General features: G+C 38.2%; 1 protein-coding gene across 1 annotated transcript; it reads right to left on the reverse strand.

Moving 5' to 3' along the window:
- Positions 1-22,024: 22,024 nt before the first annotated feature.
- On the reverse strand, positions 22,025-47,320 carry CHMP4C (charged multivesicular body protein 4C). The gene is made up of 5 exons (XM_036830475.1): positions 46,944-47,320; positions 28,594-28,771; positions 26,307-26,421; positions 23,152-23,317; positions 22,025-22,959 (listed from the first exon to the last, which is right to left on the reverse strand). Exons 1-5 carry the CDS (start codon positions 47,131-47,133, stop codon positions 22,895-22,897), a joined length of 714 nt encoding a protein of 237 aa, XP_036686370.1. The 5' UTR covers positions 47,134-47,320; the 3' UTR covers positions 22,025-22,894.
- Positions 47,321-54,503: the final 7,183 nt, after the last annotated feature.

The raw sequence follows: 54,503 nt of genomic DNA on the forward strand, positions 1-54,503 counted from the left end.
CTCCTTTGCCACCTCCAAAATAAGAATTGGAGAAACTTAATACTTGTTTTCTCAGCTCCCCTTGCAGCTAGGTTTGAGCCTGTGACACATTATGGCCAGTAACACAAGTGGAAGTCTGCTGGTAGCTTCTGGGAGATCTCTTGCTTTTCCTGTAAGAAGGTAAACATGCTACTGACCCATCCTCTCCCCCCTTCCTCTTGTTTTGACCTCAGATGGTATCCAGAGGTACTATGAAAGCCATCTTGCAAACATGACGTGTGACAAGCATGGGGGAAGAGTAAGAGAATCACAGAGACTAGCCACTTGTTAAACCACTCTAAATTATAGTTTTTTGTTAATTGTACCAAGATAAAAGCTATCTTAAATTTGGATTGTGGATTATAAGCTTAAAGAGAAAATAAAAGGCCTTTCTTCCTGTGATGATGTTGTATATTGGCAAAGAAAAATAAAGGAGAAAAAAAACTTTTTGAAAGCTAAAGGGGAGAGAAGCATCTATTAGACATATCCAAGGTCACTTTACATTTGAGGCTGCTTTTGACAAATCAAATATGAAAGAGAAAATCTAGTATTCTACATATAGGTATTAGTCTGGTGGGGCTACTATAACAAAATACCACAAACTGGATGGCTTAGACAATAAATTTACTCTCTCACAGTTCTGGAGGCTGGGTGCCAAGATCAAGGTGCCAGCAGGGTTGGTATCTGCTGAAGACTCTCCCTGGTTGCAGACAGCTTCTCGCTGTGTGCTCACGTGGCCCTTCCTCAGTGCACGTGCGTGTGGAGAGCAAGCTCTCTGGTATCTCTCGTAAGGACAGTAGTCCCATTGGATCAGGACCCCACCCATGTGACCTCATTTAACCTTAATTACTCTCTTAGAGGCTCCATTTCCATATACAGCCACACTCGGGAGTTAGGGCTTCAACGTAGGAATTTGGGGGGCACACGAACATTCAGTCCATAACAGTATGGAATGAATATGACATCATTAAATGCTTGCAAAGATTTTTCTCAGTTCAAAAGATAAAAGTAGATAGCCTTAAAAAATATAGCATATTCTTTCATTAGTTCATTCAACAAACACTGAGTATCTACTGTGTGTCTGCTCTGGGTTATAAAAATTATTGAGAGGCACATGATCCCTTCAAGGAGTTCAGAGTGATACGATTTTTTATGATCTCTATGTGGTGCGGCATTGAAGTAGATGTGGTGATATTCTTGATGAATTATGAGAATGAGAGGAATGGAAAGGGGGGCGAAGACTGGCAAGCATTAGAAGTCTAGTGCTTTAGCTGCTTCTTAAAGTGGAATGTGAAGGGCACACCAAGCCGAAGAGTCAGCTCCAGCCTATGCAGGTGACAAGTATAATTATCCATAATTCTTTTTCCCTTATCCTGTACATTAGTTATAGCTACAAAATGCAGAAGTCCACTTACCTGATGTGATAGATCAGAGACACATACTATGATACACATCTTAAACATATTATTTTAACTTAATGCACATAAGTGTATATTCATTTACCAATGTTCTAATAGAGGTTCAAGGCTTTTCTTTAGTATAGTTTCACTAGTGAGAGTTTCTGGTTCTCTCTCTTGCCAAGCCATATCCCTAATGCATTTTCTAAATCTTAGCTTTGGTTTCTGCAGAATGAAGACATGTATGAAGGAATCTGCGACAGGAAGCACATTTCTTACGGTTTTCTTTTTCAGTCCTGTACTGCTATCTTACATACACTTTTACCAAGTATCATCTGACCTAGTTTTTCCTTGAAATGATAATTTATTCTCCTATTTCACTGTTTTATATACTATTAATAAATTTATTTAAAATTAGTCTAAGTACAGCTGATACAATTTTGGAAACAAAACTGATGCTTGGTAATCACACAGCCCTCTTAGGAGGGAACAGGAGTGTGCAGGTGTTCTAAGAAGGATCCCACCAGCCACGAGCATCCAGCATATCATGGGTGTCAATGAGCACATTCTCTAGAGAAGATGGAAAACTTCAGCGGGTAAATTATGTATTCTAAGTTTGGGGGGTGGCGAGGAGATGGCTTACCTTATACCTTGAATTTATCCAATTCTCTTCATCTCCACTGCCATCTCCCTGGTCCAAACCACAAAAATATCTCAGGTGAACTACTCTGAGAATCTATCAACTGATCTCCCTGCTTCCATCTTTGCCCCACTATAATCTAGTCTCCCATAGTTGCCATAGTGTTCTTTTTGAAAAATGTAAATCACATAATGTTTTTATCTGTACTTAAAAACTTTCAAAGATTTCCTATCATGTTTAGTATTGTAACATTCAAACTCCTTTATGTGGCCTCCAAACATGGTTTTACCCTGCCAACTCCTCTCCCTAACACCAGCCCACATGGCCACCTTTCTGTTTCTTGAGTCTGTTAAGGTCTTCTGCCACCTAACCTTTCCATATCCCCTGTCTAGAATGCTGTATCCAGAATCCTAACTGTCTGGCTCTTCTCCAAATTTTAAGTTAAATGTTGTCTTTTTAGGCAACCTCAAATAGTCTTCAAGACAGTCACTTCAGCTGCAGATTTCTTACTTTCTTATTGTCTGTTTCAGAGCTTCCTCCAAAAGGAAGCTCTGAAGCTTTGTCTACTTTCTTCTAACCCTTGCCTGCCCCCACCACTACCAAGCTTAGAAAGATATGGCACATAGTAGGTGCTCAAAAATATTTATTGAATAATTAAAGACCTAAATTAGGGAACTAGTAGAGAAAATAGAGGTATTTGAAAGGAAAATTTAAGTCTTGGGGATTGACACTCTCTGTGGATTGTTGTGCTACCAACTGAGGAAGAGAGTGACGCAGGGAGGGGAAGGTTTAGGGAGAGGGGCGTAGATTCAGTTTGGGACACGCTGAGTTTGAAATACTATAGGTTATCCAAGTGGAGCTCTCCAGCAGGCATTTGGATACAATCCTCCAAAATTCAGGGGAACGGTGTGCCTTGTGGAACTCAGGTCAGGTTAATTAGGATTAATTGTTTTTCATATCCCTTGCCCATTGTACATTAGTCTAAAACCTATCAGGGACTCATATGTTTTAGTACTAAAATGAAGACCAGAAATGCATGACTCCATGTGTACTATGGTGACAAGCATCACGGAAATATACCTAATGGGCCCAGGTGTCTCATTCAGTTAATTTGTTTTTCATCCCAAAAGTAATTTGTTATCAGAGAAGATCATGTTTTTCTTCTTCCTTCAGAGGGGATACAATAATGGCACAATATCACAGTTTTGTCTTGTTTTGGGCTAATTTTAACATTTAGTATTTAAAGCAAAGGTTAAGAAAAAGAAGAAATTCAAATATATAATAAAATGAGAAAAGTTTGACCTCACTAATCAAAAATAGTTGCTATATATATGTATATGTATATGTATATATTTTTTTAATGGTATTTTTACTAGAGTTGGAGAAATGAAGTCTGTGTATTGCTGGTGGCAGTGGGAATTGGTTTAAGAATAATATTTCTGGAGCTGATCTGACTACATACAGCAAAACTATTAAAAATGTTCATAGCCTTCAACCTAGGAATTACACTTCTAGGAACTTAAACCAAGGAAATATATGTGATATTTAAAGATCTTGCTTAAGGGATATGTGTCGCATTTATCTCAAACACTTCAACCAAAATTTCCACTGCTAAGGTGATTTATTAAATATTTTATAATAGATAAAAAGGTAGACTCTTTTGTACCCAATAAAGCAAGGTTGCAGAAGATTTAAAGATGTACATGAAATACCACTACTTGAAAGAAGCAGATTTCAAGACAGTATGGTCTCACTTTTATAAGGAAAAAAGGTATACAGAAAGAATAAATATGTAAAATATAAGAATAAATAAAGATTAAATAAAGAATAAATATGTAAAATCATAGCCATGGTTATCTACTTGATGGAATTACAAAGGAATTTTATTTCCTTCTTTTCATGAATCTGTATTCTCTCACTTTTCTACATTAAGCATGCATTACTTTGTAGTTTTTTAAAATTATTTTTAAACTAATGGTTACTGATATGTGTTTAACACCACCATCTACGGTGTGTTTGACTCATGGCAAATTCCTCAACCTACCTGTCTCCTGTAAAAGAAAGATAGTGCCATTCAAACTATAGCACTGTGGAGGCCTAAATGGAGTGTGAAAACTCAGTCTATCACATAGTAGGAACTTATAAATGAACAGACTCTGACATCCAACCCTGTGTACCATCATTGTTGGCCATTCAGGTGCATGCCCGTAAACCTGAAATACAGTGGAAATCCTTCATTAAACTGATATTGGTGGACAGACCGAATGTCATTCATTAACCATGTTATTCCATCATTTACCCTATATTTCACATTTTGAAGGCTTGAATAGGCTCTGTCTGGTTTACAAATGGTTTTTGTTCTAACCATACTTCCACGTGACCCATTTCGTAGGCGATGGTTTATCAAATTAAGCTTAAAATGCTTTTTTAATCTATAAGATAATGGAAATCTGTAAAATGTTTGCAATGGGGTAAAATGTTTGCAATGGGGCAAAATGGTTTTGAACTGGTGATTAAACAAGGATAATTTAACAACAAATATTTATGTGGACATACAGGGCTTGAGGGAAACAGTTTGATTAGAGATGAAAGGTACGTGGAGACTTTTTCTATTGGAGTAAAATTGCTTTACAATGTTGTGTTAGTTTCTGCTGTACAATGAACTGAAGCAGCTGTATGTATACCTATGTCCCCTCGCTCTTGGACCTCCCTCCCACTGCCCACCCCGCCATCCCACCCATCTAGGTCGTCGCAGAGCACCGAGCTGAGCTCGCTATGCTTTACAGCAGGTTCCCACTAGCTATCTATTTTACACATGGTAGTGTACTTATGTCAAAACTAATCTCCCAATTTGTCCCACCTTCCTCTTCCCCCCACTGTGTCCACATGTCCATTCTGTATGTCTACGTCTCTATTCCATATGTGTGGAATCTAGAATAATGGTACAGATGAACCTAAGTGGAGACTTTTGTAAAGAATCTAATGGGAGATTTCAAAGAGAGCCAGGCCAAACACAAAGAGATGATACAGATTTGTAGTCTGCTCAAAAATGACAACTCTGACCACCTCAACTAAATAGCCCACCAAAGCCAACAAACAGTGCAAAAGATTTGCCATAAGGATACAAAAATGGCTCTCCAAATTCTCCCAGGTTTCTCATGGAGGCCAACCTCTAGTTTGGTGACTCACGCAGCACACATGGGGCACAAGGTCACGGAAGCAAAGTAACCACTGGCTCCCTCCCTGCCTTCTGTACATTAGCTAGAGTGAAGCCATGTCAGCCCTAAAGGCCCACCTACTGCCATACAAGGTAACCCCTTTCAGTGCCATAATTATCTGACAATTAATTCTATTTTTAGTGTCTTCATGCATTCATGTTTCACAAAAGGCTATCAATCACCGGCTCTAATTTTATGCTCATTAATCAAAATAAGGGCTGTGTTTTTGCTTAGAATAGATTAATGATTTCCTTGTGATAAATGAACAGGAATTGGAAGACAGAGGAAGAAGTGAGAGATGGCCTATAGTTGAAATAATTAAAGTATGCATGATAAAAGAAGAACAAGTTACAACATTTGGGCTCATGCCCCGGAAATGAAGGAAAGAAGACCAGACAAATACGAATACAGTGGACAAAGCTGGGACAGACAAAAGCAGAGGGGCTTTCCGTCTAGGAGGCTGATAATTCACTGTGTCAGACTTCAATCCTTCAGAAACGCAATGATTTATTTAGTAGGGTCTTGGAGAAACTGTTTTTATAGTATATGAACAACTTTATGTTCAAAATAAGACTTTTATTGTATGTGCTGAAAGACATAAATACATTTAGAAATGTCTTTCACTTTTTAGCTAGGTAATACATTAATTCCTCGATAAAGGTTGATATAGATAACATGGATATATTTACAATGTCTTCCTCAAAGTATTTTGTAAAACCCTGTTGGGTTTACTTTTCTGAACATTTCATATCTACAAGATATTTCCTAATTTTCTCCAGTTCTTGGAGCCCCAGAACCTTCCAAGTTCACTTACCTCTTAATCCAATACTAGTTAAGAATATACTTTAAAATTTAACAGACTTGGTCTTCCCTGGTGGCGCAGTGGTTGAGAATCTGCCTGCCAATGCAGGGGACACGGGTTCGAGCCCTGGTCTGGGAAGATCCCACATGCCGCAGAGCAACTGGGCCCATGAGCCACAACTACTGAGCCTGCGCGTCTGGAGCATGTGCTCCACAACAAGAGAGGCCACGACAGTGAGAGGCCCACGCACCGCGATGAAGAGTGGCCCCCGCTTGCCACAACTAGAGAAAGCCCTCGCACAGAAACGAAGACCCAACACAGCCAAAAAATAAATAAATAAATAAATTTAAAAAAAAAAAAATTTAACAGACTTAAGTTTGAGTTTTGGCTCTGCTTCTTACCAAGTGGAGCAAGTTACTTTGCCTCTCTGAGCCTCAGTGCTCATTTAAAATGGAGATAATGATAGTGTTCACCAATTTGGTTTGTTGAAAGGAGGACATGTGAAAGGGTGTGTCAAGTGTGCAGCTGTGGACCTGGCATCTCCCATGGCCTGGAAATATCACCATAGCCCCGGGGCAGCATGGGTGTGGCATAGGTGCTAAGCATGCTCTTCTGTGCACAGGTAAAGCTGTGTGTCAGTCAGGCATTTCTGCCTCACCCAGTGCCCACCAAGCTGTGTTATAAAAAGGTCACAATTCAGTCACAGTCTGGAGACTTAAGAGGAGAAGAGAAAGCTACCTGCAGTCCTGGACTATCCACATTCCTACCTTTTATAGTTTTACTTGGTGATAGTGGGATCTCTGTGTGAATAGATATTTTCATGGAAATACACATTTAATGCACCCAAGTTGACAGTCAGTTGGAGCTCACCTCTCAAGGTCATCTATCACTCTGCTTCTCATTTCCTAGAGTTATATTAGCCTTTTTCAGCTCCTGGAGTGTTCTGCTTTCCTACCCCCTTACCTTCACACACAACATTATCTCTACATTTTCTTTCAATAGAAGCATAAAGCCAAAACTTAGGATATCTCAACTTCCTGCTTCTGCTGTCTTTCCAATAAGTTTTGTTTCATGAGTGATGCTTACAAATTGTTCTATAAACACTGAAAGTTAAAATGAATTGTCCAGTGTAAATGCATAAGGCAAATAGAGCATATTATTTAAGGACACAAAGAAATAGGGAAATGAAGGAAGTTGATCTATTTGTTGTCAGACATCAAATTCCCTCAGACTTATTCTTGGAAGCATTTTTCTTTTGGTTTAGTCTCACCTTTCAAATATGTCAGAGGAATAATATTGATTTAGTGCACTGTCAAGGCATAAAACCTGATATGGAAGTCACATCCTAAATTTATTTTCACGGTACAGAATGGTCATCATGACTAAACAGACTGTATGCCTTGTGCCTTAGTAGGTTCCTCATTTTATTACATAGGGCGTTTTCAACTTAAAAATGTTTGAAAATAAATATTATTTGAATAACATTATTCCATTCTTTTTTCACAAGCTTCTGCTGGGATGAGAAGAGATGTAGTCTAAGAAATTTGTATTTTGAGATACAGAAATAAGAATTTCCTTAAATTTAACCAATTTGAGATTCCTGTCCACGTCCATGGAATTTCTGCAAAAATGACAGCAACAAAGACACAATCTATGCTGGCCTTAGATTCTGTCTAGAGAAATATTGCAGAAACTTTTTAGACATTGCTCTCAGTTACACAACACTTTGTAATCTGTATGAATTCAGGCATTTAATCAGCAAACAGTATTGGCCGTCTGCGTGGTAGAGCCTGTTCTTGACATGTGCTGCAATGAACAAGGCCCTTCCTGACCCAGCTACTTCTCCAGGCCCTCAACTCCAGACACGGTGAGCCCTCTGTGAGTCCTCAACTCCAGACATGCCATCTTCCAGCTCTGCATGGCATATTGCCACTGGGATGCCCAGGAAGCTGAACCCCTAGTACCTTGTACATTCCTCTAGTGGAGTACTTACTGCTTTGGGCTGTACATTTAAGTCCATTCCCCATGTAGACACTAATCATATGCATGCCAGAGGCTATATGGATATTTGTGGCATGTGAAAGGATTGTGACCAATCTTGGAAATTAAAAATAAGGTATTTGGACCTCAGCCAATTAATACTTTATCAACAACTCACAAGTAATATAGATTCAGAGAGTCTATTATAACTAGAAGTACTTTAGAAATTACCTGGTTTAAACTGATCCTCGGGCACAAATCCCATAGGTAACAAAGCTGCCTTTCCCCCAGAAGCGACTGTGATTTAGACAGCTCTCCTGCAGCGGTTGTGGCATGGAAGTTTGCAGACAGACTCTACTTCTCTAGATTCCAGTCCTAGAATGTTTATGCCTGAAGGAGCCTGTCAAGTCTTCTGCTTCAAATCCCTCATCTTACAGGTAAAAAGTCAAACCAGAAAGATTACCTGAATGCAGTGACTGAGTGGTAGAGCGTCATGGAAAACAAGTCTTTTTGGCTTCCAGTCTAGTGCTGCTTTATTGCATACAAACCTCTCCTGTGTTGGGTTATATCCGTAAAGACGACATGGATGATAGATCATAGCCATTATCTATGTGTTAACTTTCCCACGGCTACTGGAGGGAGAGTTCTCAATTTTGTCCCTGATTCCAGGTTCCAGTTCTACCTTGTAGGCTTATGTTGACAGAAGAGGTTGGTGAAGAAGGGTCATGTGTCCCATTTTAATACCAACAAACAGGAGTCAACAACTTCCAGCCTGAGCCTGGCTGCACGCGTCCTATCCTCTTCCCCGAAGTCTTTGAAAATCGGTACCCATTCCAATGCCTGGAAGCTCATAGATAAGGAGAGCTGTTTCTCCGAATTTACTGGAATGTTGAGCCCCTCAGGCGCTGCTGCAATCATGCAGTCCTGGTTCCTTTGTGCGAGTGAGCAGTGAAAACCCTGCTCCTCTGAGCTGCTTGTTAGAGAAGTTACCTCTATTGCGCGCATGGCTGAGCAAGGTTGTTGGGTCTTATCAATTCCTTGATCAATACCAAGCCACCGGTGCTCGGGGAAGAGAGGGCCACCCCAGGCATCACTGCAAACTTGATGCTGTCACTGGCAGCCTCACCTTACTGGTGCGCAAGATGCCCCAGAGTGTGAGATGAAGCAGGAGGAGGGATTCCAAAGACGACTTACTTTCAGGCTCAGTTAAACCATATGGCATGCCTTGTTGCCTAGTTTATAAAGAAGCATTTATCAGTTCTAAAGTTTCAATGAATAAAATGCAAACTATTAGCGATTTTCCACGAACCGAGCTGCCTATGGCAGATTTTAGCCGGCGGCTTATCCTCGGCTTGACGATGAGCTTCGAGTGCCGCCTAGCGGGAACGATGCGTGGTAGCACTTGATAGCCTCGCATTCTGCGGAGGAAAAAACTATCAGAGGAGATGTCAGAGAGGCTACAAATTGAAGATCTCGGCGTCTGGCTGTTGTTTTACGGGTTTGCCAGACCTAAAGGAGATACATCCTAAGGAGATTTATCTTGAGAGACTATCTCATCTAAGAAAATGTACTATCCGAATGAGTGAACTCATCCCAGCTAGATCTCAAATAGCCTACAGAGGAATGTATTTCATTTACCGTAGAATTTTTGGGGAATTTTTACCTTTATCTTCATAAAGTAAGAACATAAAATTGACCCTTGCCTTACCCATTTTTACATCTGAAATGCTAAAAGTCATTATCAACTATTTTTTAGTTGTAATAAACTTTGCAATATATCCATTTCTATTAGTTTACCTATTTTTCACTTAGGATGGCAGCTACACAATGTTGAAAGGTGCCTGTCTCTAAACATTTTTAATAATTCTACTCCCAATATCACCCTTTTCATTTTTTCACATTCTCTTTATTCCTTTATCAAAACTTTTCTTGTGCTTTAATTCCTTTTACAGCTAGTTTTCTAGAAGTGGTATGTTTGAAAACTTTTTGTCACCTTATTTTGAAAAAATAAAATTCTTCCTCTTTTCTCCATATCTTCCGTTTGAGGGAGAGGTTGATTTTTGAAGAGAAGTGGCTTTGCTCAAATAATTGAAAGATGGAAAGCTGCTTCTTGGAAATAGGAATTTTTCCATTCTGTCAAAATATGTCACAGAAGCTAAAAAAACCTCCTGGATTTTCCATGTATCCCGTTCCTTCCTCAGTTGCAATTTCCACTAACTGGCTATTAGCCAGTCCTCTTCCACTCCACCCTCTTCTCTCTACGGCTGCAGTTTGCTGACTCCAAACTCTGACTCTTGTACAGATTACCCTCTGCACTCCAGCCCTGAAATCATCAATGGGCACTAAACATCTCAGCATTGATGTCCAAAACCAAACTGATCCCCTTCCTCCCACCCAGGTCAGATCCACCTTCTGATATCCCTATTTCATAGAAAATGGCACAACCATCTGCTGAGCCTCTCAAACCAGTAATTGAGGGTATCTATGACCCCTCATCTAAACCCCATTGCGGTGCTCTCAGTTCACACCTCGCAGTGGGTCTTTCTGTGTTCACCTCACCTGTCTCCAATCTAGTCTTTATTTTTGTGGTAGACTGGACTTTGTAAAATGCAAGCTCATCAACACTTAAAAATCCTTCCTTGACTCCCCAGTACCTTCAGCATAAATCCAAATCCTATACTGGGATATTTGAGACCTTCATCACCTGGCTCCTATCAGCCTCATCTCTCCCCACCCTCTGTCTTACACCCAGTGTTCTGGCCATCCTAGACCCCAGCACAATCTTTTACAATGCCCTGCCTTAGCCACTGGCCACCAGTTCCTTACTAGACCCTTCAGTCCTCAACTCAAGCAACAGCTTGTCCGGAAGACCAGCCTAAGGCATCCAGGCAACAATGGAACACTTATCACATCGCATTGCACTGTCTTTTGATGTGCCAGCCCTCCCCCAACCAGACTTCTTGAGGGCAGGAATTGTGGTTACCCATTTTTGAAAACCTAATGCTCTAGAGAGTAGTTGTTTTACTTATTGGAGAAGTTGTGAACAAGATGACAATGGAGAATCTTTGTGACTTCTCATGTGCCAGGCACAACGTGGTTGTTACCTGTATGGTTATATTTAATCTTAATTTTGACCTTATAAAGATATTTTTAAATACTTATTTTACACATGAAGAAAACAAGGGTCAACAAAGTTAAATTATCTAAGGTGACTGTGGTGGAAGCTATAATGTACCTTCCACATCCCCTTCAAGATATTACTGACTTTCTCATCTCCTTGAAGTGTTGTCTGTGGCCCTCCTCACCCCAAGACTATGCCTTTTTTCAAGGCAGCCACATTCAATAACCGATCGCCATGGGGGATTGCCTCCACTCAGATACCACTTCTTAGTGTCTCACAGGGTTAGCTAAGGCCTCCGTTTAGATTGCATTGCAGCTCAGCTTCTCCTTCTATCTAATCCTTTCCTTGGGTATTGATGCCAAAAGTACCCCTTATTAAACTTCCTGTGTTCTTTTCCATCTCAGAGTCAGCTTCTTAGGGAACCTGGCTGGTAAGAGTCATACAGCTAGTAAATGATGGAGCCAACACCTGGACCAGATCAGTAGCCTACATCAGGAGCTGTGCTCGTGATCCGTTAGACTACACCACCTCCTACGATAAACAAGCCTTGCTTATCTTTGTATCCCTGGTACTAAGCATAGGTACTCAACAAATATTTGTCAATTCACCTTTTTATCTGTTTTTTTTGGCTTGGTTGGTTAGGGTTATTTGTTTACAGTTCTTGCCCTCAGGAACCTCACAATCTAGTCTATTGCCACAAAGGGGCGGGCAAATTATATTCTAAAGTTCATGATTTTAGGATCAGGTCAATAAATGATCAATTTAATTGCTTCAAACAGTATGAAAGCACTCTAATTTTAGACTTTGTTTTATTTATCAATGCTTTTAGAAACTCAAAAATTTAGCAATTATATTTCTACCCCTTAAATACAAGCCTGATCCAAGTCTTATTGATGTTATTTTAGTAAATACCTTTAAGGCCATTAAAAAGTGAAACATTTTAAGAGAAGGAGAGAGAAGAACTCACAGGCACGTAATGACCCTTGGGTCTACCAGGAGTGTTCATGTCACACATTTAGCTCTCCTGCACTTTACAGTCTGCTCTGAGTGACTTCAAGCATTGCAGTCATCTGAAACCTTTAGCTATGGCAGAATGCTCCAGATCCTGTCAGGAAAGAAATCAGAGTAAAAACAACTCAAATTCCTTTGAACCTTAGTTTTTTGGTTTTTTCCCTTTTTTAAAAAACTTTTATTGGAGTATAGGTGTTTTACAATGTTGTGTTAGTTTCTGCTGTACAGCAAAGTGAATCAGTTATACATATATCCACTCTTTTTCAGATTTCCTACCCATTTAGGTCACCAGAGAGCACTGAGTAGAGTTCCCTGTGCTATGCAGTAGGTTCTCATTAGTTATCTATTTTATATATAATGCTGTGTATGTGTTAATCCCAATCTCCCAATTTGAACCTTAGTTTTAAAACATGATCTTGAACTTGTCGATCTTGACTAAGAACTACAAATGGGCTAACTTTTCCAATAGGGACTGAGGGGAGCCAGTGTTTGAACTGTTAGTAGCTCAATCTTTTCGGCTGAAGTTTGCTTTCTTTCTCTGCCAAAAGCATAATTGTTCTTTAAAATAAAAAATTAAAACTCTGTCAGAAAAACAAATAAACAATTAACTAATTAATTAGAAATGCAACCAATCTGGCCCAGTTTCCCAGGAGTTTATTACACAGTTTTAGGCTTATGTAATTTTGCATTGTCCAAAGTAAAATAACCTTCTAGGAGAAATACCAGTATGACGCACTCACCCTTTTCACAGTCTGGATTTCTACAGCCAAGGAAAGACAAGGAATGGTCCTTTCTTAGGTTCTACTGGTCTGGAACTATTTTCTTAAGGATTTTATGCCTGTGTCATCTTGTGAGAGAAGCACCAGTATCAGCAGAAGTACAGGGAAGAGGTTAAGGATATAGGTATTGAACTAAAGGAGAACTGAATTCAAATTCTTAGTCTTAATTTAGCAATTGTGTGTCCTCAGGAAGTCGCTTCATCTCTTTGAGCCACTTTCAAGCTTATTATTAATGACTACTTATATTAATTAATTAATAATTAATTCATAGCCATGTTTTACAAACTAATGTAACATTGAATAAGACTATTGCACTCAGTTGGCATAGAGGTAGCACATGACAGATGGTGATAATTGTTACCTAAAGTGTCTCTGTTGCTTTGAGAATGGACAAGGGGAGGAAGAAAGTATTTATTAAGCATTAGTTTTGTACCAGGAACTGTACTAGTTTTACATACATATTCCCATTTAATTCTCATGATAATCCAGTGATATCAAGGATAGTGTTCCTATTATACCATAGAAGAGTTTCATCCTCAGAGAAATTAAGAAACTTTCCCAAGGTCACAGAGCTAGACTGTGACCTACCTAAGAGCAGCATCTGTGTCTTGCTTAAATTCACAATATCTATCATCAAGTAGTCTTTCGTGAAAAAATATATGAACAAATGAATAATTGGGGAATGCACAAACTAAATGTAAGCCTTATTTCCCATGTAGTGCAGACTGTGCATATGTCACATTCAAGGAAACAGGAGTCTTACTGAAATCTTAACAAATCACGTAGACTGTTATTATGCATTCATAAAAGGTACAAAGAGTGGTACACACCACTTTATGCAGAATATTTTGTTTTATACAGCATACTTTATTTCCAGGTACTTAAGGAAATCTGTATTCAGTTATTAGCTGACCATTAATGAAACAGAGACTTCAATGGACACACACAACAAAGACTACAGACTTTAAAATCTAGTAACTAAACAAGCAAACAAGTTCAAGAAACAACAAAAAACACTAAGGGATGGATTATAATATTTGAATATATGATATTCAAAATATCCTGTTTTCAACAACAAAAAAAATATGATGAGACATACAAAGAAACAAGACAGTATGGTCCAAACACAGGGGGAAAAAGCAATCAATAAAAACTATACCTAAAAAAGCCCAGATGTTGGACTTATTAGATAAAGACTTTAAATTGGCCATTTTAAATGTGTTCAAACAGCTAAAACAAACAATTTCTAGAGTACTAAAGGAAAGCATGAGAACAATTTCTCACCAAATAGGAAATATTCATAAGGAGAAAGAATTTCTAAATAAGACCTAAATAGAAATTCTGAAGTTGAAAAATATAACAACTGAAATGAAAATTCACTAGGGAAAATCAGCAGCAAACTTAATCAGGCAGAGAAAGAATCAGTGGACTTGAAGGTAGATCAACTAAGATTATCTAGTCTGAAAAGCAAAAAGAAAAAATGAAAAAAAAAAAAAAAGAACAGAGCCTAAAAGACCCGTCTGATACCACCAAGCAAACTAACATATGTAATTGGACACCCAAATAAAGAGAGAGAGAAAAAGGGAGCCAAAAGAATATTTGAAGAAATAATGGCAAATACTTCCCAACTTTGATGAAAGATATGAATCAACATATCCAAAAAGCTCAATGAACCCTAAGTTGGAAAATCTCAAAAAGATCCACACCTGCACACATTGTAATCAAATTGTCAAAAGGCAAAGAATCTTTAAAGTAGCCAGACAGAAGAGACTCATCATGTACAAAAGATCCTCAGTAAGATTAACAGCTGATTTCTCATCAAAAACCATGGAGACCAGAAGGAAGTAGCATATTCAAAGTGCTGAAAGAAAAAAAAAAAAAAAAACTGTTACCCAAAACTTTATAACCAAAAAAACTACCCTTCAAAAAATGAAGGAGAAATTAAGATACTCCCTGATAAAGAAAAACTGAAAGAATTCATTGTTAATAGACCTGCCTTATAAGACATGCTAAAAGAAGTCCTTCAAGCAGAAATGAAAGGACACTAGACAGTAATTTGAATCAACACAAAATAATAAAGAATAGCAGTAAAGGTAACTATTGCTAGGTAAATATTAGACAGTATTAATGTAATTTTTTGTTTGTAACTCCTCTTTTTTCCCATTTTATTTAAAAGACAAGTACATGATGCAATAACTATAAACCTATGTTGATGGGCACATATGCCTAAAGATGTAATTTATGCAACATAAAGGGGGATGGAGATATATAGAAACAGTTTTTGTATATTATTGAAGTTAAGTTTGTGTTAATCTGAACTAGTTATAAATTAAGGTGTCATTTGTAATCCCCAAGGAAATCACTAAGAAAATAACTTTAAATTACATAGTGAAAGAATCTGCAAGGGAATTAAAATAGTACACTAGAATGTATTTATTTATTAACTTTTTAAAAGAAGTGAGTAATGGAGAAATTAAGGGGAAAAGACAGACATAAGACATATAGAAGACATATAGAAAGCAGCAAAGTGGCAAATACAGTAACTACATTAAATAGTAATGCTTAAATTCTCCAATTAAAAGGCAGAGATTGGTGGATGGTTAAAAATGGAATATATAATTATATGCTGTCTACAAAAGACTCACGTTAGATTCAAGCACAGATTAGATTGAGAGTAAAAAGATGGAAAAAGATATCCCATGCAAACTGTAACCAAAAGAGAGCTGGAGGACCTATAAAAACACCAGATAAAACAGACTTTAAGACAAAGATGTTGACATGGAAGAGATGGCAGGAAAACTAAAGTAAACTTCTAATTGACTAGAACTTGGGATAGAGGTCACAGCTAGAAATATACATGATGACAGGACAGTTATATTAAACTTTAATCCCCATACTAGCTCAGAAGTCAGAGTATAATATTTAGTAAATATTGGTTGACTGAATGAATAAATTTATACATGAAATCTAAGTCATTCTCATAGAAGGGTAGTTGAAGCTATAATTTAAATGATATCTATGAATAGTATAGAAGAAAGAGAGGTCAGATAACTAAATTATGGAAAATCTGGGAAAGATTCACATTTATGAGTCAGGAAGAAGACTGAGTCCTCCAAAGAGAAAGAAATACAAGAGTGGGGATTGAGGAAATACAGGAAAGTTGTGGAGGGCAAGGAGTAGCAGACTTTCAAAAGAGTACAGGACACACACATATTGTATTAATATAGAGAGTATGTATAATTTGTATATAAGCATATATAATCTACATACACACATTTCATATATTTGTAGATATATTACATATAATCATGTCACATGTCACATACATGTCACCCTTTCAGTCCTTCATCGAGAAGTCTGAATTGGAGTTTTTTTCTGGATGCTGAAAAGGAACACTCAACCCTCCTGATATCACAAATAATAGTGTATATATAACCTTCAGTAGCCTGTGAATATCGGAAATGTTCAGGAGAATCATTCATAATCAGAGGCATTACCTACTTGCTCAGTGTTCGAATATCTCCCTTCTGAATAACAGTTTTACTGCTTTGTCCTGTTTGTACTCCCTCAATGTATACCAAGTCTTTTTTTTTTTCTGAAAAGTAGCTCCAATGTCTTGTATAAAGTGCAATAAAACTTCTAGTCAGTCAAGAAACAAATGATGCAAAGTAAATTTGAAGTTAGAGGAGTATTTTAACTATTTTAAGAGACACTTTCTCCATCAGAAACATTAATATCTGTCTTAAATTAAAGAAATGAAAGGAAGTAGAGAGGTGAAATAGACATTGACTAACAGTTCATCAATTTGTTCCATTGGGCTCTAATGTAATGCTACCAAGATATCCTTATTCGTCCTAGCTTCTCTGAATTTTTCCCTTTAAAAATTTTTTTCTTTCTTTCTTCTTGCTTGGATTGCTAACTTTGACACATTGTTCAATTTGTTTTAGTAAGACATATACCACTGTGGTGTATAAACTATTTGCTACTCCAATTTCTACTAAATAAATCAGTGCTTAGACTCTATGTTTGCCAAGAATAAGGAAATGCTGAAATTCAGAGTTAATTATTCTCGGTTGTTGAGTGGACATGTGTGGTTTGAAGCGGTGTTTTTAGGTTTAGGTAGCTAACACCGCTTCTCTTTTCTTCAGGTAGGAGCACCTTGATTATGCTTTAGCAAACCTCCCTTCCTGCTTCTCAGCTCATGATGGTCTGGGTAGCTAATCCAGAGTTAGTTATATGAGCCAAGCTTGGTCAATCAAATATTCTGGCTCTGGAATTTGATTCTTGAGCAGAATAACAGCTTGGTCGAAATGGTAGCAGCTTACATTTCCTCACCGTTGGCTACTCAGAAAAAGGAGTCCCTTAGATCTGGCCGCTGTGAATTCCAGAGCCTCTCTTGTTTCTAATCTTCCTCTGATTTGCATTTCAAGTGTTTTCTTTGACTATGGGAACTACCCAAATCACTTCCAAAAAAATCCAAGTTTGTCTCTTAAGCTACGTTGTGTGTTTCTGACAACCAAAAAGAAGGAGAAAAGTCTAAGTGATATATTGGAAAACATTTTATTTAAAAATATGAAACAGCACTGCCCGAATGGAGATCCACCCCTGAGGTATCACTGTAATGTAGTGAAACCAATTTTTAGCAAACATCCCAGAATTTATAACTTCCAAACAGAAGTTTTTCCATTCTAAGATGCATTGCTGGAAACACCTTTAGATGTCTGATTAATACCTTTATTCTTTTCAGTACCTTTTCAATCTAAGGATGATTTACTTTTCACCTTTCCTCTCATTTCTTTCATTCCTTCCTACTGTCAACAGAGGGGCAACAACATTATAATTTTATTTCAAAGTATTTTATTTCTTTTCAGAGTAAGAGGTCACCTTTTGCAAAATTTATTTTATTTTTAACACTACGGCATTTTAGTACTTCAAATCATACATTACTTGTGCACTCATGGCTAATGAGGAACTGATCTTCTTACCCAAAGCTAACCAATAGAAATATAATGTGAGCTACATATGTAATTTTTAATTTCCAAGTAGCCATATTCAAAAATGGTAAAAACAATCAGGTGAAATAAATTTTAATAATATATTTTACTTAACCCAATACATCTAAAACAATATTTCAACATAAAATAAATATAAAAGTACTGATGACATATTCTACATTCTTTTTATACTAAATCTTTGAAATCCAATACAGTAAGTCCCCTACATACGAACTAGTTCCGTTCTGAGAGCACGCTCGTAAGTCCAATTTGTTCGTAAATCCAACAAAGTTAGCCTAGGTATCCAACTAACACAATCGGCTATATAGTACTCTACTCTAATATGTTTATAATACTTTTCACTCAAATAATACATAAAAAAACAAACACAAAAAATAAAGAAAACATTTTTAACCTTACAGTACAGTACCTTGAAAATTACAGTAGTACAGTATAACAGCTGGCATACATGGGCTGGAATCGAGTGAACAGGCAAGAAGAGTTACTGACTGCAGGAGGGAGAAGAGGTGGGAGATGGTAGAGATGAAGGATCATCAACAATAGGAGACGGAAGGCAAGCTGCAATTTCACTCACACCTGACGTTGATGGCACAGGTTCTGGTTCTTTGCTGGATTCAATTCTATCTACCCTCTTGAAAAAATGATCCAGTGATGTCTAAGTAGTAGTTCTTTTTTCTTGTCATAGATGACACTGTAACACTGGATTGCATTCCAAACTGCTGCTGCAACCTTCATGTACCATTCTATGTTCAAGTCCTGTGCCTCAAAAACTAACAGTGCTTCCTCAAAACAAGAAAATCCCCTTACCATTTCCTGCATCGTGAATCTCTTCGGTTCTTCAGTTACTTCTTCTTCCTCTTGTTTCTCTTCATCCTGTCTCTGGGCCTCCAATTCCATCAGGTCTTCATTAGTAAGCTCCTCATGTTGCACAGCAAGGAGTTCAGTGAAGTCGTCCTCTTGCAGATCTAGCTCCAGCTTCTTGCTGATGGTCACTGAAGACCTCTTTGGACTCCTCATCCACCTTCTCAAATCCATGAAAATCGTGAACAAATTGCGGGCATCCTGGGTTTGAAATAAAGATACTGTACTACTGTACTCTCTACAGTACTGTACAGTAAAGTACACAAAAGCACAACCACTTGTAGAGGATGCACACGCATGATAATGTACGCCAGACACATGAACTAACTTATGTGACTGGACATTCAAACGCACGTTCGCATCTTCAAAAGTTCGTAACTTGAAGGTTCGTATGTAGGGAACTTACTGTATATATTTTACACTTAGACCACATCTCAATTCAAATGCAAATTTCAATTAGAAATACTTGTTCTGTATACATATATATATTTTATAAATTTTACAGTTGAAAAAGTATGTACCTAAGTTTTTTCAAGCATACTTAACATTTTCTTATAACCAAATTGAGCACTAGTTTTTAAATTTAAATTAATTAAAACTAAATGAAATTAAAAATTCAGTTCCTCAACTGCACTAGCCACATTTCAAGTACTCATTTCATGTAGTTAATGGATACCGTTTGGACCTCACAGGTCTAGCAGAACTAGCTAGGAATGTATGTTTAAGTAGGTGGGGAGAGATATCCAAACATGTCTCAGGTTTCATTTATGAGGTTTTGATGTTTAAGTTATGTTAAGCTTCACTGAACTGTGGGTTTACAGTTTTCATCAAACTTAGAAATTTCTCAGCCATTATTTCTACAAAGGGTTTTTTCTATCATATTCCCTCCCCCTACTCTCCCCCCCTGAAAAAAAAAATCCACCAGCCCACCACCACAATTCCAGGACTCCAATTACCTGCATGTTAAACAGTTTAATATGGTCTCACAGCTTTCTCTTGTTCTATTTTTTTCCAATCTTTTTTTTATTTAGTATTTTATTTAGGATAATTTCTGTTGCTATGTCTTTATGTTCACTAACCTTTTCTTCTGAAACGTCTAATCTGATGTTACTCCCTCCCACTATATTCTGTATTTTCATTTCAGATAATGTATTTTTCATGTCTAGAATTTCAATTTGGGTCTTTTTCTCATATCTGCCATTTCTCTCTTCATTGTGATCATGCTCTTCTCTTCTTTCTCAAACATAAGGAGTATATTTATTATAGTAATTGTAATGAACATGTGAAATATATTTATAATAGCTGTTTTAATAACCCTTGCCTTCAAATTCCATCATCTGTGTCATTTCTGAGTCTGTTCTTACTGTTTGATTTTTCTCTTGGTTATGGGTTGTATTTTCCTGCTTCTTTGCACGCCTGAAAATTTTTTATTGGATGCCAGACTTTGTGAATTTTATGCTGTTGGGTGCCAGTTTTATTTTAGTTGTTTTTTTGTTGGTACTTATTAGCTTTTATATTCCTTTAAGCATTTGGGAGTTTTGTTCTGGGGTGCAGGTAAGTTACTTGGAGTCATTTCATCCTTTTGAAGCTTGCTTTTAAACTTTTTAGGGTGAGCACAGAACAGCCTTTAGTCTAGGCATAATTTGACCTCACTAATGAGACAATACCCTTCTAAGGACTCAATGTGATGCCCCTGTAGTAGGAGGTCTTTCCCCTATGGCTAGTGGGAACACAAACTACTCCTAGCCCTGTGTGAGCTCTAGGGACTGATCTGCCTGCTTCTTTCCAGTGGTCCTTCCTGTCCTCAGTAATTTCCTCATACATGTATACAGATCAGTTCTCTGCAGATCTCCAGCATGCTCTCTCTCTCTCTCTCTCTGAAACAACCTCCTTTCCAGGAATTTCCCCCATAGATTTCCTCCACTCAGTAAGACCGCCAGGCTCTGTGAAGGCAGTGAGCTGGGACTGGAAGTACTCGTTTCATTTGTTTCCATCTCAAGAATCACAGTCTAGTGCTGCCTGCTGTCAACTGTCTGGAAACTGTTGTTTCATATATTTTGTCCAATTTTCTAGTTATTTGATGGTAGAAGGTAAATCCAGTTCCTGTTATTCTATCAGGACCCAAAAGATGTAAAAACTTAAAGAGTCATTCATTTAACAAATCTTTATTAAATGCCAACTCTATGTGAGGGACTGTGCAGAGATACACAGTGGGATTAAACTGGAAGAGATACAGTCCATGACCTCAAATTACCACAGCCCAGCAGGGAAGAAGAATAATAAAGTGATTGTTCAAGTAAATATGCAACATAAACCATGATAGATGATAGGAGAGAAAGCAGAGTGCTACAAAAGCATATAACAGGGAGACTTGATTTAGTCTGTGCAATCAGGAAAAGTTTACCAAAACAAAGGACACTCTAAGATTTAAGGAATAAGTAAGATGTGGTATCTGTGTTGTGGAGGGTGGGAAGACTGCTAAGAAAAAACAGCATGTGCAAAAGGCCTGTGGCAAGATGGAACCATTAGACATCATCAAGTCCAACCCTTAGATTTCCCAGTGAAGACACAAAGGCAAGACACAAGAGTTTATGACTTGCCTAGTTGTACTGTGTTAGTGTCAGAGCAGGAGATGGAATCCAGAACTCCGACCTCCAGGTCTAGTGTTCTTTCCATCCCATTAGACCTTGTATTCCCTAAGCAAATGTGGGGAATTACTAGATCATTTTCTATAACGACGTTTGTCATTTTATGGTCCATGAACCATTATGGACAATACATAATGTTGTACTTTCACTTAAAAATCATTATGGCCAAAACTTTATTCAAGATATACTTTTTTTTTTTTAAATGATTGAGAACATAAGAAATTTGTTCTTTTTTTTTTTTCTTTAAATTTATTTATTTATATTTATTTTTGGCTGTGTTGGGTCTTTGTTTCTATGCGAGGGCTTTTCTCTAGTTGCGGCAAGCGGGGGCCACTCTTCATCGCGGTGCGCGGGCCTCTCACTCTCGCGGCCTCTCTTGTTGCGGAGCACAGGCTCCAGACGCGCAGGCTCAGTAGTTGTGGCTCACGGGCCTAGTTGCTCTGCGGCATGTGGGATCTTCCCAGACCAGGGCTCGAACCCGTGTCCCCTGCATTGGCAGGCAGATTCTCAACCACTGCGCCACCAGGGAAGCCCTCAAGATATACTTTTAATTTCCTATATTTTTACATATTTACAAGGAATATGATGTAAAGTGTAAATAAATGTACAAGAGAGCACAAAACAGAAAAGAATGAATACTCACACATTTAGCACGCTGAAGCCATACAGCATCATAATGGACTGGGAATGTTAATGCAGCCCCCTACATGACTAAATTACACCCAGGAGATTCTCGCTCAGCAGTGTAAGCTGTTGGTGCTTTCAGACATTTTGGGAAATGCATCCATTGTCCCATTCCAAGCTTAATTGGCATAATAAATGTCAATTAAAACTCCTTTAAGATTTTAAACTGCAAAACTCAAGTGAAACTATTTATGTATAGACTCACACAAGACTTCTCTACAAACTTCTCTATCTCCTATAAGAGATACGTTTCTTATACATTCACCCTGGGCTACAACATGGATACACACAGCAAACTTGCATTCTCATAGGAAAGAAAGTTATTTTCCCCCTCTTTCCTAAACACGTCATCACTCTTAAGTTGCTTATAAACTGTTATATGTTTTATATGTTCATAGAATTCAGTTTTCTTTCAACAAATATATAGAGAGTACCAACTATGTGCCAGGACTGCAAATAATACAATAGTGAACAAGGTAGAATGCCCCCTCCCATCAGTATGGAGAGATCCTCCAAAATGCTACCAGGAAGTCCCATTCCATCCTGGATCCTAAATCTACACATGACTCCTTTTTTAACTTTTACCTATGAGGCTTAAAAGACAATTATTCATCCAGTAAAAATACAAAACAGAATCTTTGTTAACCTCTATATTTGGCAAAAACATTTTTTTTGTGTCTTATGTACAGCTCATTAATTTCGGTGTCCAAACATTCTGTTTTAAGTAGCCCAAGCTGCCAATTGTTTGATATCATCATCCTCTTCTTCTGCCCTCCTGGAAGATGCTGAAACAAACAAACAAAAAATGGATAAAAATTAGTAATTGGTGACATTCATACTTTCAGCACAGAAAACAGGTATGAATTATGTATTAAAAGATATATTTTATGAAATGAAAAATAAGTGCTAAAAGGGATAGGCCTGGCTATTATTTCAGGTAATTATTTGACCACAGGTGGTTGAGGTGGGGAACAGACCTGCTCGGGATCGATGTGCAGAGGAGGACGTGCTTGACATGCGACCTGGTACTCTGTCTGGCTGTGCTGGGAGGGAGGAGGAAGGCACATTTGGAAGTCGGATATTTGCCATCTTCTTATTTAATTCTTCCTGCTCCAGTTCCTCAAGTTCTGCCATCAGCTCATCCTGAACAGAGGAAAAAGAAAGAATTAGGGAGTTAATGTTTCAAGAAGTGGGTTTCCTCAAACATAATAACAAGAACATCTGCTACCCAATTGATATGTGAGAACCCAGTGAAATGGAATATTTATTTTAAGACTAAGTCTTTTTTGCAACACTGAGCAATAATTAAAATATGAATATTTGGGATTGTGCAAATTTGTTGTAGTTAATCTTATAATACTTCAGTCAACAGTTTTTCAAGTAATTTGTGCTAGCTGAATATATAACCTCCACAGTTTCTAGGAAATTTACACCTTGCCTGTCATTTTTCCAATGTATCTTTTATTTTCTACTGTTAAGAATTAAGAATCTGTGAGACTTTAACTAGAGGAAATAAATATTTTCATTTGGGCTAATGCTACTGAAATAAAACAACAGGTATAGCAAAACCATAACATACCAAAAGTAAAAAGAATCAAAGATATTATTGTTCCTTTGTCAAATTACCAAAACTAGTAAATATCATGCTGTGTGTCTTAGTTAAGAAAGCTTCAACTCAAGGTAGGTACACTGTATTTCTTTCTTTTAGCAATAGCCCCAGAGAGTCTGGTTTAATCCTAAACTATTCTCTGTCCCAAGAACCTTAGAGAGGCCAGTCTAGTTTGAGGCTTTAAGGGTAAAAGTCACCTTATGACAGATATGAGATGACTTGAGATGAATAGTTCATGTCTAACTGGCTCCAAGTGTCCTCAGGTTGAGTCCAACCCCCCTGAGAGAAGTTGGGAGTCAAAACTAAATTTGTCATCATTAGAATTCTGAGGTTGTCATTATTAGAAATGACCTAAGACACTCTTACATTCGACCAAGGAGATTTCTTCATTTATTCATCATAGAACAAATTTACTGAGAGCTCACTCCTGGCTGAACTCAGGGCTGGGGAGACAAAGTACAAACAACAGTCCCTACATTTAAGGAGCATATTGAATGTAGGAGAAAGGCACAGAAACAAATAATTATTCTATATTAAAATGAGAGTAACAATACTATGGGCCAAGAGTGGAGATCCTTAAGCCAACTGCAGCATTCGATCAAGTCACCATGTATCAGACATACAGTAAGCTGAATGACTGTCTGACCACCATTATATCTACCTCATGAAAAGGAAATAAACATGAAAATGTATAGCATGAGGCCATGTGAAATAGTGTGGTCAGTGTAGTTGTGGGCTTTATGGTGCCCCACAGGCTGAATGAATAATGTACCTTCAGCATGAATACTCTGATATCCTATTTCTGCTCACAAAACAATTAAGAACAAATATAGCAAATGTAGTAGTAGCAGAACACACTATCCTACACTGAATGTATGCCCAGAATTGCCAATAGTGCTTGATGGTTACCAACAGCACTGAAAAGATATTGATATTTTCTTTAGCAAATATGTGGTGACAGAATAATCACCTCCATCATTTTCAGACTTCAGGTACCATACACTTATTTATTCATTGATAAAAGAATTTAAGAAACTTTAGAGATAGTCTAGGGATCTGGTCATTTTCATTTTATAAATGAGAAAACTAAGGGTCAGAAAAGTAAAGGGACTTACACAAAGTTTAGTAATAAATGGCAGAACCCAGATGTCCTAATGAGCCCAGAGCTCTTTCCACCATGTCATAGTGCACTCATTAGGTGCTTGTTAGTCTAACCAGGGATAAGCAAACTTTCTCTGGAAAGGACCAGACAGCAATATTTTTGGCTTTGCAGACCGCATATCGTCTCTGTCTCGTAGCCTTCTTTGTTGCTATTGTCACTGCTGCTGTTGTTTTCTGCAATCCTTTAAACATATAAAAACCATCTTGTTCAACAGGCCATACAAAAACAGAACTTGGGGAGGATTTGGCCTGAAAGCCACATTTTTCCAACCCCTGGTCTATACCATTTTAAAAAGCTATTGAAGAAACAGACGAACAGACAACAAACAGAAAACAAATTTATGGTTACCAAAGGGGAAAGTAGTGGGGGGCGAGGGATAAATTAGGAGTTTGGGATTAAAGTATACACACTACTGTATATGAAATAGACAACCAAAAAGGACCTACTGTATAGCACAGGGGACAGCACTCAATATTTTGTAATAACCTATAAGAGAAAAGAATCTGAAAAAAAATAGATATATGTGTATGTATAACTGAATCACGTTGCTGTACACCTGAAACTAACACAACATTGTAAATCAACTATACTTCAATTTAAAAAAAGGAAAGTAGAATGGAGAAAGATAAAATAAAATAAAACAAAACTAGAAAAAAAAAGCTGTTGACACCTAATTCTCACTTTAAAGGATTCTGTGGAACTACATCTTAATTATTAGATGTACCATTTTTAACACTACATGAACGTAGGAAGTCAGATTCTTTGCCATGCTAATCTGAGAATTGGAAATGTTTCAAAATTTGTGTGTACTTTGTACTTTGAGTAGGACAATTGAAATTCACAGTGCAGACACCACCATTATAATTATAGTCTGTATTATTGGACTGATTAATCTCAATGGAATGTGTGTGTTAATAATGTCACTCCACATTTATTTTGTTTCATAGCCTAAGTAATGAACAGAGGCAGCCTAACCTCTAATTTAACATGAGCATGATCTGTCTGTTTCTTGCAGAGTGACACAGTCTGCTTTGTTTTGCCCAGATGTGCGAGCACTCAATTTTTCGTAATGGGGCTTTAGGCTTCAACCATTAAAAGTCACTAACTTTACATAATCACATGCTGCTTTTCCTTAATAGCTGAAAACTTAATTAGGGGGCTATTTGCCAAACTATATTAATCTTTCCTTTAAATCAGAGCTACCAACACTTCATTTCCCTCTTAAGACAGGTACTTTTCTAAGAAATTTATTCTTTAATGATATTTAAGGAAATGTGTAAGGAAACCTGCTTGCCCCATATGGTGGGAAGCTGTCTTTTTTAGCGGCCACAATACTCCATTCTTTATATAGTGTCACCCACCTCATCAAAGTTATCGCCAAATCCAACTCGTTGAGAAAACGCTTCTGAGATTTCTTGGGCAATATCCTGTTGCTCTGTGATCTCTTGCATCAAATCATCTATTTTGTTCAGATCCCTGGGAAATAATATTTTATTGAAATAGTTTAGAATTTTACTTTAAAATTATGAATTTAGATATAAATTAGAAAAATGAGTCAATTTAATATAAACTCTTAGTTATTTCAGTAGCATAGTAAACATTCCGGGTGATAAGACTTATCAACTTTAAGAATTTGCATTTCAAAAAAATTAATAATTCTGTATATGTACATATATTTTAAATTATGTAAATTAAATTAAATTGATAGCCATTACATTTGGGAGTCACTAGAGGGCAAATTATTTGATAACTAACAATATTTGTAGACCCATTTTGAAATTTTGTCTGGTAGGGCATATGTAAAATTTAAATATATGCTGCTATGTATTAACTCTGCAGGAAGTGGTACCATGGGCCACCAAGGACCACTGTGACTAAGATAAACTCGGGCAGCTCTCAGCAGCTGCTATCAGGGCAGCTTTTCGTAGAAGGTGAACTCTGGAACTAGAGATCTATTTTCTAGACTGCCTAGTATGTCTGAGGTCCTGGCTCCCTGAGAACTTTCCCATAGCTGCTGATGGTCTGAGAGATTACCGATGAGAGCAGGATTAGGCCTATGAAGCCCTCAGAAGAATCAGCAACTTCAGCAAAGGAATCACAGGCCCAGGACGGACAGCTGCTTTCAAGACAGTTTCTAGCACCCAAGTCCCACTGGCCTCCAACCACCCACCGAAGCTGCCAGTGTCCGAATGCCAGCATCTGAGCTGCCTCTCCAGTACCTTGTCTCTGAATCATTCCTCCAACTCTGAAGCTAGGCCAAACTGATTGGATACCAGAGAAGTGACAATTTTCCTCATTATTAAGCAATTAACACTGAAATTTTGATTCCCAGTGGAATAAATCTTTTACAAGTTTTCCAGACTCTATATATGGGAAAAGCTGAGTATTTTGACATAATTTCATGTAGTAATCAAAAAGAATACTTTGCCATCCTCCTATCACCCCTTATTTCCAATTCTTATATTTATACCAAATGTACAAGGATTATTTATTTGAAAATCCTTTGAGAAAGGTACAGCTAAAGTTTGGGTCTGGGAGTGAATTTTTCTCAAAAGGAACATCCAGGGATGCTGCTGCTAAACTATCCAGAGAGAAAAACTATGATTTTGTCATACATTTTAGCACCCCGCTTACAGCAACAATATAGAACTGTGACTCTGATAATGAATTGAATGATCTCTCAGAAGCTGTCAAAATGACGGCTGTCAATTGATTATCGAGGCAAGAAAATGATAGCAAAGATGTCTTCACTGACCCCAGCCTCTCTCTCTCCCACCTTTTCCCATCCATGGAAGCTTCTCTACATCCCTCAGTCACTCTTTGCCCTTGTGTACCTTTGGTCCAAACTTCACTGTGATATTTAACTTTGTAAAAGGATTAGGTCCCAGACATTGATTCTCAGTGTGAATATAAAGCAAATTGTTAGCCCCACTACCACTATGAATATAGATTACTGAGCGCTTACTTTGTGCCAGGAACTCCTAAGTGCAGTATATCTTGTATCTCATTGAGTTTCACAATAACCACATGCGGTAAGTACTATTATTATCTCCAGTTTACAGATAAGGAAACTGACTCAGGGAGAGGCAAAGTAATTTGCCCAAGGACAGTCAGCAGGATCTGGGATTATAACCCAGAAAATCTGACCCCAAATCCATGCTTTTATCTACTATTGTATGTCAATGGTTCTCAAACATTGGTTAGTATCAGAATCACCTGGGGAGCTTGGTTAAAAACAAAAAGGCCCAATCCTTACTTTTCTTGAAGGAGCTTGGGCATCTATGTTCTCATTAGTAGTGATTTTTGAGTCCCTCCGAAATTTGACAACCACTATTGTACAGTTCTAACACCTTCACAGATATTAACATTAAAGCCTTTTTAAAATTATAGAATGAAAATATTTGCAGGTGGAGTGTCAAACAATAGTGAGGCTACTGGGAAACATTAAGGGCAAAATGAATGTCCTTTATTTTTTCATGGTCTTTTTTTTTCTTTTGACAATATTACTTCTGCTCTTTCTCTGTGGGAACATTCCATTCCAACATGTCAAAGAGTCTCAAAAGAGTAAGCCCATTCCTGTGCAGATCATCATATACTTCCAAAGCACTGAGGGAATTTATGGCTCAGAGGGAGACTAAAGTCACTCACATGTTTTCATGAACTGCTTTCATGGCTTTTGCTGCAATGCCCATGTTCCTTAACACTTCCGTGTTGGTGTGTGAGTTTTCCAAGGCTTCTCTCTGGAACTCAATGGTAGAAAGTGTGCCATCAATCTGAGTGAGCTGCTTCTCAAACCTCTTCTTTCTCTTTAGTGCCTGTAATGCAGCTAAATAAGGGAGAAGCCACATTTATAAGGAGAGAGCCAATCACTCACTCAAGACACTTGCTGAGATATGTTTACTCAGCACCAACCATGGAATCAGTATTGTTGAAACCAAAGAGGATACCAAATAAAAAAACTAAAGGGCAGCATCTATCCTTTCAGTTGCTTGTACCAACTACTGCTTCCTTAAACATTTTGTTATTCTTCCAAAGATCTGTCAAGTGTCAGAAGATGAAAAGTCAAAATTTCATAGTCTAAAATATACCACAGAAGGGTTTCTGTTAATATTGGATTTTAGAAAAAGAATAGATAAAATAGAAGTAAATATCACATAATAAGAAAAATAAAACTTTAGAGAAAGAAAGAATTTTAAGGACTATCTATTCTAGCCCTATTTTCTTATTTCAAAGACAAGTTAATTGAGACCCAGAGAAGTTATATGACTTGCTTGAAGGTAGTCAATGAGTGACAGTCCAAAGCCTAGGATGCCAAGCGTGTCTTGGTCTGAAGTGACTATGAGATGATCAATAAGGTTACATCTAATCATAAATGTCCATAAAATTAACACTGTAGAGTCATTCTCAAGGATTAGATGGCATACTGGTGAGGGAAAAGACTGGTGCCTTCAGAGAAATGGTATCCAAATACCCTCCCATTAACACTTAGCAAAATCTTACGTGCTTCTTTCAAAAATCACAACACTGAGTTCTTCTGACTATGGCACCTTGGAAGGCACCCTGAAAAATAGGCCCTAAAATGTGCGTTTTGATAAGGCATTTAGTGAGAATGCAGGAAAACAGCAGCAGCAGAATGCTAATATGAAGATAATTAAATGGAATTGACAAAAGAACTCAAATATTTTAATGGTTTCAGAGTGAAACATGTAAGTTATTGCAACAGAGATTTCTGAGGGAAGGCTCTTTTCTAATGGTTTTGGTCAATTTCTTCTTGTACTTCCAACAGATTCAGTATATTTATTCCAATTCTTTTTGTCTGGTGCATGAAGACTTCTAGACATTATACTTTCCTGCTGGATTTTATTAATGATCTATGAATCAATATTAGCTGATCTCCATTTAACCTTTGCCTCAAACTCCATTTTGTTTTCTATTAAATTAATATTTAATATAAAGTTAATATTTATATATTAAAATTTATATTTTGTATTTAATATTAATGTTTAATATAAAATTAATCTTTCAGCTTTCTTTTTATTACAATTTGCCTGTAATAATTTTACATGGACCTCAATTTCAAAATTGTTTTTAATTTGCTCTTTTTTGATATTGCCTATTACAGATAGCATATATTTGAGTGTTTAATGTGTGTGATTATTTTTAACCATTCAGATAGTCTCCAACTTTTAATGTAAGTTTTTAAGTTATTCTCATTTATTGTAATAACTGATATATCATCTAGTATGGTCTTTTTACTATCATATTTATTGTGTTTTCTGTTTGTTGTGATTTTTATTTTCTTTTTGCTTTCTTGTCTTTATATAGATTGATCAATTTTCATTTGTCCATTTTATTCCCCTTTAATTGTGGGATAGTTATATATACTAAATTATTCTAATGGATACCCTTGTATTTAATATATACACATATAATTAAACTTAAGTTTTCTATCCATGTTGAAAATAAATCAGAATCTATAATTAATCAGTATCTATAAAATGTATTGTCCCCAAACAAGATTGTCTTATCACCCCAAACCCCACAGTATTTGATTGAAATAATCTCGCTTTTATTAGTTCCAGACGATTACCAGTTTTTTAAATTATTCTTTCAATATTTAAGGAAACATTTCTTAAGTGCAGTAAGTTTCATAGACACAATTTCAACAGTTATTTACACTAAACTAACAGAGCTTGCTGGCTTATTTTCTTACTATTGCTTCTTGTATCCTACATTGTCATGAACCCAAGAGAAGAGAGAGAATGTAGGAAATAGAATATGTTAAAAACAAAACTTGTATTAGTATCTTCAGGGAGGTCAAGAGGCTATTGTGTTATAAGACAAGAATGGGCTTCCATAAAAACGAGCAACTAGAAAACAAGAAAAAATTCTTAGAAATTAAAAACATAACTAAAAAAATAAATAAAAATGTTAAAAAGTAGAATAAATATAACTGATGACTAAATTAGTGACCTGGAATATAAAGTTAAGGAATTCTCCCAGAACATAGAACGAAAAGAGAGATAAGTTAATATACTGGAGGACAGAGCCAAGGAATCCAACATCCGTCTTACAAGGATTTCAAAAGAGAAAGAATGTTTCAGGGGGAGTCTGGATAATAATACAAAAATAAATAACGATTTCAGAAGAAAATAGAAACAACGGTGGGGAAAGAAGTAATAAAGAAATTAAAGAATACGGTTTCCCCAAGCTGAAGGAAGACGATTCTTCAGAATAAAAATACTCACTGAACACTTAGATGGGAAAAGCAAAAAATAAAAGGCACATGCCTAGACCTATACTAGTGAAATTTTGTAACTCCAAGGTAAAAAAAGAAAATCTTAAATGTTTCCAGAGGAGAAACAAGCAAAGAGATTATCTACAAAGGAATGAGACTGATATTATTATCAAATGTTTGAAATACTGGCTATCCAACAGCAATGGAATAGTGTCTTAAAATTTTTGAAATGTTTTGAAGCTAGAATTCTGTAAAAATCCAAACTATTATTTAAGTCTGAAACAAAATGAAGTCATTTTTAGACCTACAGGCATTTAGAGAATTTATATCTATGCACTGTTGCCAAAAAAAATACTTTTACTCCAGTAAAATTTTTTAAAAAATCCAAGAAAGGACAATATAGGATACAAAAAGTAATAGTAAGAAAATAAGCCAGGGAACACTGTAGTTTAACAGTGCAAATAACTGTTGAAATCGTAGTTACATGAGTGTTTCTCCATGAGGTCTCTCTCTTGAAAGAGAAGGCTGCCCAGAGTTCTATAGAAGCGGGTGGGGCATGCCAACAGGCAGGCTTCCTTCCAAGGGTAGGGAGGAAGCAGACAGGCTGGCGATTCTTACAGTTGCCAAAGAAAGGCTTTTTAGGTGTGGATCACTTTTCTATATTTCCCTCATGAGTGGTAACTTTCTTTCCCCGCCCCTTTCTGCCCACTGTGAAGGTCCAGGGTCAACTCGGTTCTGCTCTACTTCCCTCCCCAGGTGCAACACCACAATTTCAGTCCTTGCTGAATAGCACTAACACTTAATTTAAAGAACAGCTTTTATTTATTTATTTAATCTGTCCTTTAGGAAAGAACTAAAAAAAATAAAAAATAAAAAGAACATCTGGCACAAAGGCCTTTCTACCATATCATACAATATCACTGTGGAGAGGCTCTTCACGTGAATGGCCAGAGCTGTGTGAGGGTTTTCTCCTGAACGCGGGAATATGGGCAGCTGACCTTCTGTGCTATCACTCTGCCTGGAGATCCACACCCACTATGACATTTATTATATTGGATTATAATTTTTGTAAAATGTATTCTACTCCATCTCCCCTACACTAATTATAAGCCCTTTGTGGAAAGATACAGAATCCTATTCATCTGTTTCCCCAGCACCTGGCCCAGTTCCTGGCACATGGCCAACAAAATACTGTACATAACAAAAACCGATGTTTACCGAGCATTTGCTAGATGCCAAACTGGTGTTAAGTGCTTTATGTGCATTATGTGATTTATATCATTAACTCTCACAAAAAACTACAAGAGTAAATACGATTACTGGTCCATTTTAGAGAAGATAAGATGAATGAATACTAGATGAAAAAATATGATAATTTTGTGCACCTTGACAGCATGATATAACAGAAAGAGTATGGCCTTCAAAGTCAGAGTGTGAATTTTTCTTCCATGACTTAATAGATGTATATTCTTGGATAAGTCACTTTCCTTCTTGGATAAGTCACTTTCCTTCTCTGAGCTTCAGTTTGCTGTTCTGGAAATGAGTACATAATCCCCAAGAGGCAGGGTGATTGTTCTAAAAACTAGTGATAATTTATGGAAACCACCTTATAAAGTACCTGTACACAGTAGAGACTGAGCAACTAGATATTATTTCTATTAATAATAGTGATTTATATAACAGTCATTCATTAATGAGATTGCATATCTTATTTCTGAGACCTCCGAGCAACAAGTTACCTGTTTTTTCACCCTAACTCACCATAACAGGAACATAATATTACAAAACAGATCTGCATTTCAATGGTACAGTGCATAATACTATACAGCAGAGTATCCTAAGAAGCTAAACTCCAAATACACATCTCCATCCAACATACCCAGAGGTGGAAGGTTCAAAGTCCGTCTCTTTCCTATCTCAGGCTGGTTCAGTGTCTGTACTAATTTGGAACCTAACTATACCCATTGACCCAAAAGTATTTTCTTTTTTTTTTTTTTTTGAGAATTTTTAAAACTTTTCATTAAAAAAATATACCACGCTTCCTAGTAAGAATTAATATTAGATTACTTTCTGTAAATTGAAAAATACTATTTGGTATAAAAGATGGGGCTTTGGAGTCACTAGCACGGCATTTTAATCTTACCTCTACCAATTAAAAACTGTGAGTAATAACCTTATTATTATTATTATTAAGGAATGTGACCTTAACTCTCCTTAAATGATGCTCCCTCAGTTGAACAATAATAATAACAATAAAAATAACACCTAGAAGATGACAATAGAACATTGTACCCTGCAGTCAGGTTTCCTTTCAAATCTAGGCTCCATCTACCCACTGCTACGTGGCCTTGCATAGCTGCCTATTGGAAAATGTGAATATAACTCATGTGGTCGTTAAAGATTAAATGAAATAACATATGTAAAGAAATTAGTCTGGCACATAGTGAGTGATTACTAAATATTAGAAACCTTCATCATTATCATCATCTTCTTCACAAGATTTCAGAACCATATGATGGGAGCCACATGATGTAATGCCCAACCTTGCCAATATTTTTTATTAATAACAATAAGTTCTGGTAATTCCCTGGCAGTCTAGTGGTTAGGACTCTGTGCTCTCACTGCCAAGGGCCCAGGTTCAATCCCTGGTCGGGGAACTAAGATCCCACAAGCCGCACGGCGCAGCTGAAATAATAATAACAAGTTCTGATCTGGACACAATTTTGAATGCCTATATTAACATATGGTTTCTGCCCTTCAAAATAGTTGGGAGAAATTTAAAAATTCACCAAGATGTGAGATTTCAACTTACACTATAATCTCCATACCGTAAACTACACATTGGCCTGAATCAGAGACCTAAACTCTGAAGGAGGAAGCAGGTAATGAAAGTAAGTGAAGGAGAGAGAGAGAGGTTAAAGGGAAAGGCCTTCTTTGTTTTCTCACTTGTGAGAAAGAGATAGAGGATTATTCCTCTATTATAACAATAAAAAATACTGCAAGAGTGATGATAAATGGCCGTGGACACTGGCTCCAGTATCAAAGAGCCAACAGGAAGAAGTGGGAACTCTGGAGACCAGGAGAGATTAAGCCTGACCTATGGAAGCAACACCACTGGGCTCCAGTCCTCGGCTGCCATGCAGACTGTACGCCCAGCCTTCCACACGATCAAAAGAAGCAAGAGATCTGGATTTGCATCCCAAATCCTTCAAATTTAAAAGCTGAGCTACATTTTTCAAAAAAACCTTGTGTGAGCCAAACAGATGATTTCTGTATGCCTGGATCTGGCCCCAGGACACCTGACACTTCTTGTGGCTTCTATCTGGCACAGTATGTTTCTCCCAAACACTAAGACCGGAGGCTTCTGTTCCAAAGAGTCAAGAGGTGTATGTGAGGAGTATCTCTGTGAGCTGTTTCTCATGTGAAATGATGATGCCACGGGCCCACCATGAGATGGACAGGCTTTAACTTTGTTTTCTAATAACCAATTTAGGAAAGAAACAGCTGTATTTTTTTCAAAGACATTCGACAAATGTTGCAAATAAAGCATCACTCCTGATTTGGCAAAGAAGGACACTTTTCGAGTCGTGTAATTTAACCTATGTAGAATGTGCAATTCAATCTGCCAAGCTCCTACATGTGCTTTTAGGCAGCTGATGAAACCTGGAAAACATTCTTTCTGAAACAAAGGAATCTACTGTATTCCTTTGTGGGGGAGAAACTTCCAGGGGTTTTGTCTCTTTGTATAACAGTGATGTTTCTTCAGCAACGGAGCTGCAGAACAATGCCCCGTATGTACTGCTGCCAAGGGATACACGAAGAGCCCTTACTATACAGCCCATTGAGAACTGGGACTGAAATGTAAGAATTACCCACTTGAACCAAAATTCAACTAGCCCTCTGCAACTTTACCACATTGCCAGAGGAGGAAGGCTTTCAGTCATCTATGAAAAATAACTTCAAATAGCAGAAAAGAGTTGCAGTTTCATTGCTTAGATCATGTATAGGGCATCTTGATTGGAAAGGTCAATCTGTTATTCTTTGCTCGTTCAAGGTGTATAAATCCGTGCGTTGTTCATCTATTAGTTGGTAAAAAAGGAAGAACATTTTAGGAACCATCATATCTAGTGACTACAAACAAACCTATCTGTGAAATATGAAACTGAATTACAACAGCTCTACTCTCTCCCAGGAACGGATGACTTCTAGAGAAGGCCTAAAAAGATGAAGCTTGGAAGACTTAATCCCAGAGAGTGCTTAAGTGACATGCCACTCATAATTGGTTATGTCTTCTTTTGCTTTTAACTGGGAAGTCTCATAATCGTGTTGTTTTATTTGAGAAACTTCAACGTAAGCCCTGTTCTTACTCACATACAACTCACTTCATTAATCAAACAATAGTTCTATTTATGGCAACTCATTATAGTTCTCGAAAAACACAATCTGAGTAAGCATCACCATGAGCATTCCATAAATGGAATAAAAACAAAATGTTTCTGTTCAAAGTCACAGGTTAGATTGGAAACGGCTGGGGAAATATTAGAAAAATCTAACATTCATTTATTTGTCCAGGGCCAACCCATTATGAATTTTCCCCAGCCTTCGTCATTTTTTAAAAATATCCTTCATCCATTCCTTTCAGTCACTCCACAGGCATGCACTGGAGATCCACCACATGCTTTGCACTGTAGGGGCAAAGAAATAAGGCTACAATCTCAGAGGAGACAAAAATATAAAACGGGCATTCAATCACTTATTCATCATTCAACAAGCATTTATTAAGCACCTACCATCTTCAGGAACTGTCTGTCTCCATGGATACCAACTTGTATAAGGTACATCCTTCACTTCAAGTAGCATAGGAGACATTGAGGAAAATAATAAGAGACATGTACAAGGCACAGTGGATACACAGAGGAATGTACACACTACACTCTCTCTGGAGGGTGAGGGAAGACCTCACAGGGAAGGTAATGAAGCCAGGGTGACTGTCTACACAGATGCTCACACACACTGCCCAGTAAGAAGCATGAATGATGAAACATATTACCTCTAGCCCCTGACCCTCTCCCCTACTGCAAATCTCTTTACTAAATGATGTAAAGTTTCTGGCTGAGAAACCAGAGCAAATCACACCAGTTTGCCACACTAGCTGGAACTTAAGTAAGATCACACTTTCAGAGGTCTGGCCAATATTAAATGTCATTAAAAAGGGTAAATAGCAAGCTAAAAGAAGATTAGACCACAGAAATGATGTAGTGGATTATACAATGGCAAAGCAGATGCTGGAGAAAACAGTAAAAAAGGAATGAGATTGGAGAAAGTAAACAAGAGATATTCTGAGGAAAGGGCATTTGGAAGAGGAATATTGCTGTAAGCAAGCCAGTAATGTTGTACTGAATTTTGTGTTAAAAAAAAAAAAGAGTGATTGATTAATATTATAAAGTGTAAAGGATTACAAAGAGGTGGCCTCAGCCATCTGCAGAAAGATAGAAAGAGACAAGGGAAATGGAAGTTATTGTCCAACAGAAATGATGTTCCTCTCCTCATCCTAAAAAGCTCACACTTACTTTTGGAGATAAGGCAGTTCTCACTGCCAGGATGTCATCCAAGAGATTAATAGAGGAGATAAATCTGAGAGGGGAAGGTCATGGCCTAAAAGTGTTATTAGGCTTGAGTTGCCAAAAAAGGAAGAAATGCTTGCATAAAAGACTCATTTTATTTATTTTTTCCTTTTTTTAAAATTAAAAAAAAAATTTTATTGGAGTATAGTTGCTTTAGACTGCTGTGTCAATTTCTGCTGTACAGCAAAGTGAATCATCCATACGTGTACATATATCCCCCATTTTTTGGATTTTCTTCCCACTTAAGTCACCACAGAGCACTGAGTATAGTTCCCTGTGCTATACAGTAGGTTCTCATTAGTTATCTATTTTACACATAGTAGTGTGTATGTGTCAATCCCAATCTCCCATTTCATCCCACCCCCTCCCATTTCCCCCTCAGTATCCATACGTTTGTTCTCTATGTCTGTGTCTCTATTTCTGTTTTGCAAATAAGATCATCTATACCATTTTTCTAGATTCCATATATATGCGTTAATATATGATATTTGTTTTTCTCTTTCTGACTTACTTCACTCTGTATAAAAGACTCATTTTAAATATCCACCGAAATTCCTATTTTTCATAATTAATTGCTTCCGAGGTCAACTTCCAGGCAAGTAAAATTAACTTGGTATTGGAACACTATACCAATGTATTAATTAAAATCTTCTTGACATTCTTTATAAAGACCCAGTTAAGTGACCAGGCAGAATATATAACCAATTGAAGGAATAAGTTTTCTACTTGCTACTAGTATTATTAGTAACCTCACAAATTGGTAACCTTTATGGACCTGCTATTGCCTAGAATATAGAGGAAAAAGTATGAACATGAAACCAGCAAATATTAAATAGAAAAACTCAGAAACAGCTGATTATGCTTCATTCTACAGGGTAGACATAGGTACCTATGGATGTAATTTTGTATGTTGCGTGTGTACCTTTGTGTATGTCTGTATATATGAATATGTGTATATGCATGTGTTTATATGTGCATGTGTGTATATGTATCTATATATATGTATATATGTGTCATGTGTATATGTGTGTGTGTGTGTAATGTGGTTCTATTTTCTACTTGTAAATAAGTATTCCTTGTTCATATGATGCACCAATAGTTCCAACTACTGTGCCCATGGCTTGTAGGTGCTCCTGAGAACCAACAGATTTTACCCCTAGAGCCCCCATTAGCTCCCACTGCTTATGATTCTATGATTATTCCCTGGAGATCCTATGACCAACGAATCTGGAGGAATACAAAAAAAAAAATCTGGAGGAATACATAATTCTTATCCTCAAAGCAAGGTGACTATTACTGATTTAAATTCTTGGAGAAAGGTTTACTTTGACATTGGTGATGAACTCTATGTACTATTCTTTAGTTTTTCAAATGTAAGTGAGAGAAAAACACTCAAATATTATAGTTTATGTAAATATAGTTTACATGAATAAAAGTTGTCAAACTGCTCAAAGAATGATAAAACATAAGTTCTTGTGTATATGATCTTTGAAATATGTGTAAATTGGCTTAACGTAATCATAACTTTTTTTTCTTGCTTCAGTCAACACAGTAGAAGTTCTGAGTTAGGATAATATCTTTGTTCAAACTCCAAGGTTATACTGACTTTCATTTTACATGAATGAAATATACAAAAAGCATGGTAATATAAATAGCACTGCTCACTGAGAAAGGCCTGTTGAACAATGTTCCTCCTACAGCAAAGAAGACACACCCATTATGACTGTGCAGCATATAGCGCTCTGTGAAAGAACCAAAAAGATTCACTAGAAATTCATGTTCAAATAGAGAATGAAATGTCCAAAATGCTTGTCAAATGTTTGGTCGCACAATTTTATTTCTCTAACTTCATATGTAAGCCAAATATAAAAGTGTAAACTTTATTAATTTAAGCTCACTGGTTGACATTCAATTTTAAGTTTTTAAATAACTTCTAATACAAGGATTCCCAACTTTTAACAGAGAATAATCAACTTTTCCTTTCCTATACTTTTAAAATCACCACTCCTCCTTGCTTGCCTTTTTGGGTTTGTTTTGTTTGAGGGTAGCAATTACACTGTTGGTACTTAAGTCACTAGACTGCTAGATTGAGAAGAGGTGTTGGAGGCTGCACAGAGCAGATGATGGGCAGGGCTTTAGCTATTCCCCATTCTCTCACTGGAAATTCCCACAACATAGAAATATTTGAGAAAAGGGCTTAGCAGTGGGCTGAGAGAGCCACTGGTCCAGGTTTAAGAGCCCTTACTGCTTTAAAGTATGACCATATAAACTTCGTACTAAGTCCTAAATATTTCCAATAAGTAATTATCTATTAATACCACTTGTTTGAGGTAAGTAATTGAAATCTCTGGTACAAGAAAGTTAGTTACTCAGGAAATGGCTTACTATTTGCTTTATATTTATTCCAGACTCTTGTTTTATCTTTTTTTTCCTTCACCTTCTGCAAATTTTTGAGCAATTGTGTATGTGTTAGAACTTCTATAAAATTATAGTCAGAAAAAGTAGGAGAAACTAAAATTACTGGTATATGCTCTAAGTTCTGGCTATAGTTTGCTAAAGCAGAAGATGGAGAGTGTGGTTTTAAAAAATAAATCCTCAATATTATCTATATATTTTAAGTGATTGTGATAATTTTGTCCCTTAAGAGCACAAATAGATTCACGTGTACTTAAGCATATTACAAAAATTGAATACCAAAATAGATTATTCATGCCCTTTCCAAAACTGACCCCCAAAGCAAAGCATCATAAACTTTAAAACTCAGATGCTTTACCTTATAGGCATAGGTTAGAGTATTATGTGTTTTGAGTTGTTTTTTATTCTGTTATCTTGAAAATAAAATCTGATCTGAAATAAGTAACCCTAAACACTGAGAAACATACTAGTAATACTAAATACATCTGAGGACAGTTCACAGTAATCTCCTGTTGTAGTTTCTTGAAACTGCATAAATCATATGATTTTGGCATAATCATGGTGTTAGTAGTAACTTGTCTACCTTATTCTATTTTATTGTGGCTGATTCAATAAACTGCAACATAGCATAAATCAAGGAAAATTATATTTTTGCTGAATGTAAATATTTCCCAAAATATGGTGCTCTATTCCAGCTTTGTGGAATTTAAATGAAGAATAATAACAAATGAATGTTCCAATATTTATACTATTGCTCCAAATTCATGAAGGAAAAAAATAAACTAGATGTAAAGTTATATAACACAAGAAGCAGTACCAATTACCCTCAAAGAAGAAGCTATGGGTTAGCCAAAAAGTTTGCTCAGGTTTTTCCATGCCCGAATGAGCTTTTTGGCCAACCCAATACGATAGGTCAGCAAACTGTCAAAATTTGTACCACAGATACTTGAAAGAATGATTCTAGAACAGATACACTCTATACTCTAGCTTCTGAGGAAGTAGAAAAGAAGCCAGTGGTAACTAGAAGCCAATACGAGTTCACAAAGTTGAAAATTTAGTTCAAAAACTAATCTCATGGGCTTCTTTTCTTTGGGTTACTGGATGATGACCAAAGAAAAAATATGGACCACCACTGGCCTTCTAACCTTATACATATCAAAATCACCCAGAAAGCTATGAGTACCAGAATTCTAAACCTTATCCCAGATCTCTTGAAACAGAATCTCCTGCTGTGGCATCTTAAAAAGCTTTCCAGGTGAATCTGATGAAGTTAACACACTACCAGTTCATAAACCAGCATTGTGAACCAGAGGTGTGTGAATATAGTTTGGTTTTAGGAATGTAATTTGCAAGGTATACTGAGGCATTGTTAGGGAAAAGAGAAAAAAACTTAGAGAAATAAGATGGTGTGGGCTAGAGATAGATGTCAGGTGTATTCATAACTAGATGAATAACTGAACTCACTGCTGAGGTGTCAAACCGCTAATCATGCCTTAGCTGAATCTTACATGAAACATCATTGCTATCATGCAGAGGTGATCCTGGAATGAAGTCTCTAGTGGCGTGTCATGAGCTTCTGTCCTTGGTTCTGTCTTATTCAATACATTTTAATACTTGAACAACAACAAAAAAGGCAGCTGAATAAATTTGTGACTGATTCAACCAAAAGAAATGGCTCATATATAAGACAATGAAATTGGAATTTTAAAATCTTAATTTTAAGGCAACTGAAAATAAGATGATATTGAATAGAAATACATGTAAAACATGGAATGCAAGTTTAAAATATTGATTTTAAAAAGGGAGGGAAGGGTAAATCTGGCTGGGATTTTTAATTCTTTCAAAGTCCAGTTGTAGAAAAAGCAACTGATAAGGCATCTGAAAAGGCAGATACAAACTGAGGCTGTGTCTGCAGAACAAAAGAGATAAGAAACCCAAGGCATTCTGTGCTGGTCAGTTCCCAAGTGCGTGAGTGAGGGTGTAAGCCCTGGATCCTTGCCAGGGCTCAGAGGGGAGAGGGAGGTATTAAGAAAGTGAGACGTTTTAAAATTACAGTTTAAGTGAATAGGGCTCCCAGGACTGGTCCAGACATTTTAGGTCCCCCCCAACCAGGGGTTAAAGCCTGATGGGAGCTCCCAAGGTGAGGGAGGAAATTGAGGGTGGAGGTTGAGGGAGGGTCGCATTTCTATTGATCGGTCTTTTCCGGAGGAGAAATGGGCAGTTGACCTGAGAATAAGATCCAGGTATTGGATGCCCCAGGAATAAAATTCTTTTCCCTGGCTCCAGAATACACAGAGTGTGGTACAACAATTGGATAATCGGAGGCAAACAGAACACTATTATGGTGTCTGGTTGTAATTTGAATACTGGGGGACTCTGGGACACTGCACAACGATTGTGGAGTCATAGTACCCTATACACTTCCCTAAAGAAAACTAATTCCTGTGCATAAGATGACTTGTCAGAAGCTCTGGGAGTGTTTCTTCGCAATTAACACAGCGGGAGGTTTATTTCTCATCGGGGTATCTGAGTGATGACAGAGGAGAGGAGAAACAAGAGAACGGGTGAGGAAGAAAGGAGAGCAGAGATAGTGCCTCCCAGTTTAATGGCCCATTAAATAATACATACAGGTTCTCAAATTGCATCAGAATCATTGAGTTATTTGTTCAAAGTTCAGGTTTCTGAACTCTACACTCAACCCTAAATTAGAATTTTTAGGGGCGTCCTTCTGAGTATACATTTTAACCAGCATCCTCCAGGGCTTCTGATGCAGCTGATCTGAGACCCACATTTTGAGAAATTCTATTAAGAAAAGAGGTCGCCAGGTAAGTGATATCTCCCAGGGGAACTTCCATCCGGGTCCTGCAGGCTGTGCCTGTCTCCTATTACCTGAGCCATGCTTTTGCCCTCACTAGTTTGGCACTCAACCAGCTGACAGTGATGTGGTTCTCTTTACCCAGTTCTTCTGGCCCCCGGTGTCTGAGATTGCAGACTTCAGCTCTGTGACAACTATCATAAAAAGCCCAAAGAGATTCCAACATTGAGCTAAACTAGTGGGACTGTGCCCACATCCTGACTCCAAGGAAGCCCCAAACTGCATCATGACTCTGAAAACAAATTCATTCTTGCCCCCAAACACCTCAGGGCTCAAAGTGAGCCAGCTACGCACACAAGACTCTCTGTCTTGGGGTCTCACTTCACCAAACAGGCACCTGGCAAAGAGGTTGAATGAATGACCTCAGCTCCGAGTTGTCGCTGGAATCCTGTGAAATGACACTGAGGAGGGATTTTGGTCAAATTCACTTCCTCTCTGTCTCAACCTCTCACCTCTGTAAGTCCACTTCCCAACAGCCTGAGGCCTAGTGATAACTCCAGCCTGGATCCACCCCTTTTCACATAGTTACATATTTGGATTTCTTGTTCTGCCTGGGAAAAGGTAAGCAACGGGGCCACCACGAGGGTGAGGGGAGAGAGCAGAGCGGTACCGAGGGGGAAGATGTCAAGGGGCACTCACTGTCAGGGCCTCACTCGCCTCACCCTGACTGACCTGCCCTGGTGAGCAAACCTCAGCACGGGAAGGGGTAACTGAGGAAGTGACAGAGGTGGGGTTGCAGAGCAGGAGACTCAGGCAAGTGACTGCTGTCCTCAACTATGTGAAAGGTCTTCACATGACAGATGGAGTAGATTTATTCCGTGTTATTACAGAAGACAAATTTGAGCCAGTATGTGGATCTTACTAGGAAACTGATGTCAGCTTTAAAAAAAAAAAAAATGCTATGTTATCACAAAGGGTGATATTTATAAAGCGCTGAATGGAGGGCTTTACACAGTAACGTCGTTAATCATCACAACTTTGAGGATCAACTTTATCACCACCATTATGCAGATGAAGAGACTGAGACTCAGGCCAAGTAAATGGTCTAAAGTCATACCGTTTCTAAGTGGCAGGACAGGGCCAGGAATCAAACCCAAGGCTATCTGCTTTGAAGCCCAGGCTCTTAACTACAACACTAAGTTACTTTCTATCAGATATTTACACATTGACGGAAACTGAATAGGGATATTACACTTAAGCAAATCCCTGTGACCATCTCTTAAAGATTTTATTAAAAAAAAAACAACTCATAAGAGAGGTTAGAACTGTGACCTCTAAGGTGTTCCGCCAACTAGTGTGGCAGGAGGGAGTTGCAATGTACTAAAATGTTGATACCTTCAGCTCCTGAGGCCTCCAGCCTGGGGTGTCCAGAGCCCTCGAGCTGCTGGTCCTTGGTTATCTGGTCCTTGGTTATCCCAGGGACACATACAAATATTATCGGTGCCCATGGGTGCCATGATATGAAAAGAGTTAGGAAGCACTGCAAGACTAAGAGACCTTGTATTTCTACCCCACTAACATTACCACGGATTTAGTTTTCTCATCCTTGACCCTGGCTACAGGGCAGAACCACCTGGGGGCACCTTTAAAAAATATTGATGCCCAAACCCCACCCCAGCCAATTATATTAGAATCTATGAGGGTAGGATCCCGCAGGCATCAAGGTGACTTTCATATACAGCCAGGACTGAAAACTGCTCTAGATGACAGTGCTCAGCAAAAATAGAAAAAAAATTAAGTGACATATAAAAAAGTCTGCTTTTCCACAAAGCAGATTACTAGCTTATATAAAGCAGGAGTTCTATCATAGTAATCTGAATAAACTGCATTAAAGAATGTCTGCTCTTCTCAAGTTTTTAACCAAATTATAGATCTTGCTTCAGTTGTTCCTCTTTTAGATCAACAGAGCCTTGATATCATGGCTGTTGCAAAACCAGTTTGGTGGTGCCCACTCAGGCTCTTTTTGGTAGATTATGGTAACTGCCAAAGAGGTTTGAAGTAAGAATTAGCTACCACTGCACAGCCTTGCTACAAGTTGCAATGAAAGCAAGTTTCAGACTCAGATCTGCAGATACACTTACTAAACAAACATACTTTGGCCAAGCAGGCAAAAAACAGTTTCTCAACCTGTTTTATGAGCTCAGTGAAGTCCCAACTCTATGTCCTTTTAGTCTAATACACCTTATATGAAAGGCTCACTGAACACAGACAGCGACCTTCTCTGGCAGGGTGATGTGCTCTGTGGGAGTTCAGAAATCCACCTGAACCAAGGACTGGACACTATGCTGATTTGATCAAGCCCCGGGTACCATCCTAACGTTGTTAGTTATACACCTAGTACATTCTTAACGCCTGTTCTTACATGGGGAGCAAGGAAGTATCTCTAAACTATCTCAGCCAAACCACATGTTTAGAATACCCACAATTTCACCAGTGAGATCCCATTTCTAACACTTATTATGCTAATTTAAGAGTTACTCATTTTACCAATAAAACCCATTTTTGACATTGAGAATGCTAACTGTCAAAATTACTGTTGTAGAGAACTAGATCATGGAAGAATTTGTACTGGCTGGGAGTGTGGCCCTTTCTGATATACTAGCTGGCCACTCAACTAGTATTCTTGACAGCATGTTAGCTGACTAACCACCTCTAGAAGTAAAACTTTAACTGCACATACATATGGCACTCTGATTATCAGGTAAATTACGGCCGTTCTGACACTGACATTGTGTAGCACAAGACCCATTTAGTACTAAGTATATTTGGCCTTATTATGTGTGGGAAAATATTTCTTGGGGGCTAATGGAAAACAGTAACCATATGTATATGAAGTTATTTGGTTTATTTGGAAGATGCTGATATTGACAGTGTTTCCAATGCATGGTCTGTGATTGGATTCTTTCCATAGTTTAGATTACAGATGGCCTCATGCTAACCAGACTCTTCCTACTTCCAGGGCCACTGTAGAACCAGGCTTGGGCTAACTCCAATGAAGCTCCCATGGATAAATTACGAAAAATAAATAGCTTTTCTGAAACCAATTCATTATTTGCACTTGATACATCTCTAGCTACTCTGATTTAAGGAAGTTAGATTGATGTTCCTGATTAGGGTTGCCTTTATTTATTTTTTTTTTTTTGGTGTCTTTATAAAGTCTACTTGTAGACACTTTATTTAGTGCATTGCCAACTCAAGAACATTATATTATTTGACATTCTTTTCTTCTAAAAGCAAATCTATATTTCTACTACTTCATAGAAGCAGACGTTTCATTTTTCAGATTTTTTTTAAGCCAGTATTTACTGAGCAACCACTGTAGATAAAGCTACATACAGATCCAAGTGGATAACAAATCAAAAAAACCAAAAAAAACCCTTGACAGAGTACCTTGATGGGTACTCTGAGCAAATGTCAGAGTACCCATCAAACTGAAGAGGAAGGGCCCAGGAACAGAACAACAAATGGCTTTTTAGCAAGTCATATTGGCATAGTCTCTCTGTAGAAATTGCCATTTAATAACATCCCAAAATATTTCAGACACGAAGTAAAAATAGAAACCAGCACTTAACTCTAAAACAGCCTACAATGTGGACAAGAGTTACATGCAAGAGCAGAGGAAAATGAAACTTGGCCTTTTTGTTGTTGGTAGAAAATGGGCATAAATGTCATTTTTATAGAAAGAGCAGGATTTTCAAGGTCAACTCCAGGAGACATGATTGCTTTCCTGTGTTAAACAATGGCAGGGTCATTTAGGGCAAACTAAATCTTCCCAAGGCTTCATTATGACTCAAGAAGCCCAACTTGAGGATGCAAGTTCAGGGTTTGGTGGTGAGCAGAGTCCTAAATTGCCACTTCTATTTCTGGGTCTGTCACTGAACTTGTGTTACAAAAGCAAATCACTTCAACTTCTTGCTGGGTTTTTATATGTGCCACGGGTGTTGTTTAGATGTATTCTCTATAGAGAGAGCCATACACTGAAGAAACCAATTAACTCTGGCAAAGAACAAAGGGTTCAAGGTGCAAGAGGAGCACCAAGAATCATTATTGACTTAAAGACCTTTCCACGTGGCAAAAGCCAGTGATAGAATTAATATTTAATTCTCTGACATTACTTTTTTGGTATAATAGCTCAACTGCACAACAGCCAACTAAAGTCTTCAACAGTTGAGGAAAAGGGAAACCGGAACATACTAGAATATACTTCAATGGAGATTTACAAGCAAGTTGAAATGTGTGATTCAAAATACAAACACACGGCAGAAAAGTTGATATTTAGCATTGGAGTCAGCAGGACTGGACCAGGGTGGGACGAGCCAGGGGCAAAATTTAAGGGGGCACCCAAAAAAACAATAATCAAGATAAGTAATATTTCAATGCAATATTTTTGAAATTCAAAATTAATGCAAAAAAAATCCATGATGAACAAAACATCACATTTCGGAACGAATTTGAAATAAAGAAGGGCTGTGCAGAACACATAAGGGCCAGTTGCAACAGAAAAGAATCAATAATACCAATCCTGTTCTTATTTTAAATATTGCTATTTTGTTCATTATGGATGCTTTCGTATCAACTTTGAGTTTTTAAAATATTGCATAAAAATATTGTTCATCTTGATTACTGAGATTTGTGGTGCCTCCTTACATTTTGCCCTCTAGGATTGTGCTTTGCTCAGGTCTAACTCCGGGCCCCTGGGGGGTCATTAACAGTTTCTAGAAAGGCCGTGGGAGCACACGTGGTGGCCTGGGGGACAGGTGCTGTGGGCCAGACCGGACTGTCCCCAAGGAAACGGCTGGAGGTAGGAGGCGGAGAGTTCACTACTGGGGCCAGACCCCGAGCCTACCTCGCTTATTCTGCGTGCCGTGCTTCTTGGCCAGGCTGAGCTCCCTCTGGATTCGATTTTCCAGGTACTCTTGTTTCTTGCTCAGCATCTCTTCTGTCTCCCGAAGTCGAGCCAGGGCTTCCTGGGAGCTGGGAGCAGCTCGGCTCTTGGAAGAGCCTCCCCCTTTAAAAAACTTGCCCAACTTGCTCATGGTTGTGGAGTTGAAGGGAGAGCAGCGGTCTCGGGAGCGTCTCAGGGCTCCCCGGGGCCGCGCCTGGGGAACAGGTGAGCGCGATCGGGCTCGGGACTCGGAGGCCCAGACCCGGGAAGGCGGCGATCCTGGGAATCAACACGTCGTCGGGCTTGCCCAGGTGACACCCTCTCCTGGGCATTTCCTGGCGGCCGGCTGGGCCCCGCCCCGTGGCGCGGCAGGGGCGGGGAGGGCACCGGAGTCGGACGCGGCCGACCGGCGCCACCCGGCCCCCCGGGAGTTCAGGCGGAGAAAAGAGTTGAAAAGAGTGATCGGACTGCAGCCGAGTTGCTGTTTTATCCACGCTGGGCACGCACCCCGGGGTGAAGGACTAGTTTGGGCATGGCTTAGAGAAAAGCAAACCACTGTTCCAAGGGTCTTGGGCGGGGCATGAAAGCCTGTTTATAATAAGTGCGATTTGCTGCCCTGGATGAACAAGATGCATAATTCCGCATGTGTTTTTGTTTGTGATCGTGTGTGAGCACAGTGTCAGGTCTCTGTCCTTGTGAATAAGAATATTCAGGCGCGTTCATCTAGGTGTGCATGGTGTGGGTAGGAGCGTGGCGGGCAGCGGCTTGCAGGACATTTGTCTGCCACTGTGATGCAGGTGTGTGGGCAAGTAGCTCATTTTCAGAACGGCTGGTCTGACTGGGCTTGTTGCCGCAGGTGGAGAATCTGGGCAGGTTGATGTGTGCCTGGCTGCCCGTTGGCACGGGTGGATTCTAGATCATCCTTACATGGCTTGAGGTGACGAAAGACGGTGGTCATCTCTTTCCCTAATGTGAGGACTTCTGAGTGTGTTGATGGCTGCATTCAGTTCTGTAATTAGGAATCTGAAGCTTTCAGTATGATTGCTAGTGTACCAAAGCCTTTAATGGGGTGCCTGTGTTTGGATCTATGTCAAACACCTTTACAGAGACACCCAAGTAACAAAAAGGAGACAATGTCTTAGAGAAAAGCAGCATTATTTTGTTCATTCTCACTATCTCAGTCCCATCTATTAGAGCTGCAAGCAAAGAGTTTGATTAAGATAAAAGGACCACAATAAGTAATGATTACGGATGATGCAATTCAACTGAAAACCTGTACAGAGCATGCTGCAAAGAAGTGGAATATGGGATTGAGTCTATGTTCTAGTTTTCCAGGGCTAGGATGTACTCCACATAATACAGCCCTATTTGAGCAACATTACCCACCGTCATCAGAACCTATTTGTGATCATTAGCTAACCACTGATTGTTAAAGGGGGAAAAAGCATCCATTACTATGACAGATACAGCTTGCTACTCAAGATCAATAATGCAATTTTGTCTGCCATCATATTAACCCAGAAGCATCAGGTTGATGCTTTCTACCATTTTATCCAACATTGGTAGAGCTAGTGACAAAGAAATTGAATATTTTTATAGGAGGCTTACTGGTCTACATCTTACACACACAGACATGGGAACTTATCATTCCCCAATAACTACAGCCAGCCACCTCTTACCATTTCCTGCCTGGCCATCCAAAGCACTTATGGCCTGTAGCACATATTTTGCTCTAATCTTGTATATAGTACACTATAATAGGTATTATATTTTGTCATTATCTAAATATTTCATGAATCTGTTTTGGAACTTATTTTCTTGCTTAGACTTAAAACCCGTTGAGAGTGGAGAAGTAGCACATATTCTGCGGGTCAGTTTAACCAACCTTTACTGAGAGTATTCTATACATAAGGTTCTGGGAATGCAGGTGTAGTCTGCCCTCTAGGAGCTTACCTTATGGTGATAGTAGTAACAGGTGCCATATTTTGAACACCTATTATATGGCAAGCACACTACATGCATTATTAATAATCCCTACATCAACCACACAAGATAGGTATTGCTGTTTCTCTTTGACAGATGGAGAACCCACGGCTCAACTGGTAACTTAGCCAAGCTCACGCAGGCAGTCAAAGTGTAAGAGATCTTTCTGTTTTAAAGCTTCTGGTCTTTCTACTGTTTACATGACCTTTCCCTCCTGTGTAGTTTTGTCCAGAGGAGAAACTCATAAAGTATTTATTTCATTAAATAACATGTGGGGGTAAAGAGGCTGGTATGAGGCATCAGCTTTAAGGGATCCTACGAGCATTACTGAATTCATGGAGGGGTATGTTTAAATAAAAACCTGTCTAGTATAGAAAAACATTCCCTCTGGTTCACTGACCACTATTTTTTTGTTGAGAGAACGTTGAACAAGTGGAACAAAGGGACTGAAATTTTTAATGAGGAGTTGCTTGACCATCCATCTATCCATGTTTTCATCCAACAGCTATTTATGGAGCATCTCTCTGTTCCAGGCATTTTGCTAGATATTGGGGAGATGATTAAAAACAAGACAAGGACATGTTACAGTTTAGGAGAGAAGACAGGAGCTAAGCAAATTATCTCACAAATAATGGACTTTATAAGTTAAAGTTCTAATAAGTGCTATGGAGAACTTAGACATACAGAGACGTGTAAGAACAAGTCGTAGAGAAAGCTGATCTTGCCCTAGGGGTCAAAAATGGTGGCTTGAAAAAGTGACATTTAAGCTGGAATTTGAATGATGAATAGAGGGTACCTAGGTATAGAGAAGGGAAAATGGTATTCCAGGATAAGTAATCATTCATTCATTCATTATGATTTTTTTCTGAATGCATACTATATACCCAGCACAGTTCTAGATGCTAGAGATTCAGCAGTGAGGAAAGAGAAACAAATCCATGCATTTTTTGGAGGCTACTTTCTAGTTAGGGAATGACAGACAAATAATTAAGAAAGTAATGTACCATATGGAAAAAATAAAGCAGGTAGTGTTAGAGAATGAACATTTTAGACAGTGTGTGCAAAAATCTTAAGTCTGAAGTATTAGGGTTTGAAAGAAGACCAGGGTATCTGGAGACAGAAGAGCAGAGTGCTGTGAAGTTGTCGTTAAAAGTAGGCTGAGTCCAGATCACATAGGGGCCACACGATGTGCTAAGGATCTTGTATTTTATCCAAAGAGCAAATGAAAATCAATAAGAAATTAGAACAAAGGAGTTAATCATTAATTTGTAATTCAGTGGAAAATCTGTTCTACTCAATTTGATGTGTAGCACTTTCAAAAACACATGTGGTGTGCAAAGCAAGCTACCTTTGAATTAAAAATCATTCCCTTCCATTAATATATAATCTCAATAGGGAAAAGATAATACTTGCAAAAAAGCACACCATCCAAATATATATTAGTGTTTAATCCAGCAGTGGGATATAGAGAATAAATATTTAAATCAATGATATAGAAGCTGAAAATAACACATTAATCTTCATTCAATACTCATCTTACAAATGTGGTTTCATAAAGAGTTCTCAGCATCTAGTGTATTTTTCATTTTCTAATCTCAATTGATCTCAGTTAATAAGGAGGCTGTTGTTCAAAAGAATGATCTTGTTAGGATGATTTACCACGGTTAAGATGGCAAAGGAAATTGGAAATTTAAAGATCTGTTAAAAAGACCTAGATGTCAGGCTAATTGATACATTTTGGTTACCCCTTAAAATTACATCCATTTTTAGAATGCCAGATGAACTCTCCAAAGAAGAAGAATTACCCTTTAAACATACTGCAGAATCATCATCAAATAGTTATTAAACAGCTCAACAAGCATGTATACATTCTTTCCATCAGCAGTTTTTTTGTTTGTTTCTTAGAACCAAATATTCATTGTATATAACACTCAATCACAATAATGAATACAAAAGTAGCCATTATGGAAAACAATAACTTTGCAAAAATAAAAGTTTTATTGCCCTAATTCATAATGAAGGTCTCTGGTACCTGCGACTGAGTTTTGCCTGCATAGCTCTTTATCCATGTTTTCTCATATCTCTGTCCATCCCAGATTAGAAAGAAATTAAAGAATTTAAGGGTTATCAGATTTGGCTGTAAAGCGTTTTCTACACCAGCCACTTAACATATATAAAAGGAGACGTAACCCGTTTACCTCAACACCATCCTTATTGCATAGCTTTCCCAAAGTTGATTCTTAACGTCTTCATTTACCTCCAGAACTTCATTATGCCTGAGTGCACTCAGGTGAGATTTTGTACCTAATGGAGGAACATATAAATTGTCTCCAATCCAGCTCCTTCCCCTCTCAGGTGATAACTGTAGCCTTCCTTTCACCCAAGCCCAAAACCTTGGCGTCATCCCTGACATCTCTCTTCTCTCACCCCACATCCAATCCATCAGCGAGCCCCATGAACAAAAACCTGGCCACTCGCCACCACCAAACCTGCGAACACGCTGCTCTGAGCCACTGTCATCTCTCAGCTAGATACTGCAGTAGACTTCTGACTGACCTCCCTATGATCACCTTGACCTTGCTGCTGTCTCCCTACACAGCAGCCAGAGTGAGCGTGGCTCAGAACCTTCCATTGACTTCCCACCTCACTCCAATAAAAAGCCAAGGTCTTCACAAACACCTTCAAGCTCTGACATGAAGTGCTGCCAACCACACGCTCACTTCACCAGTACACCTCCCTGTCCACACATCCTACTGTAACTGAAAATGGGGTCTGGCTACTCTCCCCTCAAAAGCCAATAAAGAGGCAAGGTTGGTTTGCTTTATTTTGGATGCCGGCAACTGGGCGGAGGGCGGACTCCTGTCCAAAGGCCAACTTCCCCCCACTGACAATCAGTGGGTAAGAGCTTTTATAGGTGAAGGGAGGGGGTTACATGCAGAAACAGCACAGTCAGCTCTGACAGTCATTTTGAAATTGGTCAGCAGGGGTCTGACCAGCGTCATCTTGTTTTAAGTACAGTTAATCTTCAGTTCCAGGGTTGGTTTGTTTCCATTTCTTGAAGGCAGTTCTCAGAATTGTGGCAGCTGATGCCATGGCCACAGTCTGGTCATCGTGTAGTTAACTTCTCCACCTGGTGAGGGTTTCAATATCTATAAGACAGCTCAAAGGATAGGGCTCAGAATATAATGTATAGCCCTGAGGAGGAACTAAAAGTTCTTGAATTTGCTTAATGACTAAACTATTATTATTTGGTCTCCTTTGACTGTTTTCCTTTGTTTCTGTATTTTCTCACTTCTCTGATTAAACTTATTCTTTGGCTAAAGTTTTTTCCACAGACAAAAGGCAGGCAGAGGACATGGGGAGCAAGGGCCATAGGGTCCTGCTCTGTTTCACTACCATTCCCCCCGGTCCACTCTGCTCCAGCCACACTGGTCTTCCCACTCCAGCTAGAATGCAGCAGGCACACTCGCACTGAAGAGCCTTTGCACTGGCTGCTCTGCCCAGAAACCAGACATCCATTTTGTTCACTCCTTCACCTTTTTTAGGACTCTATCTAAGTATCACTTTCTCACTCCACTCTGTTTAAAATTGCAACCCTCTCCCCTCACCCTCCTACTCCTACAGAACCCTTATTCCCTTTCCCAACTTTATTTTTCTTCATAGCATTTACCACCATCTATCATGTGCTGTCTTGGTCTTGTTATTCTGCCTATGTTTCTTGCCCCTCCCAACTAGAATGCTCCCCATGAGAAATGAGATTTTTATTTGTTTTACTCACCATTATATTCCCAGTTCCTAGAACAGACCCTGGCACATCGTAGGCACTCTATCAATATTTGTTGAATAAATGAATGGATGAATGAAGAAATACAACATAAGTGATAAAATATTCAAATGACGGTATAAAATACGAAAATATTTGGAAATGCATTTCCTAGATCTAGTCATCTTTGTCATGATTCTGATACAGAAGAGACACCTATACTTCTAAGTTTTAAGTCTGAAACCAGTATGCAAAGGTTCTCACAAAATCTCTGGCTGTCTTACTGGGGCAAAGGAAAAAACTTTGGACAGATGTTGCACCCAGCACTTTAGAAGGAAGTAATCACTTTCTCATATTAAAAATGTACTCTCTAGAAATGAATTCATATTTTTCTTTTAAAATTTATTAATTTATTTATTTATTTTTGGCTGTGTTGGGTCTTCGTTTCTGTGCGAGGGCTTTCTCTAGTTGCGGCGAGCGGGGACCACTCTTCATCGCGGTGCGCGGGCCTCTCACTATCGCGGCCTCTCTTGTTGTGGAGCACAGGCTCCAGACGCGCAGACTCAGTAGCTGTGGCTCACGGGCCTAGTTGCTCCGCGGCATATGGGATCTTCCCAGACCAGGGCTCGAACCCGTGTCCCCTGCATTGGCAGGCAGATTCTCAACCACTGCGCCACCAGGGAAGCCCCATGAATTCATATTTTTAAATATTTGATTCCTTTTCATTGGTGAGAATTTCAAGGAGTCGTGCTAATAGTAGCTGTTATTGCACATCCAAAAAACTTCTATAGTTAATTAATTATATGTGAATACCCAATTTGTCCCAAAACACAATTGAAGACATCATTTCAAAATAATTTTATGTATGTTTATCAGGACAACTAAAATTACTTCTCTAAAGAATAATTACCTGTGAAAACTCCTTCTGAGACAAACCGTTGCTAAAAAAAGATGATGCTTTCCAAAACACAGACATGTAATGCACATACACACACACATGCACACATTGGCTGTTATAATAATAGTGGTGATGGTAGTTTTGATGATGGGTTTTTCTTTGTTCACATCCTTCCTCAACTCTACTGATTAAGCCCTAAACATTATAAAGGCTCTGAGTTTCACATAACACTGTTTTTTGTTCTTCACAATTCTGTTGCCTTCCTTTAAATGTGCCCTAGATTGCCTCTTTCACACTTGAAGTGTGGTACTCAGAACCAAGCACAGTATCCCAGATGTTTTTGACCAGTCGAGCAGAGTGAAACAAGCTACCACATTCATGTTCCTTGTTCTGAAGATTCTATTTTTATTAATACTGATTAAGATTATAAAGCTTCTGGTGCAGCTGAATGTCAATGTAGACGTGTTCATTCGTTGATTCAGTGGACAGATATTTTCTGAGGCCTTACCATGTGTCAAGCACTGAACAATTCTAAGAAATATAAGAATGTATATTGGGGTAGGTAGAATAATTCTCCCCTCAAAGTTGTCCACATCCTAAACCCTGAAACGTGTATGTCACCTTATATGGCCAAAGGGACTTTGCAAGTGTTAATAGTTAAGGATCTTGAGATGGGGAGAGTATCCTGAAATATCCAGGAGGGTCCAATGTAATCACAAGGGTCCTTAACAGAGGAAGGGCATAAGGGTCAGAGTAAGAGAAGGGAGAAGTGGAGAAGGACAGGAAAAGAGAGATATTTGAGGAGGACACATTGCTGGCCTTGAAGAAGGAGGAAGGGATCATAAGCTAAGGAATGCAAGCAGCCTTTAGAAGCTGG

This window comes from Balaenoptera musculus, chromosome 17, assembly GCF_009873245.2.
Source record: "Balaenoptera musculus isolate JJ_BM4_2016_0621 chromosome 17, mBalMus1.pri.v3, whole genome shotgun sequence".
NCBI lineage: Eukaryota > Metazoa > Chordata > Mammalia > Artiodactyla > Balaenopteridae > Balaenoptera > Balaenoptera musculus.

Bases quoted from the DNA above. Each gene is read 5' to 3' on its own strand.
- CHMP4C (XM_036830475.1), bottom strand. From the start codon at position 47,133: ATGAGCAAGTTGGGCAAGTTTTTTAAAGGGGGAGGCTCTTCCAAGAGC. The intron at 26,422-28,593 runs GTGAGTGACTTT...ATTATTTCCCAG, and splicing joins AAAGCAGTTCATGAAAACAT to GGATCTGAACAAAATAGATG. The intron at 23,318-26,306 runs GTGGGTGACACT...TCCTCTGTTCAG, and splicing joins TTGGCGATAACTTTGATGAG to GATGAGCTGATGGCAGAACT.